General features: G+C 44.7%; 2 protein-coding genes across 2 annotated transcripts; one reads left to right on the forward strand and one right to left on the reverse strand.

Annotated features, from left to right (window-relative positions):
• The first annotated feature begins 24699 nt into the window (after window positions 1–24699).
• On the forward strand, window positions 24700–26421 carry LOC119320486. Its single transcript, XM_037594560.1, has 3 exons — window positions 24700–24858; window positions 25445–25683; window positions 25781–26421. The coding sequence occupies exons 1-3, from the start codon at window positions 24744–24746 to the stop codon at window positions 26396–26398; spliced, it is 972 nt and encodes a 323-aa protein (XP_037450457.1). The 5' UTR covers window positions 24700–24743; the 3' UTR covers window positions 26399–26421.
• Window positions 26422–27776: 1355 nt separating this feature from the next.
• On the reverse strand, window positions 27777–33566 carry LOC119323878 (serine carboxypeptidase 24-like). The gene is made up of 9 exons (XM_037597594.1): window positions 32759–33566; window positions 29882–29989; window positions 29693–29788; window positions 29506–29598; window positions 29245–29330; window positions 28703–29142; window positions 28514–28609; window positions 28316–28421; window positions 27777–28225 (listed from the first exon to the last, which is right to left on the reverse strand). The coding sequence occupies exons 1-9, from the start codon at window positions 33054–33056 to the stop codon at window positions 28082–28084; spliced, it is 1467 nt and encodes a 488-aa protein (XP_037453491.1). The 5' UTR covers window positions 33057–33566; the 3' UTR covers window positions 27777–28081.
• Between the last annotated feature and the right edge of the window lie 38523 nt (window positions 33567–72089).

The raw sequence follows: 72089 nt of genomic DNA on the forward strand, positions 1-72089 counted from the left end.
CTTCTGTTACCTTCTCCAAGTGGTGCTCGGCTGGATCCTGGCTTCCCGCCGGATTCTGGGTTGCAATGATGGTGGCCTCCATATCTATCCAATATGTTTTAACACGGGCAAGAGCCATCCGCGCACCCTCTATGCATGCCGACCTCTTCATGGCATCGATTCGTGATACGGCACCAAGGAATTGTTGCACTAAACCAAAATAATTGTCCGGCTTCGGCCCCTTTGGCCATAGATGGTCTATGACATACCTCATCGCAAGACCGGACAACCTATGGAGCTCGGCCACAACGGCCATCCTTTCACTCAATGGCAACGGGCACGTTGGAGCACTGAATTGCGACCAGAACAGCCTTTCCACTTCATTATCTTTTTTATCCTCAAAAAACTTGGCCGCATCAGCCGTACTATTTGCCAAATCCGCATACGCGTCTGCAGGGCTCCAGCATCGATCCAGAGGAGCGTACTTTGGATCTAAGAACTTCATCCGCAACAAGTAGGGGCTTCTAGCCGTGATTTCTCCGGCTTGTCGAAGCTCCTCCCGCGCATCCCTAATTTCGGAACGCGTCTCCTTGGCCGCATCAAGGTCCTTCTTCAGGTCAGCCGACTTTGCCTGATTCTCTTTCTCAAGGAGCTCATACCGGCTGGCGGTGTTTTTCAGCTCCACAACCATCTTCGCTATTTTATCTTCGCTTCAGCGATGAGCAGCTGTTCGGCTCTCAACTCTTTGGCCGCCTTTAGGGCAGCCGCATTGCCGGCCCGGGCTTGCTCCTTGGCTAGGGCAAGCTCCGCCCTCAAGGCCTCCACGGTAGCAGCTCCGCCTACAGTCAAAGCATATCATTAACATTATGCTCCTCTTAAATATTTCCTATAAAAATAAGGAAAGCAGGGCACATACTTTGTGATTCGTTAAGCCGCTCGTTCACAAGTGTGATGTCGGCATCCACAACTTCAATCTGTCGCCTCAGTTCGGCGACTTCAACGGACCGGTCGGCCACCGGACCCTTAGCCACATGCGCATGAATACAGTGTGATCATTACTTAACAATGTGATCCTCCGTTTGCCTCCTAGGACTGGCAACCAGAGTCTCGGGGCTACTATCTATACGGAGCACACCTAGCACGTGCGCCACAATCAAAAAATTACGTATTTCATTACATACCTCAAAGACTTTAAGTAGGCTCGTAAAAGATTCATTCAACCCACTTGTGGCAGATGAAATCTTCTCAAGCACCGTGCTGATTAATAAACGGTGACCCTCTGAGAAAGCAATTTGTTGGGGAACGTAGTAATTTCAAAAAAATTCCTATGCACACGCAAGATCATGGTGATGACATAGCAACGAGAGGGGAGAGTGTTGTCCACGTACCCTCGTAGACCGTAAGCGGAAGCGTTATGACAACGTGGTTGATGTAGTCGTACGTCTTCACGATCTGACCGATCCAAGTACCGAACGTACGGCACCTCCGAGTTCAGCACACATTCAGCTCGATGACGATCCTCGGACTTCGATCCAGCAGGGTGTCGGGGATGAGTTCCGTCAGCACGACGGCGTGGTGACGATGATGATGTTCTACCGGTGCAGGGCTTTGCCTAAACTCCGCGACGATATGACCAAGGTGGAATATGGTGGAGGGGGGCACCGCACACGGCTAAGGAACGATCCGTAGATCAACTTATGTGTTCTGGGGTGCCCCCCTGCCCCCATATATAAAGGAGGGAGGGGGAGGTGCGGCCGGCCCACTTGGGGTGCGCCTGGAGGAGTCCTACTCCCACCGGGAGTAGGACTCCCCCTTCTTGCCTTGGTGGAGAAGGAAAGGGGGGAGGGGAAAGAGGAAAGGGGGGCGCCGCCCCCCCCCCCTTCCTTGTCCTATTCGGACTAGGGGGGAGGGGGCGCGGCCTGCCCTGGCCGGCCCTCCTCTTCTCCCTCATGGCCCACTAAGGCCCATTAACCCCCGGGAGGGTTCCGGTAACCCCCCAGTGTTCTGGTAAAATCCCGATTTCACCCGGAACCTTTCCGATGTCCAAACATAGGCTTCCAATATATCAATCTTTATGTCTCGACCATTTCGACTCCTCGTCATATCCGTGATCACATCCGGGACTCCGAACAAACTTCGGTACATCAAAACTTATAAACTCATAATAAAACTATCATCGTAACGTTAAGCGTGCGGACCCTACGGGTTCGAGAACTATGTAGACATGACTTAGAACTATTCTTGGTCAATAACCAATAGCAGAACCTGGATGCCCATATTGGTTCCTACATATTCTATGAAGATCTTTATCGGTCAAACCGCATAACAACATACGTTGTTCCTTTTGTCATCGGTATGTTACTTGCCCGAGATTCGATCGTCGGTATCCAATACCTAGTTCAATCTCGTTACCGGCAAGTCTCTTTACTCGTTCCGTAATACATCATCCCACAACTAACTCATTAGTTGCAATGCTTGCAAGGCTTAAGTGATGTGTATTACCGAGAGGGCCCAGAGATACCTCTCCGACAATCGGAGTGACAAAACCTAATCTCGAAATACGCCAACCCAACATGTACCTTCGGAGACACCGGTAGAGCACCTTTATAATCACCCAGTTACATTGTGACGTTTGGTAGCACACAAAGTGTTCCTCTGGTAAACGGGAGTTGCATAATCTCATAGTCACAGGAACATGTGTAAGTCATGAAGAAAGCAGTAGCAACATACTAAACGATCGTGTGCTAAGCTAACGGAATGGGTCAAATCAATCACATCATTCTCCTAATGATGTGATCACGTTAATCAAATGACAACTCTTTTGTCCATGGCTAGGAAACTTAACCATCTTTGATTCACGAGCTAGTCAAGTAGAGGCATACTAGTGACACTATGTTTGTCTATGTATTCACACATGTATCATGTTTCCGGTTAATACAATTCTAGCATGAATAATAAACATTTATCATGAAATAAGGAAATAAATAATAACTTTATTATTGCCTCTAGGGCATATTTCCTTCAGTCTCCCACTTGCACTAGAGTCGATAATCTAGTTCACATCAGCATATGATTCAACACCAATATTCACATCTGTATGTGATTAATACCCATAGTTCACATCGTCATGTGATCAACACCCAAAGGGTTTACTAGAGTCAATAATCTAGTTCACATTGCTATGTGATTAACACCCAAAAGAGTACTAAGGTATGATCATGTTTTGCTCGTGAGAGAAATTTAGTCAACGGGTCTGTTACATACAGAGCCGTATGTATTTTGCGAATATTCTTATATCTTCAATACTCTGCACGGAGCTACTCTAGCTAATTGCTCCCACTTTCAATATGTATCCAGACTGAGACTTAGAGTCATCTGGATCAGTGTAAAAGTTTGCACCGATGTAACTTTTACAACAAACTCTTTTATCACCTCCATAATCAAGAAACATCTCCTTAGTCCTCACTAAGGATATTCTTGACCGTTGTCTAGTGATCTACTCTTAGATCAAAATTGTATTCCTTTGCCAAACTCAGAGCAAGGTATACAATAGGTCTAGTACACAACATAGCATACTTTATAGAACCTATGACTGAGGCATAGGGAATGACTGTTCATTCTTTTCTATTTTCTGCCATGGTCAGGTTTTGAGTCTTACTCAACTTCACACCTTGCAACACAGGCAAGAACTCTTTCTTTGACTGTTCCATTTTGAACTACTTCAAAATCTTGTCAAGGTATGTACTCATTGAAAAATCTTATCAAGCGTCTTGATCTATCTCTATAGATCTTGATGCTCAATGTGTAAGCAGCTTCACCAAGGTCTTTCTTTGAAAAACTCCTTTCAAACACTCCTTTATGCTTTGCAGAATAATTATACATTATTTCCGATCAACAATATGTCATTCACATATACTTATCAGAAATGATGTAGTGCTCCCACTCACTTTATTGTAAATACAGGCTTCTTCAAAAGTCTGTATAAAACCATATGCTTTGATCAACTCATCAAAGCGTATATTCCAACTCCGAGATGCTTGCACCAGTCCATAGATGGATCGCTGGAGCTTGCACACTTTGTTAGCATCTTTAGGATTGACAAAAACTTTCTGGTTGCATCATATACAACTCTTCTTTAATAAATCCATTAAGGAATGCAGCTTTGACATCCATTTGCCAGATTTCATAAAATGTGGCAATTGCTAACATGATTTGTTGGAAATATGCCCTAGAGGCAATAATAAAAGCATTATTATTATATTTCCTTGTTCATGATAATTGTCTTTATTCATGCTATAATTGTGTTATCCGGAAATCGTAATACATGTGTGAATAATAGACACCAACATGTCCCTAGTAAGCCTCTAGTTGACTAGCTCGTTGATCAACAGATAGTCATGGTTTCCTGACTATGGACATTGGATGTCATTGATAACGAGATCACATCATTAGGAGAATGATGTGATGGACAAGACCCAATCCTAAACATAGCACAAGATCGTATAGTTCGTTTGCTAGAGTTTTCCAATGTCAAGTATCTTTTCCTTAGACCATGAGATCGTGTAACTCCCGGATACCGTAGGAGTGCTTTGGGTGTGCCAAACGTCACAACATAACTGGGTGACTATAAAGGTATACTACGGGTATCTCCGAAAGTGTCTGTTGGGTTGACATGGATCAAGACTGGGATTTGTCACTCCGTATGACGGAGAGGTATCACTAGGCCCACTCGGTAATGCATCATCATAATGAGCTCAAAGTGACCAAGTGTCTGGTCACGGGATCATGCATTACGGTACGAGTAAAGTGACTTGCCGGTAACGAGATTGAACGAGGTATTGGGATACCGACGATCGAATCTCGGGCAAGTAACGTATCGATTGACAAAGGGAATTGTATACGGGGTTGTTTGAATCCTCGACATCGTGGTTCATCCGATGAGATCATCGAGGAGCATGTGGGAGCCAACATGGGTATCCAGATCCCGCTGTTGGTTATTGACCGGAGAGCGATCTCGGTCATGTCTGCATGTCTCCCGAACCCGTAGGGTCTACACACTTAAGGTTCAGTTACGCTAGGGTTGTAGGGATATGTATATGCAGTAACCCGAATGTTGTTCGGAATCTCGGATGAGATCCCGGACGTCACGAGGAGTTCCAGAATGGTCCGGAGGTAAAGATTTATATATGGGAAGTCCTATTTCGGCCATCGGGACAAGTTTCGGGGTCATCGGTATTGTACCGGGACCACCGGAAGGGTCCCGGGGGTCCACCGGGTGGGGCCACCTGTCCCGGGGGGCCACATGGGCTGTAGGGCGTGCGCCTTGGCCTACATGGGCCAAGGGAACCAGCCCCAAGAGGCCCATGCGCCTAGGGTTTCAAGGAGGAAGAGTCGTAGGAGGGGAAGGCAGCTCCTAGGTGCCTTGGGGAGGAGGGATTCCTCCCCCTTGGCCGCACCCCCCTAGGAGATTAGATCTCCTAGGGCCGGTGCCCCCCCTTGGACCTCCTATATATAGTGAGGGAAGGAGGGCTTTTCTCCCACGCCTTTGGTTGCCTCCTCCTCCCTCTCCAACACCTCCTCCTCCTCCATAGCGCTTGGCGAAGCCCTGCCGGAGTACTGCAGCTCCATCATCACCACACCGTCGTGCTGCTGCTGGAGCCATCTCCCTCAACCTCTCCTTCCCCCTTGCTGGATCAAGAAGAAGGAGACGTGGCTGTTCTGTACGTGTGTTGAACGCGGAGGTGCCGTCCGTTCGGTGCTAGGATCTTTGGTGATTCGAATCACGTCGAGTACGACTCCCTCATCCCCGTTCTTTGAACGCTTCCGCTCGCGATCTACAAGGTACGTAGATGCATCTAATCACTCGTTGCTAGATGAACTCCTAGATGGATCTTGGTGAAACCGTAGGAAAATTTTTGTTTTCTGCAACGTTCCCCAACAGTGGCATCATGAGCTAGGTCTATGCGTAGTTCTTCTTGCGCGAGTAGAACACAATTTGTTGTGGGCGTAGATGTTGTCAACTTTCTTGCCGCTACTAGTCTTATCTTGCTTCAACAGTATTGTGTGATGAAGCAGCCCGGACCAACCTTACACGTACGCTTACGTGAGACCGGTTCCACCGACTAACATGCACTAGTTGCATAAGGTGGCTGGCGGGTGTCTGTCTCTCCCACTTTAGTTGGAGCGGATTCGATGAAAAGGGTCCTTATGAAGGGTAAATAGAAGTTGACAAATCACGTTGTGGCTTTCACGTAGGTAAGAAAACGTTCTTGCTAGAACCCTACTTCAGCCACGTAAAACTTGCAACAACAATTAGAGGACGTCTAACTTGTTTTTGCAGCAAGTGCTTTGTGATATGATATGGCCAAAGTTGTGATGAATGATGAATGATCTATATGTGATGTATGAGATGTTCATGCTATTGTAATAGGAATCACGACTTGCATGTCGATGAGTATGACAACCGGCAGGAGCCATAGGAGTTGTCTTTATTTTTTGTATGACCTGCGTGTCATTGAGAAACGCCATGTAAATTACTTTACTTTATTGCTAAACGCGTTAGCCATAGTAGTAGAAGTAATAGTTGGCGAGCAACTTCATGGAGACACAATGATGGAGATCATGATGATGGAGATCATGGTGTCATGCCGGTGACAAGATGATCATGGAGCCCCAAGATGGAGATCAAAGGAGCTATGTGATATTGGCCATATCATGTCACTATTATTATTTGATTGCATGTGATGTTTATCATGTTTTTCATCTTGTTTGCTTAGAACGACGGTAGTAAATAAGATGATCCCTCACAACAATTTCAAGAAGTGTTCTCCCCTAACTGTGCACCGTTGCTAAAGTTCGTCGTTTCGAATCACCACGTGATGATCAGGTCTGATAGATCCTTACGTTCACATACAACGGGTGTAAGACAGTTTTACACATGCAAAACACTTAGGGTTAACTTGACGAGCCTAGCATGTGTATAGACATGGCCTCGGAACACAGAAGACCGAAAGGTCGAGCATGAGTCGTATAGAAGATACGATCAACATGAAGATGTTCACCGACGTTGACTAGTCCGTCTCACATGATGATCGGACACGGCCTAGTTGACTCGGATCATGTTATACTTAGATGACTAGAAGAGGGATGTCTATCTAAGTGGGAGTTCATTGAATAATTTGATTAGATGAACTTAATTATCATGAACTTAGTCTAAAATCTTTACAATATGTCTTGTAGATCAAATGGCCAACGTAGTCCTCAACTTCAACGCGTTCCTAGAGAAAACCAAGCTGAAAGACGATGGCAGCAACTATACGGACTGGGTCCGGAACCTCAGGATCATCCTCATAGCTGCCAAGAAAGATTATGTCCTACAAGCACCGCTGGGTGATGCACCTGTTCTCCCTGCAGAACAAGACGTTATGAACGCTTGGCAGGCACGTACCGATGACTACTCCCTCGTTCAGTGCGGCATGCTTTACAGCCTAGAGCCAGGGCTCCAAAAGTGTTTTGAGAGACATGGAGCATATGAGATGTTCGAAGAGCTGAAAATGGTTTTCCAAGCTCATGCCCGGGTCGAGAGATATGAAGTCTCCGACAAATTCTTCAGCTGTAAGATGGAGGAAAATAGTTCTGTCAGTGAGCACATACTCACTATGTCTAGGTTACATAACCGCTTGACTCAGCTGGGAGTTAATCTCCCGGATGATGCGGTCATTGACAGAATCCTTCAGTCGCTTCCACCGAGCTACAAGAGCTTTGTGATGAACTTCAATATGCAGGGGATGGAAAAGACCATTCCTGAAGTATTTGCTATGCTGAAATCAGCAGAGGTAGAAGTCAAGAAGGAACATCAAGTATTGATGGTCAATAAAACCACTAAGTTCAAGAAGGGCAAGGGTAAAAAGAACTTCAAGAAGGATGGCAAGGGAGTTGCCGCGCCCAGCAAGCAAGCTGCTGGGAAGAAGCCAAAGAATGGACCCAAGCCCGAGACTGAGTGCTTTTATTGCAAGGAAAGTGGTCACTGGAAGCGGAACTGCCCCAAATACTTAGCAGACAAGAAGGCCGGCAAAACGAAATGTATATGTGATATACATGTAATTGATGTGTACCTTACCAGTACTCGTAGTAGCTCCTGGGTATTTGATACCGGTGCGGTTGCTCACATTTGTAACTCAAAACAGGAGCTGCGGAATAAACGGAGACTGGCGAAGAACGAGGTGACGATGCGCGTCAGGAATGGTTCCAAGGTCGATGTGATCGCCGTCGGCACGCTACCTCTACATTTACCTACGGGATTAGTTTTGAACCTCAATAATTGTTATTTAGTGCCAAGTTTGAGCATGAACATTGTATCAGGATCTCGTTTAATTCGAGATGGCTACTCATTTAAATCCGAGAATAATGGTTGTTCTATTTATATGAGAGATATGTTTTATGGTCATGCTCCGATGGTGAATGGTTTATTCTTTATGAATCTCGAGCGTAATGCTACACATATTCATAGTGTAAGTACCAAAAGATGTAAGATTGATAATGATAGTCCCACATACTTGTGGCACTGCCGCCTTGGTCACATAGGTGTCAAACGCATGAAGAAGCTCCATGCTGATGGACATTTAGAGTCTCTTGATTATGAATCATTTGACACGTGCGAACCATGCCTCATGGGTAAAATGACCAAGACTCCGTTCTCAGGAACAATGGAGCGAGCAACCAACTTATTGGAAATCATACATACTGATGTGTGCGGTCCAATGAGTGTTGAGGCTCGCGGTGGCTATCGTTATGTTCTCACCCTCACTGATGACTTGAGTAGATATGGGTATGTCTACTTAATGAAACACAAGTCTGAAACCTTTGAAAAGTTCAAGGAATTTCAGAGTGAGGTTGAGAATCAACGTGACAGGAAAATCAAGTTCCTACGATCAGATCGAGGAGGAGAATACTTGAGTCACGAGTTTGGCACACACTTAAGAAAATGTGGAATAGTTTCACAACTCACGCCGCCTGGAACACCTCAGCGTAATGGTGTGTCCGAACGTCGTAATCGCACTCTATTAGATATGGTGCGATCTATGATGTCTCTTGCCGATTTACCGCTATCCTTTTGGGGGTATGCTTTAGAGACTGCCGCATTCACTTTAAATAGGGCACCGTCGAAATCCGTTGAGACGACACCGTTTGAATTATGGTTTGGGAAGAAACCTAAGCTGTCGTTTTTGAAAGTTTGGGGATGAGATGCTTATGTCAGGAAACTTCAACCTGAAAAGCTCGAACCCAAGTCGGAAAAATGCGTCTTCATAGGATACCCTAAAGAAACTACTGGGTATACCTTCTACCTCAGATCCGAAGGCAAGATCTTTGTTGCCAAGAATGGGTCCTTTCTAGAGAAAGAGTTTCTCTCGAAAGAAGTAAGTGGGAGGAAAGTAGAACTTGATGAAGTATTACCTCTTGAACCGGAAAATGGAGCAACTCAAGAAAATGTTCCTGAGGTGCCTGCACCGACTGGAGAGGAAGTTAATGATGATGATCAAGATACTTCTGATCAAGCTCCTACTGAAATTTGAAGGTCCACAAGGACACGTTCCGCACAAAGTGGTACGGCAACCCTGTCTTGGAAATCATGTTGTTAGACAACGGTGAACCTTCGAACTATGAAGAAGCGATGGCGGGCCCGGATTCCGAAAAATGGCTAGAAGCCATGAAATCCGAGATAGGATCCATGTATGAAAACGAAATATGGACTTTGACTGACTTGCCCGTTGAGCGGCGAGCCATAGAAAATAAATGGATCTTTAAGAAGAAGACAGACGCGGATGGTAATGTGACCATCTATAAAGCTCGGCTTGTCGCTAAGGGTTATCGACAAGTTCAAGGGGTTGACTACGATGAGACTTTCTCACCGGTAGCGAAGCTGAAGTCCGTCCGAATCATGTTAGCGATTGCCGCATTCTATGATTATGAAATATGGCAAATGGACGTCAAAACGGCATTCCTTAATGGTTTCCTTAAGGAAGAATTGTATATGATGCAGCCGGAAGGTTTTGTCGATCCTAAGAATGCTGACAAGGTGTACAAGCTCCAACGCTCGATTTATGGGCTGGTGCAAGCATCTCGGAGTTGGAACATTCGCTTTGATGAGATGATCAAAGCGTTTGGGTTTACGCAAACTTATGGAGAAGCCTGCGTTTACAAGAAAGTGAGTGGGAGCTCTGTAGCATTTCTCATATTATATGTAGATGACATACTTTTGATGGGAAATGATATAGAACTCTTGGACAACATTAAGGCCTACTTGAATAAAAGTTTTTCAATGAAGGACCTTGGAGAAGCTGCTTATATATTAGGCATCAAGATCTATAGAGACAGATCAAGACGCCTCATAGGTCTTTCGCAAAGCACATACCTTGATAAGATATTGAAGAAGTTCAATATGGATCAGTCTAAGAAGGGGTTCTTGCCTGTGTTGCAAGGTGTGAAATTGAGCTCAGCTCAATGTCCGACCACGGCAGAAGATATAGAAGAGATGAGCGTCATCCCCTATGCCTCAGCCATAGGTTCTATTATGTATGCCATGCTGTGTACCAGACCTCATGTAAACCTTGCCGTAAGTTTGGTAGGAAGGTACCAAAGTAATCCCGGCAAGGAACACTGGACAGCGGTCAAGAATATCCTGAAGTACCTGAAAAGGACTAAGGAAATGTTTCTCGTTTATGGAGGTGACGAAGAGCTCGTCGTAAGGGTTACGTCGACGCTAGCTTCGACACAGATCTGGATGACTCAAAGTCACAAACCGGATACGTGTATATTTTGAATGGTGGGGCAGTAAGCTGGTGCAGTTGCAAGCAGAGCGTCGTGGCGGGATCTACATGTGAAGCGGAGTACATGGCAGCCTCGGAGGCAGCACATGAAGCAATTTGGGTGAAGGAGTTCATCACCGACCTAGGAGTCATACCCAATGCGTCGGGGCCGATCAAGCTCTTCTGTGACAACACTGGAGCTATTGCACTTGCCAAGGAGCCCAGGTTTCACAAGAAGACAAGGCACATCAAGCGTCGCTTCAACTCCATTCGTGAAAATGTTCAAGATGGAGACATAGAGATTTGTAAAGTACATACGGACCTGAATGTAGCAGATCCGTTGACTAAACCTCTCCCTAGAGCAAAACATGATCAACACCAGAATTCCATGGGTGTTCGATTCATCACAATGTAACTAGATTATTGACTCTAGTGCAAGTGGGAGATTGTTGGAAATATGCCCTAGAGGCAATAATAAAAGCATTATTATTATATTTCCTTGTTCATGATAATTGTCTTTATTCATGCTATAATTGTGTTATCCGGAAATCGTAATACATGTGTGAATAATAGACACCAACATGTCCCTAGTAAGCCTCTAGTTGACTAGCTCGTTGATCAACAGATAGTCATGGTTTCCTGACTATGGACATTGGATGTCATTGATAACGAGATCACATCATTAGGAGAATGATGTGATGGACAAGACCCAATCCTAAACATAGCACAAGATCGTATAGTTCATTTGCTAGAGTTTTCCAATGTCAAGTATCTTTTCCTTAGACCATGAGATCGTGTAACTCCCGGATACCGTAGGAGTGCTTTGGGTGTGCCAAACGTCACAACGTAACTGGGTGACTATAAAGGTATACTACAGGTATCTCCGAAAGTGTCTGTTGGGTTGACATGGATCAAGACTGGGATTTGTCACTCCGTATGACGGAGAGGTATCACTAGGCCCACTCGGTAATGCATCATCATAATGAGCTCAAAGTGACCAAGTGTCTGGTCACGGGATCATGCATTACGGTATGAGTAAAGTGACTTGCCGGTAACGAGATTGAACGAGGTATTGGGATACCGACGATCGAATCTCGGGCAAGTAACATATCGATTGACAAAGGGAATTGTATACGGGGTTGTTTGAATCCTCGACATCGTGGTTCATCCGATGAGATCATCGAGGAGCATGTGGGAGCCAACATGGGTATCCAGATCCGCTGTTGGTTATTGACCGGAGAGCGATCTCGGTCATGTCTGCATGTCTCCCGAACCCGTAGGGTCTACACACTTAAGGTTCAGTTATGCTAGGGTTGTAGGGATATGTATATGCAGTAACCTGAATGTTGTTCGGAGTCCCGGATGAGATCCCGGACGTCACGAGGAGTTCCAGAATGGTCCGGAGGTAAAGATTTATATATGGGAAGTCCTATTTCGGCCATCGGGACAAGTTTCGGGGTCATCGGAATTGTACCGGGACCACCGGAAGGGTCCCAGGGGTCCACCGGGTGGGGCCACCTGTCCCGGGGGGGTCACATGGGCTGTAGGGGGTGCGCCTTGGCCTACATGGTCCAAGGGCACCAGCCCCAAGAGGCCCATGCGCCTAGGGTTTCAAGGAGGAAGAGTCCTAGGAGGGGAAGGCACCTCCTAGGTGCCTTGGGGAGGAGGGATTCCTCCCCCTTGGCCGCACCCCCCTAGGAGATTAGATCTCCTAGGGCCGCCCCCCCCCTTGGCCCTCCTATATATAGTGAGGGAAGGAGGGCTTTTCTCCCACGCCTTTGGTTGCCTCCTCCTCCCTCTCCAACACCTCCTCCTCCTCCATAGCGCTTGGCGAAGCCCTGCCGGAGTACTGTAGCTCCATCATCACCACGCCGTCGTGTTGCTGCTGGAGCCATCTCCCTCAACCTCTCCTTCCCCCTTGCTGGATCAAGAAGAAGGAGACGTGGCTGTTCCGTACGTGTGTTGAACGCGGAGGTGCCGTCCGTTCGGTGCTAGGATCTTCGGTGATTCGAATCACGTCGAGTACGACTCCCTCATCCCCGTTCTTTGAACGCTACCGCTCGCATCTAATCACTCGTTGCTAGATGAAATCCTAGATGGATCTTGGTGAAACCGTAGGAAAATTTTTGTTTTCTGCAACGTTCCCCAACATGATTCAGACAGACTTAAGCTTCGATACGAGTGAGAAAATCTCATCGTATTCAACACCTTGAACTTGTTGAAAACCTTTCGCAACAAGTCCGTCTTCCTCTTGAAGATCCATTTATTTAACATGGCTTGCTGATCATCGAGCAAGTCAATCAAAGTCCATACTTTGTTCTCATACATGGATCATATCTCAGATTTTATGGCCTCAAGACATTTCGTGGAATCTGGGCTCATCCTCGCTTCCTCATAGTTCGTAGGTTCATCATGGTCTAGTAACATGACTTCTAGAACAGGATTACCGTACCTCTCTGGTGCGGATCTTACTCTGGAAGACCTACGAGGTTCTGTAGTAACTTAATCTAAAGTTTCGTGATCATCATCATTAACTTCCTCACTAATTGGTGTAGTAGTCACAGGAACAGATTTCTGTGATGAACTACTTTCAAATAAGGGAGCAGGTACAGTTACCTCATCAAGTTCTACTTTCCTCCCACTCACTTCTTTCGAGAGAAACTCCTTCTCTAGAAAGGATCCATTCTAAGCAACGAATGTTTTGCCTTTGGATTTGTGATAGAAGGAGTACCCAACAGTTTCCTTTAGGTATTCTATGAAGACGCACTTCTCCGATTTGGGTTCGAGCTTATCAGACTGAAACTTTTTCATATAAGCATCGCAACTCCAAACTTTAAGAAACGACAACTTTGGTTTCTTGCCAAACCACAGTTCGTAAGGCGTCGTCTCAACGGATTTTGATGGTGCCCAATTTAAAGTGAATGCAGCTGTCTCTAATGCATAACCCCAAAACGATAGCGGTAAATCGGTAAGAGACATCATAGATTGCACCATATCCAATAAAGTGTGGTTACGACGTTCGGACACGCCATAACGTTGTGGTGTTCCAAGTGGCGTGAGCTGTGAAACTATTCCACATTGTTTTAATTGAAGACCAAACTCGTAACTCAAATATTTGTCTCCGCGATCAGATCGCAGAAACTTTATTTTCTTGTTACGATGATTTTTCACTTCACTCTGAAATTCTTTGAACCTTTCAACTATTTCAGACTTATGTTTCATCAAGTAGATATACCCATATCTGCTCAAATCATCTTGTGAAGGTCAGAAAATAACGATACTTGCCACGAGCATCAACACTCATTGGATCGCATGCATCGGTATGTATTATTTCCAATAAGTCAGTAGCTTGTTCCATTGTTCCGGAGAATGGAGTTTTTAGTCATCTTGCCCAAAAGGCACGGTTCGCAAGCATCAAATGATTCATAACCAAGTGATTCCAAAAATCCATCTTTATGCAGTTTCTTCATGCGTTTTACACCGATATGACCCAAACGGCAGTGCCACAAATAAGTTGCACTATCATTATTAACTTTGCGTCTTTTGGCATCAATCTTATGAATATGTGTATCACTATGATCGAGATCCAACAAACTATTTTCATTGGGTGTATGACCATTTGAAGGTTTTATTCATGTAAACAGAGCAACAATTATTCTCTGATTTCAAATGAATAACCGTATTGCAATAAACATGATCAAATCATATTCATGCTCAACGCAAACGCCAAATAGCATTTATTCAGGTTTAACACTAATCCCGAAAGTATAGGGAGTGTGCGATGATGATCATATCAATATTGGAACTACTTCCAACACTCATCGTTACTTCCCCTTCAACTAGTCTATGTTTATTCTATAACTCCTGTTTCGAGTCACTAATTTGTAGCAACCGAACAAGTATCAAATACTCAAGGGCTACTATAAACACTAGTAAGGTACACATCAATAACCTGTATATCAAATATACCCGTGTTCACTTTGCCATCCTTCTTATCCACCAAATATTTAGGGTATTTCCGTTTCCAGTGACCATTTCCTTTGCAGTGTAAGCACTCAGTTTCAGGCTTTGGTTCAGCTTTGGGCTTCTTCGTGGGAGTGACAACTTGCTTGTCATTCTACTTGAAGTTCCCTTTCTTTCCCTTTGCCCTTTTCTTGTAACTAGTGATCTTGTCAACCATCAACACTTGATGCTCTTTTTTGATTTCTACCTTCGTCGATTTCAACATCACGAAGAGTTCAGGAATCATTTTCGTCATCCCTTGCATACTATAGTTCATCATGAAGTTCTAGTAACTTAGTGATGGTGACTAGAGAATTCTGTCAATCACTATCTTATCTAGAAGATTAACTCCCACTTGATTCAAGCGATTGAAGTACCCAGACAATCTGAGCACATGCTCACTAGTTGAGCGATTCTCCTCCATCTTTTAGCTATAGAACTTGTTGGAGACTTCATATCTCTCAACTCGGGTATTTGCTTGAAATATTAACTTCAACTCCTGGAACATCTCATATGGTCCATGACGTTCAAAACGTCTTTGAAGTCCCGATTCTAAGCCGTTAAGCATGATGCACTAAACTATCAAGTAGTCATCATATTGAGCTAGCCAAACGTTCATAACGTCTGCATCTGCTCCTGCAATAGGTCTGTCACCTAGTGGTGCATTAAGGACATAATTCTTCTGTGCAGCAATGAGGATAAACCTCAGATCACGGATCCAATCCGCATCATTGCTACTAACATCTTTCAACATAGTTTCCTCTAGGAACATATCAAAATAAACATATGAAAGCAACAACGCGAGCTATTGATCTACAACATAATTTGCAAAATACTACCAGGACTAAGTTCATGATAAATTTAAGTTCAATTAATCATATTACTTAAGAACTACCACTTAGATAGACATCCCTCTAATCCTCTAAGTGATCACGTGATCCAAATCAACTAAACCATAACCGATCATCACGTGAGATGGAGTAGTTTTCAATGGTGAACATCACTATGTTGATCATATCTACTATATGATTCACGCTCGACCTTTCGGTCTCCGTGTTCCGAGGCCATATCTGCATATGCTAGGCTCGTCAAGTTTAACCTGAGTATTCCGCGTGTGCAAAACTAGCTTGCACCTGTTATAGATGGACGTAGAGCTTATCACACCCGATCATCACGTGGTGTCTGGGCACGACGAACTTTGGCAACGGTGCATACTCAGGGAGAACACTTCTTGATAAATAGTGAGAGATCATCTTAAAATGCTACCGTCAATCAAAGCAAGATAAGATGCATAAAGGATAAACATCACATGCAATCAATATAAGTGATATGATATGGCCATCATCATCTTGTGCTTGTGATCTCCATCTCCGAAGCACCGTCATGATCACCATCGTCACTGGCGCGACACCTTGATCTCCATCGTAGCATCGTTGTCGTCTCGTCAACTATTGCTTCTACGACTATCGCTACCGCTTAGTGATAAAGTAAAGCAATTACAGGGCGATTGCATTGCATACAATAAAGCGACAACCATATGGCTCCTGCCAGTTGCCGATAACTCGGTTACAAAACATGATCATCTCATATAATAAAATATAGCATCACGTCTTGACCATATCACATCACAACATGCCCTGCAAAAACAAGTTAGACGTCCTCTACTTTGTTGTTGCAAATTTTACGTGGCTACTACGGGCTGAGCAAGAACCGTTCTTACCTACGCATCAAAACCACAACGATAGTTCATCAAGTTAGTGTTGTTTTAACCTTCGCAAGGACCGGGCGTAGCCACACTCGGTTCAACTAAAGTTGGAGAAACAGACACCCGCTAGTCACCTGTGTGCAAAGCACGGCGGTAAAACCAGTCTCGCGTAAGCGTACGCGTAATGTCGGTCCGAGCCGCTTCATCCAACAATACCGCCGAACCAAAGTATGACCTGCTGGTAAGCAGTATGACTTGTATAGCCCACAACTCACTTGTGTTCTACTCGTGCATATAACATCTACGCATAAAACCTAGGCTCGGATGCCACTGTTGGGGAACGTAGTAATTTCAAAAAAATTCCTACGCACACGCAAGATCATGGTGATGACATAGCAACGAGAGGGGAGAGTGTTGTCCACGTACCCTCGTAGACCGTAAGCGGAAGCGTTATGACAACGCGGTTGATGTAGTTGTACTTCTTCACGATCCAACCGATCCAAGTACCGAACGTACGGCACCTCCGAGTTCAGCACACGTTCAGCTCGATGACGATCCCCGGACTCCGATCCAGCAGGGTATCGGGGATGAGTTCCGTCAGCACGACGGCCTGGTGACGATGATGATGTTCTACCGGCGCAGGGCTTCGCCTAAAATATGACCGAGGTGGAATATGGTGGAGGGGGGCACCGCACACGGCTAAGGAACGAACCGTAGATCAACTTATGTGTTCTGGGGTGCCCCCCTGCCCCCGTATATAAAGGAGGGAGGGGGAGGTGCGGCCGGCCCCCTTGGGGTGCGCCTGGAGGAGTCCTACTCCCACCGGGAGTAGGACTCCCCCTTCTTGCCTTGGTGGAGAAGGAAAGGGGGGAGGGGAAAGAGGAAAGGGGGGCGCCGCCCCCCCCCCTTCCTTGTCCTATTCGGACTAGGGGGGAGGGGGGGCGCGGCCTGCCCTGGTCGGACCTCCTCTTCTCCCTCATGGCCCACTAAGGCCCATTAACCCCCGAGAGGGTTCCAGTAACCCCCCGGTGTTCTGGTAAAATCCCGATTTCACCCGGAACCTTTCCGATGTCCAAACATAGGCTTCCAATATATCAATCTTTATGTCTCGACCATTTCGAGACTCCTCGTCATGTCCGTGATCACATCCGGGACTCCGAACAAACTTCGGTATATCAAAACTTATAAACTCATAATAAAACTGTCATCATAACGTTAAGCGTGCGGACCCTACGGGTTCGAGAACTATGTAGACATGACTTAGAACTATTCTTGGTCAATAACCAATAGCGGAACCTGGATGCCCATATTGGTTCCTACATATTCTACGAAGATCTTTATCGGTCAAACTGCATAACAACATACGTTGTTCCTTTTGTCATCAGTATGTTACTTCCCCGAGATTCGATCGTCGGTATCCAATACCTAGTTCAATCTCGTTACCGGCAAGTCTCTTTACTCGTTCCGCAATACATCATCCCACAACTAACTCATTAGTTGCAATGCTTGCAAGGCTTAAGTGATGTGTATTACCGAGAGGGCCCAGAGATACCTCTCCGACAATCGGAGTGACAAAACCTAATCTCGAAATACGCCAACCCAACATGTACCTTCGGAGACACCTGTAGAGCACCATTATAATCACCCAGTTACGTTGTGACGTTTGGTAGCACACAAAGTGTTCCTCTGGTAAACGGGAGTTGCATAATCTCATAGTCACAGGAACATGTGTAAGTCATGAAGAAAGCAGTAGCAACATACTAAACGATCGTGTGCTAAGCTAACGGAATGGGTCAAATCAATCACATCATTCTCCTAATGATGTGATCCCGTTAATCAAATGACAACTCTTTTGTCCATGGCTAGGAAACTTAACCATCTTTGATTCACGAGCTAGTCAAGTAGAGGCATACTAGTGACACTATGTTTGTCTATGTATTCACACATGTATCATGTTTCCGGTTAATACAATTCTAGCATGAATAATAAACATTTATCATGAAATAAGGAAATAAATAATAACTTTTTTATTGCCTCTAGGGCATATTTCCTTCATAGCTTGCTCCAGAAGGCCCGTCAGCGTGTCTGGCCGGTCGCTGAACTATGCCGGACCCTTCTTATCATCCCCCGTGGGAGCCGAACGCTCCGGGTTCAGGGCGGCTGAAGTATTAGCTTCTGGCCTCGGCAAATCGGGACTCCTCCGTGACGACACCTCGGGGTCGCCCGCCCCATGAGGCGGAGAGGCTGGTGGGGTTTCACTATCCATCATCTCCGGAAGAAGATCCCCCGAAGACGAACTTTATCGAGAAGAGCTGCTAGCCGGACTGGAAAGAATGGATCCTGGTTATTGTTCTCGGAGGAGGAAGCAGTAGCTTTGCATGTATGATTAACTTACAGCTCGACTGAGGGCTGGCCCATTTGCGGGCATGGCGCGGTGAGGACGCCCTTCGAGGCAGGGGCCCCTGGTGAAGTTTTCTTCCCTTGTCTAGGCACCTCCGCCTCCAAGTCTTCGGAGGCGGCCCTCTTCTTCCCGCGGGGGGAGGATACCCTAGATTCCCCTCCTCGACTATCCTCCTTTGCAGAGGTAGTAATTCCCCCGGTTTGGATGTGCAACGTGTGAAGCTCTGCTTCTCTATTCTTCCCTTCATCTTTTCCCGAGGGCACTTGACTTAGCACACGACTAAGCATCCTGGCTATGGCAGGACTAGGCGAGCCTTCGGGAAGCGGTGCCGGACACCTGATTCTCTCTGCCTTGCTGAGCCATTCCTAGCCGCGGATGGTTTTCAGAACAATGTTATGATAAATATAAATGAAGTGTTCGGTTTCTGGGTTACTTACTTGGGTATCTGGGCGGTTGCAGCTCAGGCCCGCATCCTCGATGGTGTCCGGACACTTTACTTGTGGTCCAAAGAATAACTAACACATCCCTTCGAGCGTCATGCCGAAGAAGTGCAGAATAGTCCGGGGACCTTATGGGTTGAACTCCCACATTCGGAGAGGCCGACGTTTGCACGGCAAGATCCGTCGGACTAGCATTACCTGAATTACACTGACAAGACTAATGTCCCTCTCAAGAAGCTCCCGAATGCGGCTCTGCAATGTTGGTACACCATTAGCAGGCCACCAATCCAGTCCCACATTGGCCCATGACGCCAGTTGAGGCGGAGGGCCCGAACGAAAGTCGGGGGCGGCTACCCACTTTGTGCCTCTAGGAGCCATGACGTAAAACCACCTCCGCTGCCATAGGTCAGACACCTCCGGGAAGAGGCCCTCCGGCCATGGGGCGTCGGCGTTTTTGCTTATTGCAGCGCCTCCGCACTCCGCGTGTCGCCCCTCAATCATCGTCGGCTTCACATTGAAGGTCTTGAGCCATAAGCCGAAGTGCGGGGTGATATGGAGGAAGGCTTCGCACACGATGATGAACGACGAGATATGAAGGATGGAGTCCGGAGCTAGATCATGAAAATCTAGCCCGTAATAGAACATGAGCCCTCTCACAAAGGGATCAAGGGTGAAGCCTAAGCTGCGGAGGAAGTGAGAAACAAATACGACGCTCTCGTTGGGCTCGGGAGTAGGGATGACCTGCCCTGGAGCAGGAAGCCTGTGCTTGATGTCGGCGGTTAGATATCTGACCTCCTAAGCTTCGCAATGTCCTCCTCTGTGACAGAGGAGGCCATCCATCGACCTTGAAGGTTGGATCCGGACATGATTGAAGATCCGAAGTGCTTAAGCTTGGGCTTAGGATGTTGGAACTCGAGATGCGGAAAGGCGCAAGTGTGGTAGGAAAGAGGGATAGGCCTCGGCCCCTCTATAAAGGCGGTGAATATCAAGCGTCCTCAGCGTAACCGCTTGGGACTTACCTAAAAACACGGAGTCATACCAACAGGCATCTTAGGGTTGCATGCGCCCGTATTGATGGAGGATCCCATGATAAGGGGAACACGATCTCTGCTCTAGCAAGGCGTGCCAATAAAACCGCCTCGCAACGCATGTCGAGGCAGGCCGAGAAAAACCGGTTCGTATTGAGCCAGGCCACGACGTAAGGGCACACCGTAAAAAAAATTGTCAGCAGATCAGATTTGTGAAGTGTTATGATCTCTACGGTGGTGTGTGGAAATTATCTCACAGAGCCGGACACAATCCTTAATCTGCTTTGGAGTATTACGAGATGGAACCCGACTTGCAATGCCGAAGACAATCTACGCGCCGGACTCATCGTCATTGAAGCCTGGTTCAGGGGCTACTGAGGGAGTTCTGGATTAGGGGGTATCCGGATAGCCGGACTATATACTTTGGCCGGACTATTGGACCGTGAAGATACAAGACTCAAGACTTCATCCCGTGTCCGGATGGGACTCTCCTTTGCGTGGAAGACAAGCTTGGCGATCCGGATGTTAGATCTCCTTCTTTGTAACCGACTCTGTGTGAACCCTAGCCCCCTCCGGTGTCTATATAAATCGGAGGGTTTAGTCCGTAAAAGAACAATCATAATCATCATAGGCTAGCTTCTAGGGTTTAGCCTCTACGATCTCGTGGTAGATCAACTCTTGTAATACTCATATCATCAAGATCAATCAAGTAGGAAGTAGGGTTTTACCTCCATCGAGAGGGCCCGAACCTGGGTAAAACATCGTGTCCCCTGCCTCCTGTTACCATTAGCCTTAGACGCACAGATCGGGACCCCCTACCCGAGATCCGCCGGTTTTGACACCGACAAGTTTATCCCTCTACATCATGTCATCTTTCTTAATGCGTTACTCTGTTCTTTATGAACTTAATACTCTAGATGCATGTTGGATAGCGGTCAATGTGTGGAGTAATAGTAGTAGATGCAGGCAGGGGTCGGTCTACTTGTCACGGACGTGATGCCTATATACATGATCATGCCTAGATAATCTCATAATTATTCGCTTTTCTATCAATTTCTCGACAGTAATTTGTTCACCTGCTGTAATACTTATGCTATCTTGAGAGAAGCCACTAGTGAAACCTATGGCCCCCAGGTCTATCTTTTATCATATAAGCTTTCAATCTACTTTTATTTGCATCTTTACTTTCCCAATCTATATCATAAAATACCAAAAATATATTTATCTTATCATACTATCTCTATCAGATCTCACTTTCGCAAGTGGCCGTGAAGGGATTGACAACCCCTTTATTGCGCTGGTTGCGAGTTCTTTGTTTGTTTGTGTAGGTGCGTGGGACTTTTGAGGAGCCTCCTACTGGATTGATACCTTGGTTCTCAAAAACTGAGGGAAATACTTACGCTACTATTGTTGCATCACCCTTTCCTCTTCAAGGAAAACCAACGCAAGCTCAAGACGTAGCAGGGCGTAGCGATAGTGTGTTGGAGCACCTCCTCGTGTCAGCTTCAACGCCTACTTAGCCAAGGCGGCAACTCCCGACGACGCCATGGCGGACAGCTCTGGTGGCATGCGATGGCGGGGCGTCGGCGATCTGGGCGGGCGGAAGGTCGAGGCGCGGGGTGGCTTGCAGCGTCGAGCATGTGGCGCACTTGAACAACGGGGACGGCGGGACTCCGGCACCTGAATGGGCGTGAGTCTGCGAGCTCATGGTCGAGAGCAATGACATTGGCCCAAGATGATGGCGACGTCGACGATCTGCAACCGCGGCCTGAGTTTAGCCTCCCGCGCGGATGTACGCCGCCTTCCCTTCCTCTCCTCCGTCATGGCCTCTTATCATGGTGGGGGCGACGGGAGAGAATTGAGTGTGGTTTTGTGTAGCTTGAGCTACACGGTACCCCTTATCTTAGCCATCTATTTTGGCATCAAGATCCGTGCAGGCACATTTATCATTTTTGTTTCTCTCAAACGAAACAACGTATAAACTTGAAACTTTGCAGGACAACAAAACATTCTAATTACTACGTGGGAAAAAACTTTCAGATTTTTTCATGCATTAAAAATGGTAAAAAATATTTTTAATCAAAAAAAATCCTCATTTTGTATATTTGTGTTGGTCCAAAAAATATGAAAGTTTTTTCACACATTGAAGTTGTAAAGTTTGTTTGATCTGCAAAGTTTGAAGTCCATATGTTCTTTCATTTGAGAGAAACAAAAAAAGAGAAATCTGCTTGTTGCAAGTTAGTCGGAGAGTACGCATCTCAAAGCAGTGTTGAAGGGCTGGAGATAAGAGGTTCCATGTAGGACAAGCTACAAAGAAACTTTGTGGAGAGAATTTTCGAGCTTGGTGGTGGGACGTGGAGGCGGTTGTATTGTCTCGGGATGAAGGAGAGACAATTTATAGATCTACAACAGCGGTGGAGGGGACATGAGATTGAACTGAAGTTTTCTAGAGAGAAGATACGCGTCCCGACTGGATCCATCTTCCATAGAAAAAAACTGAAACCGATGTAAAAATTGTAACGTGGCAAACGAAGAAACCAGAGTCAAAGCAGCGATGGACACGTACGATCAGAACATGAAAGGAAACTGACGTGACCCTTCATGTGCATTCAATAGAAAGAAAGACGTGGTAAGAAAAAAGTGCAAGAGGCTAGGTAGCTAAGAGATAGGAACGACAAGGAAACCCTCCGTCACACGCGTCATTTTCTCAGGAGCGGTAAAAAATTCCGGAAAAACCAGAAAAATCAAACCCTTACTGGCTTAGTATTCTTAGTATATAGTGTTGATATTGCCATATCCTCTTCTTTAATATATAGTACGCACACTTGTGCATATTCGAGAAAAAAAAGTGTTGATATTGCCATGTCCATTCCTTGTGTCCATTCTGCACGTACAGAATTACAGTGTTGATATACAGAATTACAATGCTGATATACAGAATTGTCAATTCTGTATATCAACATTGGTCTGATATAGTGCATGTACTGGTCTGCACCAATGTCCATTCCATGTGGATCGACTGGTCTATGGGGTAATTTTTTTACGAATTTTGACACTGGTCTGCACCAAACTCTGGTAGATGCTCTGGAGTCGCCGAACATTTTTGTTACTGAATTTTGACATTGGTCTGGTAGATACTGTAATGTGTTAATCTATTAATCTGAATTTTGTTACTGATGATGACAGAAAATTTGTGCACTGTAATTTGTTAATCTGGACAGCTCCGTAGTTATTGGATTCAGTTAACCAAAGTTTAGTTCTTGTTGGTGCAAGTGCAAAAGTTACGGACAAGATGCAAGCATTTTTCTTATTGGTGCAAAAATTACTGTCAAGATGCATATCCTGTTGCTCCTCGGAATGAGCTGCTCTGTTCTCAACTCAACTCATTTTGACAAGCATGCAGAGAAGATATAAATAAGCAGGAAAACACTAGCTTGTACTTTGGCTTTCTAGTTTGTATAAATAGAAGTCCTGACTTCATATAACTCAGTATCTTCTTTGCCAAATAATCACATGCAGAGAAGATAGTACTCTACTTTGCCAGAAAATCACGATCACAACTTCTACTCTACCCCAGAATAATTCTGTATCTTCATACATTAGCAGTAGCGGATTTACAACCATGGATGGATCAAGTGTTGAGTATGAAGGCTGTGAACTTCATCAGCCATTGATCAAGTGTTCAGTATGGACTACAAATGCTTTGGATTTAAACACACTATTGTTGATCCACCGCTCAATTTCGCAAGAGGAGTAAAGAACTGAATGATTTTACCGATCCACACTATTGCTTTCTTCTGTTTTGCCCGATCCACACAATTGTTTCTGCCTTTCTCTGCTTCTTGCTCAATCGGAAGTAGTTTCACATCAATTTCACAGGAGGAGTACCAACAGCCTGCGAGCTGCGCCCGGAAGCGCGGGGAAGGTTGAGGCCCGGCGGCGGCTGCGCTTGGGAAAGTTGCCGATGGTGACGACGGCAAGGAGGAAGGTAGAGACGGGGTGATTAGCACGATAATTAATTCTACGAGGGGGCTTTTGAAAAAACAATTATAGATTGAACTACGGCCCGACATGAATTTCGGGACGATTGGTTTCAGTCAGACGGTTGGTTTTGGCTTCGTACGTATATGTATGCGTGTGGGGGTTGGGTCCGTAATCGATTCGGCGAGACAGACAATGTTTCCTTTCAGGAAAGAACCCAAAACCAATCGAAAAGGCCTCCAGATCCGATTCGGGAGGCACCTATAAGTAGGGATCAAATTGATCCCAAGCAAACCCTCTCACCCGCCGCCGGCTTTTTTTTTTGTCGACTCGATCGACTGATCGACGGGAGGAGAAGCCCAGCCCTTTGGCATCACGGAGTAAGAGAAGACCGCGGCGCCGATGAGTCCGGATGAAATCGACAAGGCGATGGCTTACGAGGCGAGGAAATTCGCGTCGCACGCTCGCGTTTGGGAATCTGCGTGGGGCGAAACATGCGGCTTCTTCACGGACACCAGTGAGTACAACCCAATGTCAATTTTATTTAATTATTAATCGGTTCAGCTATCGGGCGCTTCAAATTCTCTTTAGCGTCGCTTGCTTGAATCCAAATCAGTTTACAGAGCACCAACGTAGTCGGAGGTGTAGGTGGGGGTGCGGAGTAGGTGCTGCGTTCCACGACCCAGGGTCGCCGACCCAAATCGAGGGTCGGGGTCGATGGCTGGCTGGGGTTGAAGATGAACAATAGTAGACAGATGGATATTGAGGATGACTCTCAACCGTCGGACCCCAAAAAAAAATTACTAATTGCTTTTTTTTGCGATAACTAGTACGAAACCGGGGAGTAATTAGTACTCCCTGTGTAAACTAATATAAGAGCGTTTAGATCACTACTTTAGTATTCTAAACGCTCTTATATTAGTTTGCGGAGGGAGTACAGTTCATATACATCAAATCTTCGCTTGTATTCAAAAGTCTAGGATTTACACTTTGTCCAAACTTCGGGCGGCTGTGAATGGATTCTTGCTTATTTTGCTGGTCATCGAGTGGTACCTCATGCTTGTTTATTAGAACATTCTAACGCTTGCTTAACCTTTTTACAGCGGCGCTGAGTTCCATGCAGTTTACACACTATATATCTGGACACATCTCAAACAATCATGCAGCTGGGTCCAGTCCGGAAACCTTGCAGGTCTTCTCCATCAAACTCATGGAAATAGCTGCTGGTCTCGCCTGGCCATTGGCTGTTTACGGTGTGATTGCTGTTCGAGACATCGCGGATCATAACCGTAACCTTCTCTTCTGTTGTGATAGGAGCCATGCCAAAGAACTCAATCAAGATGTACGTACTTTCTTAATTTTCTCTTCATTTTATTTGAAAATCTTGGTTGCATGCACTCTCTGTTGTTGGTTAATGGGGTGACCGATGATGTTTGCAGGATTCTTTTTTGCGCTTAATTGGGCCATCACGTGCAATTGTGTTAACAGACATAGTTGACATTGAAATCCAACTGAAAGTGAAAGGTCCAACAAAGTCTCAAGATAAAGCGTTGATCAACCATGTCTGCAATTATGGTGGAGAAGGTCTTGGTGTATCTACCCTTTGCATTGATAATTGCTTATGTACACTGGAGTTATGCTTGCAGCGAGTCAAACGAACGGTCCAGGCTACCATCTTGAGTGCCCAAGTTGTCAAGTGTGGTTCATGGCCTTTTGCACATGGTGGCCGAGTTGCTCATGCTATCAATCCCTCATCTAGCCAAATTGTACTGCTTGAATCAAAAGGTGAAGCAATGCTGAAAGGTAGGGATGGTAACATATATCTGCCGAGGCAAGTTATTTCTGTAGAAACTGAAGGACTGCTGGACGTTGCCATAGAAGCCTACTCAAAATCTGGTGATGTCACTGCACGAGGTCATGTCTGTTTCGTGCCCCGATTTTGCAACATAAGCCAGGATAAATGTGCCATTGCTGATGTTGAGGTGGTGATTACTGTTGCTTGGTCCCTTGTCGCTACAAGCAAAAGGGAAATTGTGGCAGAACGACCGTCTTTTTAAAGCTGATAGCTAGGAGGGTGTGGCGTGGAACACTAAAAAGACAAGGCAACAGCCAACACCAACCAAACCTTTGCGTATGTTAGAGTATACTGCGTATATAACCTACAACAAATGTATATGGTCAACCGCTGGAAGTGTGAATGCGGGTGATCGTGGCACACGATCTGTGTGTAGTAGCGCATGATCCCCTCGACCGAGGCCCTCTATAACCTGTATATTAACCCCATACTTCGTTCCTCCTCAAACATTGTATTAGATATCCCCGACCAGATCAATCCCTTTGCCTCGGTCGCCAATCCTGCTTCTGCTGCTATGGGCGACGCCCCTGACTCCTCTCGCTACCCTGCGAATGATGGCTTTGCCCCCCTGGCTGCCACTCCGCCACCGCTGCCTGCTCTCCTGCCCGCTGGCCCGACCACCGTCACGCCACCAACTTTCAGCCTTTTAACAGCCCTTGCTACATTTGGGCCCATTTCTAGTCCGAGGTGACAGTTGACCTCTTTAACGGTCCATGGTCTTCATGGACAAATTTCAGCCCAACCTGATTATCAGCATGTTAAAAGCCCGTGGAATAATTGGGCCCATTTATGGCCTGAATTTGCATCTGGCCTACTAACAGCCTATTATGTAATTGGGCCAACCAAGACCCGAGATATATTTTGGCATATCAATGGCCTGTCATGTAATTGGGCCAATAATGGACCGAGATATATTTCGGCCTACAGTAGGCCCGTGAATTATTCGGCACAATTCAGGCCCAATATACCTTTTTCAGCATGTTAAAAGCAATGGTATTTTCTGTCCCAATTAAGGCCCGTGGTTTACTCAGCCTGTTAAAGGTTTGAAACAACTTGGGGCCCACTTTACGTTTAGGGCTGCTAATGACCCGCAATGATTCTGGGCCCATGTGAGGACCAGGGGCCCATGCAGTCCATGACGGGCCCGATACTCGTTTCGGCCCATATATAGCGAGTTGCGAGCCGCCTGTGCTGCTACCATTGACTTAAAGCCGAAGAAAAAGATATGCTGCGCTTGCTCCAACACCAAGAGGCTCAGAGATGAGTACATCGTCGAGTACAGGGAGTCTGCGAGCACCAAGTGGGCCGAGGCTCACAAGCGATACCTCCATGCGGAGGGGTTCAAGGTCTGATTCTTCTCTAGTCCCCTGAGGATGTTGCATTTGGTTTCATGGATGTTGCAAAACATGCTATTTGAGATTCTATTAGAAGCGTCGTCTTGTTTTTCAATGTTGTTCCTGTATGGTTTAATGGTTAGCGAGCTTGATACCTGTTTCCATGGGAAATAAATTTCTGATGACTGTGACTTTATGGCTTATATGAGAAATTTTTTTAGTGTTCATATTTTTGCCCATCTCTGCTTTATCTGGCATGGAAGATACAATATTCTTGATATGGAAATTTCACAGAGACCGATAAGACAACATCAGGAATAGAGCCTTCAAGTTTATTTGCTCGTTGCTGCAAATGCCCATGGTTTCCATGGCATAATCACCCTTATTCTCCTCTCATCCTTTTCCCCAGACCAAATCAATCACTCGTCACCAATGAACTACTACTAGTTATTTTCTACTACTTGCAGGCACTCTACATCACTCTCTCCATCCATCTTACACAGTTTTCAGACCTTTAGCTAGGCATCACGCTGCACATCATCAGTTCACCTTCAGGATTTGGGCAATGGCTTCCCCGCCAGGAATGACACGAACATCCTGAAGGCCCTCCTTGGCTGGAACAGTGGCACCTCATGCCCTGCGCCTCTCACCGACGCAAATGTCAGCCCTTCATACACCTCAGACCACCCTCCTACCTGCAAATGCAAAGTGGTTTACAGTGCCTCTTTGTTGTATATATATATATATATACTGCAATTGAAGAGCAGCAATGGCATGATGAGTACCTGACCGGCTGAGTACCATGGGTACCAGCGGATCTTAGTCTTCAGACCAAGGTGGCTGAGCGAAAACCTCGTCGCTGTCACCGGGACAACCGAATCCGTGTCGCCGCTGCATTCACCATTCAAAATAGGTTACGTCCACTGAAACAATTTGTACTGCGGTGAAGGAAAACTTTGCCTGTTTCAGACTCTTGAGCTTACCTGAACACCCATATCCTGATCCCAGCCTTGATCAGCATCCTGTACGTCGGCAGCATCGACAACTCGGAGTCGTTCCATGTCTTGATGAGCACATCACTGTCAGTGTCAAAACATCCCCTGCTTGTTAATCTTCTATTCCATGACCCAGCCATAACAAGAACAAAAAAGAAAGTATGTCTGAAACTGAACCTGCAGGCGGTCCATCTGTAGGGGATCCTGGTGGTGTTGGCGTGCATGGCCCTCTGCACGTCGAGCCGGTTGTAGTACTTCTCGGCGTAGGTCTCCGTGCAGGGGTCGTAGCTGTTGGACCTCCGGCGGATGAGGGTGTCCTTGAACCTGAGCACCGCACGGCGGTGCCTGCGGGGTGCAGTGGAGTTGCCGGATGCCGCCGACGAGTCGGAGGTGGCGTGGCAGGACGGCGTGTAGATGCTGTACTGGTCGATGTCCCCGAACTCGTGGTTCATGGCGTAGCTCATGGCGCGGTTGCAGGCATTCGAGACGTTGGCGCTGCTGAAGTTGCAGAGCTTGAGGATGGCCCGGTAGGTGCCGTCGGAGATCATGGCGTGCGTCCACCAGTAGGTCACCGTGCCGATGTTGTCGTAGTAGTTGTCGGTCACCGCGTTCCCCACCTGGGTACACCATCACGACCAACAAAAAGATGGAAGATTCAGTGCGATCGATCCACCACTGGTGAAATGCTGTAGCTGCTTTTGAGTGAATGTGGTGCTCACAAGGATTCCCTTTAGGTTGATGAGGGGGTTGGGCGAAGCCTTGTTGTACTCGACGATCTTCCTCGCCAACTGGGGCACGTAGTGGCCTGGAGATAAAAAGGAATTGATCCCAAGAGTGAGTGTAAGTACTTTTCAGGTGGGTCATTATTCCTATCATAGTGCTAGTGTGACAGTTATCATAAGAGTTTTTCTCCTGGTGCTCTGAAAGCCAGAGAACTATGGAAAGAAGGATACCCCACTGAGTTCCCAATGGTAACTCACCGGCGTAGCTTTCTCCGGCGATGTAGAAATCCCGGTGCCGGTACTGCGGGAACCGCGACATCCAGCTGATCAAGAACTGCAGCGAGTCTCGCGCTGCATTACATTCCACAGGCACATCAAAATCACTAGTAGGTTTGAACAGTCGAAATTTTGCATGACTCAAACATGCTTTACAGTGGAGGATTACCGGTCCTCTGATCGCCGGAGGTCTTGAGATCGGAGGAGGTGTTGGAGTAGGAGAAGCCGACGCCGGCCGGCGACTCAAGGAAGAGAAGGTTCGCCTCTGCATACAGCAGCAAAATTCAGTTAGTTTCAGTGAGTCACCTGTGCTGAATGCATCTCTAGGCATAAACAAGCAATATTACTAGCGACTCGCCTCTGTTCCACGAGTACTTGTTGAGGTAGAGCCCCGTCCCGTTGGGCTTGATCCGGAACGGGCCGATCTCCTCGGACGCGCCGTAAGCCACGGAGGAGCACCCAGGCCCTGAGAAGCAAAATTATTCAGACAACCCCACTGGCGGAAGTGCAAAAGGTAAATAAAAAATACAGTACTAGGTTTGCACTCCCGTTTGAAGATTCATCTTGTGTTGCCATGGAAGTTGTCATGATGCGGCAAGTGAAATGTGCGCGTCAAGTAGGGCCGTGCACGCTGTAGCTGACAGAGCATGAAGGCAAAAGCTAGGGCCGGACAGACAGACGGCATGGCAGAGATGCAGAGCAGACCACAATGATGATCGATCGGTGCCGACGGGCGACGGATGAACGAGAGCCAAAGCGACACTGGCAGTTAAGCACCAGTGATGGTCTAGTGCTTACGGTGAACACTTGACATTTTAAAACAACATCTAGTATTGCGGATAAGATATGCTTCTTCTTCAGACAAGCAAAGGGTATCCTAATCGCAAGGGAGAAGAAAAGGGGCGCAGCCAGCGGCAGAGGCGTGCGCCGGCCGTTTGTGCCTGCCTGCCTGCCTGTCCCCAATTCCCGAGGCAGGCAGCCGCACCGCAGGTCAAAGTAAAACAAACCACGGCCGGCGGCAACGCGTTGATCGATCACTCTCTCACTCCGTGCCAACGCCATGCCATGCGCCTGCGTGCAAGGAGGAAAAGGCCACCGCACACACAGAGTCGCCATTCTGCAGGCACGCTACGAGCAGATGCATACCCGCAATGCCGCCGATGCAGATCGATCGCAGTAGGCAGTAGCCTACTACTGTGCCGGAAAGGACACGGTACCGAGCACAATGATACATCGCACATCCTTGTTGGTAGTATGCGGCGGTGTGGGGCGAGGTTTTAGGTTTGGTGTCTAGCCCCTGGACGCGCCCGATCCGTCGGCGCGTGAGTGATAATGACCAGAGATGGAGCAGAAGGAATAAGCGGCCACTGTAGCGGCATTAGCTAGCAACAAAAGATTACTACGAAAAACAACGACGAAAGATGGTGGCCTGCCTGCGGCTCGCCGGCGCAGCCTTTTTCTCCTTTCCGGTGGTCACGCACGCACGAGCCCAAACACATATCTGCCGGCTGGCTGCACGACGCCTACCACAACGTAGCTCATCATTTCGTCCATCGCTGTGGCCCTGGCTGGCCCCCTCCATCCCTGCACCGCATGCAGCGGTCACATAGGCAGCGCTCACTCACATGAGGAAGCAGCGAGCCCTGTGGCTAAGATTTCCCGGATCTCCAAGGACGGGTTCATTCATCAGGCAGGCCTCAGGCTCCGGCCGGATCGAGCTCTGGACGGCTCTGCATCGGCGACGGCTGGCCGGCTGGGGTCACTGCGTCATCGAGGACGACGCCGCGCTGTCGCGCAGGTGCGGCGTGGTGTGGTGTAGTGTGGTGCTCCATTCAGCGGCGCAGGACAGCCGGATCAGGTGCATGGGAATTTGGGTGGCGCTGCATTTGCAAGGCAGAGGCATGCATGCAGGCACGCAGCCGTCTTCAGAGCGATTGGGATTTTGTACTCAGGGGTGGCAGTGCGATTAGGAGGGGCTAAACACCATGTCCTTGCGTGCAGGTGCATGAGACAATTCTCTGCGCTAACATGTGCAGGCGATGGGTACTTGTACTTATGAAAGACGAGTTGTTTATGACTAATAACTGAACGTGCATGTCATGTGACCAAGATACTGAAGATCACATTCAGAGATGACAGTAACCTATCTATCGACCGAGGTGGACTTATTTATTGCTTCATTCCTACGGCAAAAGCATCCGAGAATGGAGTTTAATTACAACCACTGTCTAGCCTCGCCCCACCTGAAGTTTCATATCACATCAAAAGAGCTAAGCAAAACGTAGTACGATAGAACATGTCATGCATGTTGCACGGGCAAAGGCCAAGCTGACACTCTGCAACTGCGATCCATGCTCGTGTTTCAGGCATCGGTCATGTCCTCGCCCGCACATTTACTCCCGCCTGCGCGCGCATTCACTACCACGTACTACGTGCCATCCCCATCATACGGATACAGCCGCCCCAAACTCCCAAAACGAAAAAAAATCACCAGTACGTTGTCCTTCACCAAGGAAGGAATGCGCCAAGCTAGCCTGGAATTATGTCAAGTTTCAGTTCGTACACTCGTGGCCGTTGGATCTTGCTTACATTTATCTGTGTGTGTGCAACTGTGCATTAAGGTTGGACTTGGAGTAGTATATTGTTTGTTTGAGGGGCAGAGGAGAATCATGGGGCTTTCCTTTGGTTACTGTGTATACCCAGGCGTGTTGGCAACGAGTTTGAAGAACTTTGAAGTTCGTGTCAAAAGCCCCGGAAAGTTTCATCCTTTTTAAAACTCCGAAAGGTGGCGAAAGTAAGGGCTTCTTTGGATCACAGGATTTGCAAAACAAAGGAATAGGAAAAATGGAGGATTTGATTGCCATGACATAGCCAATCCTGTGGATTTTTTTCAGAGGTCAGACCTCATGTGTAAATTCCTTTGAAATCAGCACCTTGGAGACCCAATCCTGAGAAATTTTAATGGCCCAATCCTTTGATCCAAATGCTTTTCATAGGAAACAATCCTGAGGATTGATATCCCATGAAAATCTCCAATCCAAAGAAGGCCTAAGCGTAGGAGGCTCATCATGATCGGGAGACCGCAGGAACGGTTTCGGTCAAACACGATCAGTGAGACTCTGTCTGAACCGACCGTGAGAGTGAGTGAAGAAAGAACTAAACTAAACAAGCACACAGTGATTTCCAGACAAGCACACGAAGAAATTAAGGAATGTACGGTGCTTGCTTCGCTTACCGCCGTTGAGCCAGAGGACGAGGGGCTTGCTGGCCGCGTCGCCGCCGGCGGCCTCGGTGAGCCAGTAGAAGAGCGCGCGCCCGTGCCGCTCGCTCACCGTCACGTACCCGGAGTACTGCGCGAAGACCACCGCCGGCTGCCCCGGCAGCGCCTCGACCCGGTCCCGCGCGCGCTGCTCCGCGCCAGGGTCGGCGGCGACCAGGCCGGCAGTGCCTCCGGCCGCCAGCCACAGCACCAGGACGCTCGCCACGGCGCCCACGACGCCGCCGCCGGCCGCCACTCCACGCAGGGCCGCCATTGAGAAGACAGCTCTTGCCGGAATGTCCTGGTAGTGGTACTAGCTACGGGATGGAGCGCGCGCAGACGAGCTTGCCGCGGCTGCGGGGTGCAGCGGTATTTATCGTCGATCAGAGTCGAGTCGCGCGAGCTCAGCTCAGCTCTGAGAGAGGTGGCTGGTGGGGGTGGTGGCGCGCATGCAGATGCAATAATGCGGCATCGGATCGGGCGAGAGCGACGGGCGGACGGGCATGGGCGGCTCTGCGGGGCATTTAAGCCTGGGAGCTCAGCAGCTCGGTGTGAGCGTTCATGGCGTGGGCAGGGCAGGTGAGGTGAGGGTGAGCTACGCTGCTGCGCTGCGGGCGGTAGCTGAGCGGAGCCTACGCCGCCATTAATACCCCTCCGTCCCGTCGACGACCTCGGCACACCGGCTGGCCTACGTACGTCGCTTGGGTTGAGACGGGGCGCGGGGGGCTAGGCTAGAGATTGACCACAGGAGGGCATTAATGCGGTGGCTTGTATACTCCAGCTACCACTGCACGCTGCGGGCTCTCGGTCGCTTTCTACGGCGCCGGCCGGGCGATTCCTCGCTGTTGATGAGTGCTTCTTGCATGCTCCATGCGCTGTGAAACAGAGCAAAAGGTGGCCCGGCTGCAGATGGGATTTACCAGCGGAAGGTTTTTACGAGCTTTCTGCGTGGGACAAGCGAAATAAAAGTCACTGTGTCTGTGCGCTAGTACTACAGTAACACTTACTTACCCTTGTTACTAGTAGTACGAGTGCACAACATCCCTTGATGAGCGGTAGCTAGGTACGTGGCGTTGGGCGGTTGGCCGGGTGGCCGGTACGTACAACGCACGCCAAATGAAGACAGCAGCGGTACGTACGTAGAAAGCAAGCTCACATAACATTGACAGCACGACACGAGGACAGCAGGGAAGCGTGTACCAGATAGGTTCGATCAATCGCCTTGGTAAAGATGAAAAGATCATATGCCAGCGAGAGAGCCGTCGAGGTTCTGACTGGGCTGGGTGCATTATTGCACCTGCAAACCAGCCGGTCATTTTGCTTCCGCCGTGCATTGTGCTGACACGGACGGAGACGGACGGACCGATCGGTCCGACGGAAATGCTGTACGTGCTGGACGGAACCGACGAGCCCATACCACGCCCCGTACTCCCCGTCGTCGCGCTCACATGCATGCTTGTACACTGGTCCGCTGGAAGATATCGAGCGGCTCACATGCACGCGCGATGGTGATGGCGATGGCGTGCGTCGCCGGATTTGCAGTGACGACGACGCACGGACACGATCGAGCTCCGAGCTCGAATCTTCCTATTCCTGTGACTCCTCCAACCACTGATTTGTCCACATTGCTCGTAGCTAGACAAACACTACGACTCTAACGTCGACCCTGCTCATTATTCAATTCAATCACAACCCGTCAAATTTCGTCGTCAATGGCGCTTTACAGGTAGCGGCTGGAGCGCGCAAAGGTTTGACACGGCGCGCTGCATGCCTGCGCGGGAGGATTTTAATATTTTTCACGTCACGTACGGACAGCTCAGGGGAATCAGGGGCAGCAGCTAGCTAGCCATGATCTGACGTTTTGACAATTTTGACCACCGGATCCATTAAACAAAGCAATTTTATGTGTGTGTACCGCGGGCATGAGGGCCCAATAATTTCGTCTGGCCGGATCATTTCGCATGTCCCCTCGCGAGAGGCAGCCGAGAATGATGCCCGTCACGTCTCGCTCTCTGTAAACGTACACTATCATTTGTTAAGCTCTCATGGTGTAGTGGTGTACTAACCCATAAATAGCAAGAAAAGCTCACGTGGTGTACCGGTGTAATTATTTACCATTGCCCCGCATGCATGATTCCTCCTGAAAAGAAAGCATGATACTCCAGCATTTTTAGTAGTACTATTTATCTCGCATGATTTGTCCTGAAAAGAGAGCACAATTATTGGAGTTGATCACGAATGAACCGCACTAGCTTGAAAAGGATGATGGCCTCCTAACACTTGGGCTTCAGGTCAGATCCATCTCCTATTGGTGAAGTGTTTTCATCCTCCTTTCCTCCGGCGAAACCCTAGGAGGCAGGACAGCAGCGCCGATATACCTCCTCCCTATAACGTCACCGGGTCTCTCTTTCTTCAAGGATGCTGCCATTACTAATTTATTGCCTATATACTAGACTAAACTTACACAGTCGGTTGCGTGGAAGTACGCACCTAGTAGGCGCGCGGCATCTCTGTTCTGTTGCGGAGTCTTGTCGGGATGCATGCCCGGCCCCTTTACGCATGCATGCATGCTTGATTAACCGCGCCTGCCTGCCTACAAACAGAGCAGTCCCCGCCCCAAGATGACCCCGCTACACTTTTGTTGCACCTAGTATATCTCCTCGCTCCTCGCTAGGGTAGAGGATTATCTCCGCATTGATCACACCTTTTCCTTGAAGCAAGCAAGCAAGCATCACGCATTTCCGTCTGTGTAACTGTACGTACTCCCCTCTATGCATGCAGATCCGGGCCTCTCTCACACACTGCCGCACGGCTCCAAGAAGCCTCTGGCCCTGGCCCCGTTGCCATGTTTGCGTTGCGTTGCTCTCTGCAAACAGTGCTATACAGTGGTGCTGCGGGGGCGTGTCTGTATTTGCAAGCAACAGAGATCGGGAAAGCATATAGTTATAGCCAGCAGTGTCGTTGTCACCTTCCTCCCTTCCTTGATATACACGCCTGGCCTCACTCGCCGCACTTGGAAATTCTGTCCCTGCCATTTCCATGATCCACAGAAACAGAAGATACCCCTGCGCGCTGCTGCACCGGCCACGGGGTATGGTGTATTGTTTCTATAACAGCGCAGAGCCAAAACTAGCAATCCCGAGTTAAGTATAGCAAGCTAGGTAATCAAATGTGCTCTCGTCTTGTGGGTGCGACAAGTTAGCACAACAGGGCCGGCAATGGTGTCAGGCTGATAAGACGGGTCGCTGTGATAGCGACGGCCGTAGTAATAGTTTATCAGCCGTGAGCTACTGTGATAGCTAGAGTGATACTCGGAGCACGTAGGTGCCCGGCGGAATTGAAGCCGTTGCATGGCAATGGGAATTGACGGTTTGTGTGATCCCGACCTGTGAAGGAGGAGGACCGAGCAGCCGCTGCTGGCTTGCCCTAGCTAGGAAGATAGGATAGGATAGGACCCTGCGGTACAGAACAGATATCGCGCTGAAACTTTTCCGATTAGCTCAGGCCTTTTGTGGTAGGCTTTCCGGTTGGGAGGGCCGAGGGAGCAGTAATGGCGGTTCCATTTCTATAACTCTGCTCCAAGCGGATTCAATGCCGGTTTGTTACTGCTCTGCCCTGCCATCGTTTTCCTTGTGATGGCAAGCAGATGCAGCTTTGGCGAGGAATTGGTATAGCTGTCTGACACGAGGACCATTCTATAACTCTGCACCTCTGAATTGAACGGCTGAAACGTGGGATTAATTCAAAAAATCGCAGTCATGTTACAGGAAACTCTTATCGGTGGGCATGCGTTGCATTTTATAATGTGGACTTACGGATTTTGGTTTGCTGTTGTCAATATTTTAACCTGTCTCTTTATTTATCTTATAAATGCATGATTAAAATGGTACTCCCTCCGTCAACAGCAAAGCTGTTTCGAGACGGACAACCAGGGTGTGATGCAAGATTTGTCGAGGTCAGAGCTGGTGAGATCCCGCCATGGCCCTCTCATCGAAGAGATGAAAGAGCTACTCGCCTCTCAGGATGATTTCCGTGCGGTTTGGGCTAGATGCTCCGTCAACCGTGCGGCGCATAATTTAGCTAGATACGTCTGCCTTAATAAATTACTAGATTGTCGATGGCGCGCGTTGCCGCGTCCGTCTTTTTTGGCTCTTATAATTGTTCGATATATGAAATATTTCTTATATATTTTTTAGTGTTTTGAGCTCTTGTAATTTTTAGGCATATGAAGTGTGTTGGCTCTTATAATATACATTTGTTTCAAGTTCTTTGAACTATTGCGCTTTCTTGCAGCTTTTGCTTGTCCACTCCATTTTCCAAAATAATGGCATGCAACTGAAGAGAGGAATCTGATTGTTTTCCAATGTACCGTGTTCAACTCTTTCTTCATAGGTCTATTCTGTCGCAAAAGATCACATCATGACATCCCAAAAAATAGCAATATTCAGAAAAAAAACATCAGGGATGTTTGACGAATGGGTAGAACTGATATATGTACTCATATAATTTTTTTTTTAATTTTCTCGATATTATAGTTCAACAGAAGAGAATACACCAAAACTGTAAACAACAAAACATACAATTAGATGTCTGATTAAACCATAAATATTTACGAAGCCAAAAATCTGAGAATATACAAATTCAGCAAATATCATTTCTTCCAAGATTCATATGAGGTTGCACTTGGGTATGCAAAGTTCCCTAAACTGTTGTTTCCAAAGCAATGTTCAACAATCAGTTGGCTTTAGCTCGATCTATACAGAGAGAAAAAATACTTAACACCTTTTCATCTCTTGGAACCATCAATATCAATACTTCCAGATCCATGAAGCTGCAAATGCAACAGAGAAAAATTGAAGGATTAAATCTAAAAAGGAAGAGGATATCATGGAAGAAGGAATCAAGGCAAGGCAATACAAGTTCCATGGGAGGTCAGAATATTAAAATACAGAGGATATATCATCAAGGAAGGAATCAAAGGTGAAGGCAATACAAGTATCATGAGTGGTCACAATATTACAATACAACCACACTTACAAGTTACAATGAACTTTGTGCTAGAACTGATATTCACAATGTTGAAAAGGCCGAAATAAAATTACGTCATGACAACATAGTGCTTTTTAGGTCTCTGATTCCTGCAACACATGGGCCGGTTTCTGCATTTTCATTAGCTTTGCTCTTCTCCTTTCACAAAAAGTAACAACTATTCACCAAGTAATACTACTATAAAGAAACCGAATTGTAAAACAGGTCTTATAATCATCATCCGGTGACTTCTGAGCAGATTAAAATGGCACGGATAAAACGACAACTATACCACAAATTCAACATGCAGCAGCTGCGCACACCATCTCTTCATCGGCCGATCCTCGCCCTGAACCTTGTAAACCTGCAACCGACAAGATGAACGGGATAAAGGGCGAATTACAAAAGGCATCAGGGGTCAGAGATAAAGGAAGGTGAAGAGCTAGCATTAAGGTTTACCTGTCGACTTAGACCAACCACTAATACTGCCGCCGCCGCATCCTCTTGCGCCGGTGAGCCACGTACGCCGCCCCTTCCTTATCCTCCTCCGCATCGTCAAGCCGCTAATGCTGCTGCCGCATCCTCCTCATCAGTTGTCGTGCTTTCACCATGGCTGTATTGGCAGCAGTGGCGCCTGAATCACACAGGAACAACAGGAATTAACACATATGCGGTCCATGAAAGCGGGATGTGAAAGAAATTAATACGAGGAAAGATGCAAAGAGCAGAGAATAAATAGCATGAAGTAGATGCACCGAGGAGGTGAACCAGTCAGTTTATGTACGCCATCACCCGCCATGCAACGGCGGAGCTTCGTGGGGGCGAACCTGGGCCGTCGCCCCCCTGCAAAAATGAATTTTTTTTACTACCCCTATATGTATACATACAGCCCACAGGCCCACTTATCAACTAGGACTAGTCTACGATGCCTGGAGCCTGGATGCAGCGACCAACTCCATACTCCAGAATCCTTTTCCCCTTTGACTTGCGACCACGGACGGCTGAGCGTGGGCGTGGGGCACCGGCGACTGGGAACTGGCCGCTGTGGCCTGCCGGCGTGGGGCGACCGCTGGCCGGCTGGCAGGTGGCCGGCTAGGGGTTGGTCGACTCCTTCCTCCTCCGCTCAGGTTCATCCACTTCTGCCTCGGTTGTGGCTGTCCTCCCGCGCAGCAGTGCCTCGGTGAGCAGATTCCCCTCCCTGTATGGTTGTATCTCTCTCAATCTCTCCCCTTGGAAATTCTGGAAAGTTGGAATATTGTGATTCTGTAGTTTTGTTACCTTAGTGGAGGAAGATTCTAATTAGGTCATCTGGTCATTGATTTTGTCAGTTAGATTTTGTCAATTGGATTTTATACTGAAATATATAAATGTCCTTTACAGATTAAGAGGGAACAAGAGAGGCAGTGATGCTTAAGGGGAAAACAATTGATGCGTTTTTCAAAAGAAAGAGAGGTGATTCAACTGAATGTGAAGTTGATGAACCAATAGCAACAGAAGCAATTCCTGTTCCGCCTCCTCTGTTGTTGCTCGAATTTGAGCAACATGGACCACATCCTTCGATGCCTCAACAACAAGGCCATCAAACTCAAATAAATGAAGTACAATTTTGAGGGATTGAATTCTTGCAGCGGGATCCAGCACTACGTCCACAGATTTGGTAATATCCACCTAATCAAAGAGATGATGTGGGGCGAGCATATTTGAAGCTTGGTATTATGCAGCCCCGCTTGAAGAATTACAAAGCTTACGGTTCAGAAGGTCGCAAACGACGCTTTAAATATGACTGGTTCAAGGATTTCCCATCATGGTTGGAGTACTCGGAGGACAGTCATCGTGCATATTGCTTTTATTGTTTCTTGTTCAGCAACAATAAAAACAAGCGAGGTGGTTCAGATGTCTTTACTGTGCGAGGATTTGTAAATTGGAAGAAGGTCCATGATGGAAAGAAATGTGCATTCTCTACTTTGAAGTGGAAGATGATTATCTAGCCAATAGCTTGCTAGTAAACATAGAGAGTGAAATTGTGGAGAAGTACAACTATGAAGATGTTCTTGTGCACTTTAAGGGTGTAAAGAAACGAAGGGCTGATCTGTAGTGAACTGGATGCTCCATAGTTAAATAGTATTTTGGGTATAGTTTCTTTTGTTCTGGAGCTGGTCAGTAGTGAACTGAATGTTCCACGGTTAAATAGCACTTTGTAGTGAACCGAATTCTCTACTGATTAGAAATGTATTTTGTAAGCTAATCTGGAGAAGATCAATATAATTATCTAAGTTACTTGATATTTGCAACATCTAACTTGTTGAATATGTATGATTTCGTATTTGTTTCTTTACAGCTTCGCCCCTCCAAAGATTTCTTTCAAGCTCGCCATGAATGCGCGCTTAGAAACTGAACGGAGCAGTTTCCAGTAGATGAGGCGTCGAGCCGTCGACCATTATCGCCAGCACGCCTATCTTTCTTTGTCGCAGGCGGATCGCCCGGGCCGGCTGGATCGACCGGCGTCCGATTCACCCGCATCCCGCGCTTAGGCGGCCCTCGAGCAGCTCGCGTCGGCTAGATCCCCTGAACCGCCGGTTCCCTAGCGCGCGTCGCCTCGGCTCGCTCGAGCGCTGGCTCCCCTCACGCGGCTCGAGTCCGCTGACCGTCGGTTTTCTCGCTTGCCGTGTGCGTGGCGTCGCTGGGTTGATGCAGATGATATATGGGCCAGTGAAGCACCTATCGCTGTGTAGCTTCGTGAGTTTAGACATGGGCCAACGAAGCCCACTCAACGACAGGCCTGCAAAAACATCCCCAGAGTAGCGGCCCATTAGGACAGGTAGCCTAGTCACGGTAAATTCGTGCTGAAACAAGATCTGACGGCCAGAAACGATTCAAACACGAAATCCGACGGCCAAAATCGCTGAAGGCATGAGAGAGCTCGGATTAGGCTCGGTTATACTGTCCTAAATGTAAGACTTGGTTTTCTGTTCCTCCAGATTGTATTCACGACATTATAGTGGCTGAGGCCACCTAGTTAATAAAAGGCAACAAGGTTGACCCAAAAAAAAGCTCTTATATTCTGAAACGGGGGAGTAGTTACAAATACAGATAATGTATCACAATCTACATGCGTGGTGTTTTTTTTTCATACCAGGCAAAACCTGCTTTTTTAGAAATGTGATATACGTGACGAGTAGCCGCGAGGCCCCACATATAAACCAAAAGAAAAGAAAAACTAGCTCATGCCGGAGCCCTGAGATAATGAACAACACTGTTTGCAGATCTATGCATCTTGCACAAGACGCCCATATTTCCCATGATCATTGATCATTGGATGACATAAACGAAAGAGAGGGGCCGAGGTTGGGTGGTTCACATAAGTAGATCGGGGCATGCATGCGCTTGGAAAATATTAGGTTTGATTAGCACTGCCACGCCGAAGCGTCAGTCTTCAGCCGTACGTACCACCAACCATGCGTGAAGTTTCACAGACGAGTATTTCTTCAGAGGAAAGGGCATGCATGGCCACGGAACGGAAGTACGCATGGCGTACGTACCACTGCCGTTCCAAATCAAGCGGGCCAGCAGCTGTGCGGCACGCGCGCTCGGATGAACGGATGGATGCACGCACCGCGCGCACAGGAGCGCGCGCCCCAGCTAATAAGCAGTGCGGCTGTGCCCACAAACACATGGCTCAGATCGACAGGACCATCCACATGACATGCGACTGTGGAAGCAGAGCACGCACCCGGGCTAGCCAGATCCTGAAAAAGAGGCTTTCCCCGAGTATGACAACGTAACTCGCCGGTGAATAATGGCCGTGTGGTGAGTGGACCATGTCGGAGGTGCTAGCTAGGGACTGTTGTACTTGGTTTGTTCGGTTGGGACATCATTTCGGACGTCGAAACGGGACGGAACGCAGCTCCAAGTTGCATTGATCGGCCGGTCGTGAGGTTCACACGCGGGCACGCGGGCACGCATGCATGCACAGGAGACAGCAACTAGCGCTGTTGGGGGTGTGGTGGTTGACGGGGACGGGACGGCCGCCCGATGATCGATCGTCCGTCTGGACCTCGTGGTGCTGGTCTCTGTCGACGATCCAGCATGTACACATGCCCGACGACCGGCTGCTAGAACTTATCCTCGCACGTTGCCAACTTGCCAAGCACCGGATCGAGCGGTGGACGTACGTACGGTGTGCGTGAACGAACGGTACTGCCTGACATGTCGTCGCGTATGGACGGCCGCAAAGGATTCACGGATCGGAGAAGAAGCAATGATGGCGAGGCCGCCGTGTGCGTCCCTCGCTGGCTCGCACCGCCACTAGTGTCTTTCTGCTCGGCCCTGCACGCCGCAACCATGCAAAAGCACGTACGTCTTCAAAATCAAAAGTCTCGGACCGCTCGTTGTCCGTCCGGTCCCAACGTAGCAAAGGCCGGCCAGCCGGCACCGCTCGTGGTGCCTGCATGCCTGGATCTGGATGCCGTTGAAGATAAAGATATCGTCTTCTTTTTGAGATAGTGAACCGCTCGTGCCAAGCGGATGGAGATGTCTGCTAGAATTGGTATAAGCGTTCCTACTCCTCCGTAGAGGAGCCGCGTGTCTATATTGATTTGAGGGCATAACTTGCCGTAGGGTACAAGTCCAGAGAGAATCCCAATCTGGTTCGGTTTAGGAAGTAGAGATAGCTACGGGAGGTGAAAGAGATAGAGATAGGTTGAGATTACATGAGATAAACAGTTCAAACTCTAACAGCCTCCCTTAATCTAAACTATCCTATGTTAAGATTTCTCTTGAACTCTTCAAAGGACTTGGTTGGCAAAGCTTTGGTGAATCCATCGGCTACTTGATCTTTGGATGGAATGAATCGTATATCAACTTCTTCTCTGCAACTCTTTCACGTACAAAGTGAAAATCAATTTCAATGTGTTTGGTCCTACCATGAAACACTGGATTAGCAGAAAGATAGGTTGCTCCCAAGTTATCACACCATAGACAAGATATACGAAGTTGCTTGATTCCTAGCTCATGAAGCAACGACTCCACCCAAATAATTTCAGCTGTTGCATTTGCTAGTGATTTGTATTCAGCCTCTGTACTTGACCTTGACACAGTGGCTTGTTTTCTGGCACTCCAAGAAATAAGGTTTGAACCAAAAAACACTGCAAATCCTCCAGTTGACTTTCTGTCATCAACACATCCTGCCCAATCAGCATCAGAGAATGCACTGACAAGTGTGGAACTGGAACGTCTGAACTGAAGTCCCAAACTCATAGTGTGCTTAATGTATCGTACGATCCGTTTGACAGACGTCCAATGTGTGGAGGTAGGAGCATGTAAATATTGACAAACCTTGTTCACAGCAAACGATATATCTGGCCGTGTCAAAGTCAAGTATTGTAGGGCTCCAACAACACTTCTATATTTTGTGCTCTCCTCTTCATTAAGAGGTTCTCCTTGATATGCTGAAAGTTGTTCTGAAGAAGACAATGATGCAGGAGAGGGTTTGCAATCCTTCATTCCCATACGAGTTAGAAGTTCAGTAGCATATTTCTCTTGATTCAACACTATGCCATCTTGAGTCTTGTTAACTTCAATGCCTAAGAAGAAATGTAAATCACCAAGATCCTTCAAAGCAAATTCTGAACTCAAATCGCGCAAGAGAGCATTAGTGGCATCTTGAGAAGAGCTTGCAACTATAATATCATGAGCACAAAAATCATTGTGTTTGCCTTGTTATAAATGAAGAGAGATGTATCTGCCTTGGATGGAATAAATCCAAGATGCTTTAATTGTGAACTTAACCTTGAGAACCATGCTCTAGGTGACTGCTTCAGACCATAAAGAGCTTTGTCAAGCCTGCAAACATAATGAGGTGTTTGTTTGTTTTCATATCCTGGTGGTTGCCTCATATAGACCTCCTTTTCCAGAACACCATGCAGAAACGCGTTCTGAACATCTAGCTGTCGAAGACTCCATCCCCTAGAAACAGCAATGGCTAGCACAAGTCTTATAGTAGCAGCTTTTATAACTGGACTGAAAGTATCCTCATAATCAATCTCATACCGTTGCTTGAATCCTTTGGCAACTAGACGTGCTTTATACCTATCAATGGAGCCATCTGCTTTTCTTTTGATTCTATAGACCCACTTGCAGTCAATAATATTTTTACCTCTCTGATTTGGCACCAAGTGTCATGTCTTATTTTTCATGAGTGCATCATACTCTTCATCCATAGCCCTTTTCCATTTAGGATCTCCAAGTACATCTCTCAACTTTGCTGGTTCACCTGAAACACATAACATGCCATATGGTATAGTACCATCTCTTCTTATTTTGGGATTTCTAATACCTTGTTGTAGCCGGGTCATGACCCTTGAGGTAGTAGCAGACTGTTCTTGCTGTTGCACAGATCGGCTGGTTGCAGACGATCCAGGAGACCCATCCAGGTGTGCAGACTGTGCTGATGTATCTGATCTAGTAGACCCTGGTGTGGCCTGACCTGAACTAGCAACGGCTGGGTCCACGGAGTAATCTGGAGCAGAAGATCCCGAGCCTGCTGCTCCTGTCCCCTGCATGCGCGCACCGGACGTCCCTTGCATGCGCGCGTCGGACGAGGGGAATCCCGCGTTGTCTCCTGTCAACGTGGCGGATGCGGAGCGGGCCGGAGATGCCTGACTCTCCTGTCGGCTGGCAGGCACGTGATCCCGCGCGGATCTCCGCCCGTGATCCGAGATGGATCGGCGCACAGGCGTGGCAGGCGCCGCCGCATCCTCCTCGTGTTTTGCGTCTGCTGCTTCTTCTTCAAACACATCAAATATAGCATCATTTTGTACCGGATTTTGATCATCTTGGCCGTTTTGAACGCCGTTTTTTTCATGCACCTGCACAGACATAGTACCCGGAGTAGAACTAGAAGGAATATTAGCACATTGGTTATCAAATTCCGGAAGTAGAAGAATTTCTTTTCGAAGAAGGGCACCGGCATTTGGATGGAGTGACTTGAAGGGAAAAATAGACTCATCAAAGACAACATCCCTAGATATGTAGATTCTGCCAGTAGAGACATCAAGACATTTGACCCCTTTGTGTATAGGACTATAACCCAGGAAAACACATTGTTTGGAACGAAACGCAAGTTTACGTGTGTTATATGGTCGAAGATTCGGCCAATATGCACAACCAAAGATGCGGAGAGATGTATAGTCAGGAGTAATACCAAAAAGACGAGTGATGGGGTTCTCAAATTTGATGACTTTACTGGGTCTAATATTGATAAGGTATGTTGCGGCGAGAAAGGCCTCATCCCAAAATTTGAGAGGCATAGATGCATGAGCCAGCAATGCTAGTCCTACTTCAACAATGTGTCGATGCTTTCGTTCAGCAGAACCGTTCTGTTGGTGAGCATGGGGACAAGATACATGGTGAGAAATTCCAATTTTTTGAAAAAAGGAATTCAGTTTCTCATACTCACCTTCCCAGTCCATTTGCATGGCAAGAATTTGAGAGTTCAGTTGACGTTCAACAAGGCTTTGAAAGTTGCTAAAAACTTGAAAGACATCGCATCGCTTCTTTAGCAAATAGATCCAAGTAAATTTACTATAGTCATCAATAAAGCTTACATAATAAGAAAATCTACCAACTGAGGTGGAGGCTGGCCCTCACACATCTGAAAAGATAAGTTGTAATGGACCAGTAGATACACTAGTAGAGATGGGATATGGTAATTGATGACTTTTTGCTTGTTGACACGCATCACAAACTGACTCAATACTAGACACAAAAGGAAGTTTATTTTTACTAATGACATGCTGAACTATGACTGAAGATGGATGACCCAATCGTCGATGTCACTTCTCTGAAGATGGTTTGGTGACACTCCAAGCTTGTTTATTTGACTCTGACGAAGGAGAGGATGATATGATTGGATAAAGACCTCCCTCGCATCTTCCTCTAAGGATGACTCTCCTCGTTGCCAAATCCTTAATCACAAAAGAGTAAGGATAGAAAGTGATGAGAACATTATTGTCAAGAGTAAAACGATGAACAGAGACAAGATTTTTTAATGCATGAGGGATATGTAAGACATTGTTTAGACAAAAATCTTTCTGAGGGGTTTTAACAATTGAGTTACCAATGTGAGTAATATCCATACCAGCTCCACTTGCCGTGTGCACTTGATCACCTCCATGATACTTCTCCCGCATCATCAATTTATCAAGCTCTCCTGTGATATGCTCGGTAGCTCCTGAATCTGCATACCAATTGGTGTCGATGCCATATGAGTTGGTGACGAGGTTAACCCTCTTCTTTTCCCGACGATCTTCCTTGTACCGATCCCAGCAGTCCCTGGCGCCGCCAGCATGGTATTTGTAACATATCTGGCACTCGGGGTAATCATCCTCATGTTGCTGCTGATGCTGCTGCGGTGGCGGCTGGCGCTGACGCTGCTGGTAGTCGTTGTTTCCACCATTGCGAGTAGGAGGAGAACGAGCACGGTCAGAACGACCACGCCCTCTTCGTCCGCGACCTCCTCTGCCCCGATACTGGCCGCGCCCCCTGTACACGGCATTAGCTGACGAACGGAAGCTTGGTCCGTCGCCTAGCATCTCCATCCTCTGATCGAAGGCGGAGATCTGCAAGAAAAGGTCATCAGCCGTAATGGAGTTTTTGATGGCGCCAACTGCTGCGACGATGGGATCATAGTCCCTATCGAGTCCGGCGAGGATGTAATCCACCATCTCTCCATCTGTCACCGGACGTCCTGCTGCTGCAAGCTCGTCTCCGAGGCTCTTCATCTTGGCGATGAAGGCATTGCTGGACATGTTGCCCTTCTTGGTGTTGGAGATGGCGATCCTCAAGTTTGTTATTCGCGATTGTGACTGCGCAGCAAAGATCGTGGTAAGAGCAGTCCATAGATCAAGGGTACTTTCCTTACCAATAACTTGCGCGAGGATTTCTGGTGTGAGCGAATTCAGCAGGTAACTTAGGACCTGCTGATCTTTGGCAATCCATGGACCATACAATGGATTCGGCTCGATGGTCGTGGTCTTGTTCGCCTTGGCGATCTCCACTGTTTTCGGCGGCGCTGCATCGCTGCCGTTGAGAAGACCGGTCACCTGCGCACCTCGCAGGGCCGGCAGAACTTGCGCTTTCCATAGGAGGTATTTCCCCCTCGCGAGCTTCTCTGATGGATGCGTGCCGAGGTTGAGGCCGGCGACGCTGGAGCTCATGATGATGGCGAAGGAAAGGCGCTAGGGTTCTGATTGTTTTGTTGTGTCGCTAGATGATAGGGAAGAGGCTAGCTCTGTATACCATGTTAGAATTGGTATAAGCATTCCTACTCCTCCGTAGAGGAGCCGCGTGTCTTTATATTGATTTGAGGGCATAACTTACCGTAGGGTACAAGTCCAGAGAGAATCCCAATCTGGTTCGATTTAGGAAGTAGAGATAGCTACGGGAGGTGAAAGAGATAGAGATAGGTTGAGATTACATGAGATAAACGGTTCAAACTCTAACAATGTCGTGTTCGTGGCGCGTATCCGTCTGTGGGCACTTTGCTTGGCGCCATTTCAATTTCGACGGCGACCATGCATGCAACTGACAGATCACGCGACCAAGCCTTTTTTCCTTTTTATTTCACGTAATAACACGGTGCCACCGTAGCTGCTGCTCATGCTTGCTTCTCGAGTGCCATCCGCAAGACCGCAACTTGCAGGCGACCTTGTGCAATGGGAGATGCTTAGGAGAGGTGTTTAGAAAAATAAATCAGAATTTTTTTAAGCACCGGTGCTTATTTATACAGGGTAGATGCTTAACTAAGCATCTCTCCTATAGAAATAGGCACCGGTGCTTCAAAAAAACCCGGTTTATTTTTCTAAGCACCTTCCTAAGCATCTCCCATTGTACAAGGCCTAAGGAGATGGTGAATCGACGTAGGTCTAGAACGGGCATCTCTAACGGTAACAACGATCCACAAATTTCCTTCGCGCATTTGTCTGCGGACAAGAGGGGACCAGTCTACGAAGACGGACGCAGGAGGTCGCCATCCAGTATACTTTTTCTTTGAGAATCAATGGGGAGCTCCCCGTCTGAATATATTACTCAAAGGCTGCCAAGGCAGCAAGTCCAGAATTACATAGGCCCGACGCAGCGTGCAGAGAGGTAGGAACACCACGAGAAGACGTCCTCCTTGTATACAACTGTCTGTATACATTTAAACCAAGCTGACAAAATTTATACAAACCGGCTGATATTCATCAAAGTTTTGGTCGAAAATAGTATAAATCATTCACACATAGCATGCAAATTAAGTCTTAATACCACAATATCTCAAATTCGACTAGATTAACTGGATATTCAACACATTTTTCATTAATAGATCATGCCCTTCCACACATACTCCCCTTCAGGTTCATCCAACAGTGCGTGTACGTAAATGTCCGTCCCTCTGTCCTATGGTACACCACGGCAGCGCCTGCGGACTACATAATCTGTAGACCAATATTGAGTGAATGGATCAATCGACAAGTTGAGCAAGAGGAATCAAAACTTACAATCTTGTCCTCTGCCACGTGCAATGGCCACCTTGCCTCTAGCTGACGAACCATGTCACACAACTTAGTGACACTGGTCTGGATTGCATACGAGCGATACAACAACGACCTCATGTTGCGTTGTTGAATGATGTACATATCATAGGGCGCAATGTGCTGTCGTGCGTGAAATGTTTCATGCACTTGCTGCTAGAAGCCCCCCTCCCCCTGTTTCTCCTGCCTATGAAATCCACGGATATAACCAAGCATGCATTGCACAACAACTCATCCTCCATGATCGAGTAGGGCTTGCCATCCTTCATACTCTGAAGAATGACATAGCGTTCGAAAATAAGCTCAATGATATTTGACCAAACACTTGCCGAAAGTGGTGTCCGCCACTGAGGTCGTCGACAGGGGGCCTTGTGTACCTGGGTGCAAACGGCTCTAGGTCATAGAGGCGAGCGGGCACGTCGGTGCTGGTTGCAGACGTCCAACAATGCCTCTGTGGCGGCCGGAGGCGTACTGCAGCGGCGGCGGATGTGGATGGTGCGGATGCAAAGTAAGGCGAAGAATAGGCGGAGTGGAAGGAAATAGGACCGGGATGGTGGATTGGGTGGCCCGGGGGTGTCGAAGTCCTACGTGTCTGATGTCTGGATTCCCGCAGAGCTCCCCGCCCTGTTTCCAATTTACGGGAGAAAGTGCGTCAGAACCGCGTCGCAGACCGACACCAGACCATGTTGGATGGCTTCCGCGATTCGGACAACCCGATCCGAAGGAATGCGGGCGGTTTGAGGGTCGGCGTTGGAGATGCCCTAACAAGACTCGACGCTTCTTGGCAGGCTGGTGCAATGCAGCTGTGCAGGATGGGGTGGCTCCAATAGCCAGTAGGGTCGGGGCTCGCGCTCTGTCATCGTCATTAGCTCGGTCTGCATCGTTCGCGAGCTCCCACTGACACGATGGATGGACCGGTAACGGTCCAGCCACCCAGGCCTTCCATGGACATGTCGCCGAAGGCAGCCGTCGGATTGGCCCAACCCAGCGCGGACACATGAATCCAAAGTTTTCTCCTTTCTTTATTTTTTACTTCTTTTCATTCATTTTTTGTTGTATTTTTCTACTATTACTTGTATTTTGAAATATTCTGAGTAAGTCTATTATAAATTCACTTTATATAAAAAAAGTTGAAAAATGTTAATCAAACATATGAAAAGTTGTACAATGCATATGGAAAAAATATAAATAAAAAACTAGATTTGGATTTTTTAGAAAAATGTTAATCATGCATTTAAAACTGTTAAATGTGTATAGAAAAATGACTCCAATGTATACAAGTGTATAAAAAATAGAAAAATGTGCAAGGATAAAAGTTGACATCAAAATATATAAGTTTTCAAAACTGTTAATCATGTATTATACAATGTTAAATGTGTATATAAAAATGTCCTGATTTATACAAAAATTAATAGAATGTGTACGAACAAAGTATAGATAAAAATATGTTTCAAAATTTTAGTCATGACTTTGGGAAATGATAAACGTGTGATAAAATGTTTCTGATGTATATAAAAAATGTACAATGTTTGCATAAAATTTAGACATAATAATATATGTTTAAAAAATTGTTAATGTTGTATGAAAAATTTAAACATCTATAGAAAAATATAAACTGGGTGCATTCAACAAAATGTACAAAGAAAACCTATAAAATCAAAAAAGGAAACACAAAAAAATAAATACAAATAAAACTAAAATAATATCAAAAAAGTCCAGTAAACCTAATAAGAAAGAAAAAAGAGATAAAAAAATAGCAACTGTGAATAATAAGATGAAAAATGAAGAAACAACAGAAACCAAGGTAAACAACTGAAGAAAAAAAGAAAATAGGAAGCAACCGGAAAACAAAACGAAAAGAGAAAAAAAAAAGAAAAAAACGGAAGAGGCCATTCATTAAAGAAGGGTGAGTGCTATATCTCGCATTAACCGAGACCGAAGCACCTCTCGCAGTGAGGCAGTATTGGGCCGTGCCGCTAGTGTATATTTTCAGGAAAATGAAGTTTAAAAAGGAGCGCGCGAGGGATCGATCCTAGGATCACCACGTTGCATGACGGCACTGTTAGTGCTGACTTTGAGTTCCTGTACAATTAATAGGGCACGGTCTACTAGAATGAAAAGAGCGCTTTTACACATTTATTACAATTATTTTCTTTGGTTTTTATTTCCTTCTTGGTTTTCAATGCTTTTGTGTTTTCTTTCTCCATTTCCTCTCTTTTATTCGGTTTACCCTTTCCTTTCCTTTTTCTCCTTCGGTTTTTGCTTCTTATTGCATTTGTTTCTTTGTTTTTTTTGTTTTTTCTTTGGTTTATTTAGTTTCTTTTTTATGATTGTTTTTTGGTTTCGTCGTTTCTTTTATTTTTATTCTACATTTTTGTATATGTCAACAAAAATTTTGGAATACATTTATTCTACACACATTTTTCAAATGCTTTATTAAAAAAAATTAAATACAATATTAATATTTTTTAATACATGGTCAACATTTTTTCTATAAACACTTTAAACTTTTTCAAATTCTTGATTAACATCTTTCAAGTACTCCCTCTGTAAATAAATATAAAAGCATTTAGATAACTAAAGTAGTGATCTAGACACTGTTATATTTCTTTACGGAGGGAGTACAAGATTAACATTTTTCTAATACATGATCAACATGTGTTCTATTTACATTTAACTTGTCAAATGATTGATTAACATATTTCAAATGCAATATTAACATATTTGAATACATGATCAACATTTATTCTAAACACATTTAATATTTTCAAATTCTTGATTAACATTTTTCAAATACTTGTTCAAGTTTTTTCTGAAATTCTTGATTTATATTTTCATATACATGATAAAAAATGTTTATCATTCTTTTAGTATATGATCTACAATTTTTTCTATACACAGTTAAATTTTTTCAATTACTTGTTCAATTTAAAAAATGCTTGATTAACATGTTTATATAAGTGATCAAATTTCTTTAATCATTTATTTAATACATGGTCAACAATTTTTCTATACGCATTTAACATTTTCCAAATGCTTGTTTAAAGTTTTTCAAACGCTTGTTCAATATTTTTTCAAATGCTTGATTAACGTATTATTAGAAATACCTGATAAATTATATTGATAAGCACTTTTTGTATACATGATAAACATTTTCTCTATGCACATTTAATATATTTTCTATTGCTTTTTAAAAAATTTCAAATTTTTGAAGTAGGTTGATTTTTGTAATATATTTATTTTGAATATTTGGAAGTATAAACAAAAAAATCAAGAAAAATGGAAAAAATAATAAAAACCAAACGAAAAATGAAGCAGATGTTTTCCGTGCACCTGGGCAACTGGCGAGGGTTCCCTCTGTGTGCTGAAGACTGAATGGAGGATATAGGGGCGCCCAAAAACAAGCGGGCGAAGGACTAAACTAGCGACCGAATGACAATGCTAATGTTCGGCTCGCTATAAGCAAGGACATTTCCTGTTCGATGCCCGTTGCGCCGGTTAAAGGACTCGGCGGCAACGGGAGCACAACCCCACCTCCATCGATGCTGCATCGGGCGGCCCATTTAAAAGGTATACGGGATAGTTCAATCACAGGTTTTTGGAAGCTTCCAGAAGCTTGCCAACCCTTTTTATTCTTTTTTTTTCTGGACTGGTTTTGTTTGATTTTTACGTTCTTGTTCTTTTTCTTCTAATTTTTTCATTTCTTTTTCATTTTTTATTTTACAAATTTAGAATTGTACTTATACTTTTTATTTTGTATTTTGTATTTTTTTTCTCATTTCTTTAATTTCCCCTTTTTCCCTTTTTAGAAATTCATGAACTTTTTTCAATCTCCATGAACTTTTTAAAAAATTGATTAACTTTTTTTAAGTATTGGTGAACCTTTTCCAAATTCGAGTTCTTTTTTCCAAAATTCGATGAACCTTTTCCCAAATTCAATGAACCTTTTGCAAAACAGATGAAGGTTTTCAGATTTTTGATTTTTTCCAATTTGATGAACTTTTTTCAAACAATGACATTTTTATTTTATTTTTGAGTTTTTCCAAATTTTCAAAAAGTTAATGGTTAAGGGTCATTTTCTTAGCGAACAAGTGAACCTGAAGAAGAATCGAGCGAGCAAGCGAACCTGCTTGTCAATGGAGGGATCAAGTGAGTGTTCGTGTTAATAGGCTGGACCAACTCACGAAGCATGTCAGAGCGAGCGGGACAACTGGCGCTTAAGGCGCCATATTGTATAGGAGGTCCGATAGGGGAGATATAGCATTCGCGACCTTCCATCCAGTATGGCCTCGAGAGTTTTATAACTTTCGGCCGATTGGGCTCAGTTTCAGGACTAGTTCTGGTGACATCTTTGCGGATGGGTTATTAGGACCAACGGTCGATCCAAAGTCACAAGAACCCGTGCCACTACTGTTAACGGCCTAGTTCTAGAGACATGAATTCGAATGAGTTGGCATGGATTACTTGGTAAATGCAGCGAGAATGGTAGTGTTTTCCTGTGTCTAGTTTTCTTTTGTCCTTGTTTCCATCTGTCTAGTCCATCTTGCAGAGAAAGTAAGGAAGCAATACATGGACAGTTAGCTTCGGCCACATCTGATTCACCACCTACATTTGCTAGCCACGGGAGATTATATAGTCATCAGCTGCATAGCTGACCGGGGAGGTGCTTTGTCTCGCTTATTGTGACATGAAATAACCCCTAGCCATAGGCGCCCCTAAATCGGTCGGCCCATCACAGGTAGGGCTGCAAACGAGTCGAGCTCGAGCGAGTTGGAGTTGGCTCAGCTCAACTCATATGAAAATTCGAGCGAGCTCAAACTGACTGAAGCTCATGACCGAGCTGTAGAACATGACTCGTGCTCAGTTTGTAACGATCTCGAGTCGATCTCGAGCTAGTTTCGAGCTAAATGAGATGGTAACAATTATAAATCTATGGATGAAAAACAAAAAAGAAAATTAAGGTGAATATGCTGGAAACCTTTGCCAAAAACACATAGTCGACCACGTGCCCTAATTAGGCCTAAATCTTTTCTGCACTTAAATAAGTTTCCATGTTCATTGGTAAATAAAATGGAGAAAAATTATAGAGTACATATATGGCAATAAATTATCTTATTTTCATTTAATATATGGCATGATCATTTAACATAATGATATTCTGTCGAGCTATCGAGCTAAAATCAAGCGAGCCAACATTGGCTCAAGATCGGCTCATTTCTAGGTCCAGCTACATAAAGTGGTCAAACTCAGCTCATTTCTTTTTGAGTCGATCTCGAGTCAAGTCGAAAAACGAGTCGATCTCGAGCGGCTCACGCGTCTCGAGCTTTTCTTGCAGCCCTAATCACAGGAGGGAGGGTTGGCTCCTAGCGCATGTTTTTTTGTTTGTTTATTACTTTTATTTATATTTCTCAAATGGAAACATATCTTATTTCAATCTTAAAATATGTTAATCACTTGAATAAAAAATGTTCATTCAGTGTATAAAAATGTTCGCGCAACCTTTAACAAATGGAGATAGCATTTCCGAAATTATATTCACATACTTCGCAAAAAATGTTCAAAAAATTTAAAAAATGTCTATATAGTGTAAACATATGTTCGCATAATTCAGAAAAATGTATCATAACCCTCAAAAGAGTATACATGACATTAAAAAAAAATCAAGTGTTTGAAAAATATCTATGTGATTTTTAAAAAAGATCATACAATGTAAAAAAATATTTACATAGTTCAAAAAAGTTTCATACGACTCAAAAGAGTGTATGTGACATTAAAAAAATATCATTACATGTCTCAACAACATGTTCGTGCGTTTTTCAAAATTAATAAAATGTTTTAATAGTATCAAAAATGTTTTGTACCATTCAAAACAAAATTGACAAAATATATAACGTAAAAAATGTTCATGCAGATTTGAAAATTGCTTCGTGCACTTAAAAAATATTCAATGTGTACTTGAAAAATGTTTAACATGTACTCTAAAAACTTTAAATATCCTTTATTTGAAAAAATTATACATCTTGTATTTGCAAATGTTCAATGTGCGTCAATTTTCCCTCATGTTTACTAAGAATGCAGAATACATGTGTTGAAAAAAATAGAATAAGAAAAAACAAAAAAAAAACAAATAGAACCGATGAAGAAACACAGAAGAAACAAAAATCAAATATAACGATTAAAGAAAGAAAGAAAACATAAAAAACAAAGAAAACCGGTTGAAAACTATTACAAACAGCACAAAGAAACAAAAGAAAGAAAAAGACAGGTGAAACTGATACGTCTCCAACGTATCTATAATTTTTGATTGTTCCATGCTATTATATTATCTATTTGGATGTTTTATATGCATTTATTTTATATTATTTTTGGGACTAACCTATTAACCTAGAGACCACTGCCAGTTTATGTTTCTTCCTTGTTTTTGAGTTTTACAGAAAAGGGATATCAAATGGAATCCAAACTAGGTGAAAATTTACGGCGTTTTTTATGGACCAGAAGAGACCCACGGAGCATCGGAGCCAGGCCAGGAGGTGGACGAGGAGTCCACAAGCCTAGGGGGCGACCCCCTTAGGGCGCGCCCCCTGGATTATGGCCCCTTGAGCGTCCCCCTGACGCGAGGCCGACGCCAAAAATTCCTATAAATCCCAAAACCCCCAGAAAGAAACCTAGATCGGGAGTTCCGCCGCCGCAAGCCTCTGTAGCCACGAAAAACCAACCGGGAGCCCGTTCCGGCACCTTGCCGGAGGGGGAAGCCATCACCGAAGGCCATCTTCATCATCCTGGCGGTCTCCATGACGAGGAGGGAGCAGTTCACCCTCAGGGCTGAGGATATGTACCAGTAGCTATGTGTTTGATCTCTCTCTCCCCCCCCTCTCTCTCTTGTTCTTGATTTGGCACGATCTTGATGTACCTCGAGCTTTGGTATTATAGTTGGGTCATATGGTGTTTCTCCCCTCTACCTTCTTGTGACGAATTGAGTTTTACCTTGGAGGTTTCACTATTATCGGATTGAATACTATTATAGATGTGAGAACACTTGATGTATGTCTTGTGTGGGATACCGGTGGTGAAAATGGGGTGTTCTATTGATTCACTTGATGTATGTTTTGGCCCTCAACCACGGATTCCCGAGGTGACATTGGGGTAATCTATGCATAGGGGTTGATGCACGTTTTTGTCCTTGTGTCTTCGGTAGGAATCTTGGGGCACTCTTTTAGATTCTTTGTGTTGGATTGAATATTATGAATCCGAAGTTGTTTGATGCATATCGTATAATTGACCCACGGATACTTGTGGTGACATTGGAATATCTAGGTGACATTAGGGTTGATTGATGTGTGTCATATGATGTTATTTTACTACGAACTCTAGGGTTGTTTGTGACACTTATAGGAATAGCTCAATGGATTGATCGGAAAGAATAACTTTGAGGTGGTTTCATACCCTACAAGCAATTTCATCTTATGTTCTCCATGATAGGAACTTTGGAGGGACTTTTGTCGCATGTTGAGGGATTTCCATATGATTTAATTATGTTATGATTGTTGAGAGAACTTGCACTAGTGAAAATATGAACCCTAGGCCTTGTTTTCAAGCATTGCGATACCATTTTCACTCACTTTTGTTACTAGTTACCTTGCTGTTTTTATATTTTCAGACTAAAAAAATTTATATCTACCATCCATATTACACTTGTATCACCATCTCTTCGCCGAACTAGTGCACCTATACAATTTACCATTGTATTGGGTGTGTTGGGGACATAAGAGACTCTTTGTTATTTGGTTGCAGGGTTGTTTGAGAGAGACCATCTTCATCCTATGCCTCCCATGGATTGATAAACCGTAGGTCATCCACTCGAGGGAAATTTGCTACTGTCCTACAAAACTCTGCGCTTGGAGGCCCAACACGAGTCTACAAGAAGAAGGTTGCGTAGTAGACATCAAGCTCTTTTCTGGCGCTGTTGCCGGGGAGGTTAGTGCTTTAAGGTATATCTTTAGATCTTGCAATTGAATCTTTTAGTTTCTTGTTTTATCACTAGTTTAGTCTATAAAAGAAAATTCAAAAAAATGGAATTGAGGTTGCCTCATATGCTTCATCTTTTTAATGTCTTTCATGAAAATGATGGAAAGGAAAATTGTGCTCAAGTGTTAGAAGAAGAAGTTAATAAAATGTTTGGCATAAAATCTTTGAATGATGAGCATGATTGCAATGTTGTTGGTATGAATTCTTTGAATATCCATGATGCTAATGATATGCAAAGCCATAAGATTGGGGATGCTATGTTTGATGAAGATGATATTTTTACCCCCCCCCCCAAGTTTTGATGAGCAAATTTATTATGATGATAGCATGCCTCCTATTTATGATCATTATGTTGAAAGTGGGTTTGGAAGAGTGTCAACTCTAGTTAATGATCCCACTATTTTGGAGGGTGTTGAATCTTTTCACAATATTGATGAAAGTGGATTCTGAGAGGTTGTGACTTTATTTAGTGACGAATCCACTATTTTGGAAGAGGTTCCAATTGATTATGAGAACAAACTTACTATCTATGATGATTATTGTGATGACATGTATGCTATAAAGAATAATGATAACAATGAAACTTGTCATCATGATTTTAATTTTAAATTGGATTATGCCTCACATGATAGTTATTGTGTTGAGTTTGCTCCCACTACTATTCATGATAATAAATTTGCTTATGTGGAGAGTAATAAATTGTTTATGCATGTGGAGCATGAAAAGAGTGCTTTATGTGATGGTTATATTGTTGAATTCATTCGTGGTGCTACTGAAAATTATTATGAGAGAGGAACATATGCATACATATTGCAGCAATATCAAGTTTCCTCTCTCTGTGTTGAAAATCTTGAAGTTATGCTTGTTTTGCCTTCCTATGCTAGTTGATTCTTGCTCCCATAAATTGTTTGCTCACAAAATCCCTATGCATAGGAAGTGGGTTAGACTTAAATGTGCTAGTCATATGATTCATGATGCTCCCTTTATGTTTCAACTCTTACCTCTTATATGAGCATCATTAACATCATCATGCCTAGCTAAAAAGGCATTAAAGAAAACCGCTTGTTGGGAGACAACCCAATATTTATACCTAATGTCTTCATGTGTTCACATGATTAAGATACTATATAAATCATATTTTATAGCTTTTATTTCAATAAAGTGCCAAGTAAGACCTTTGGGATGGTCTATGGTGATAGTTGATTTGATCTTGCTGAAAAATAGAAACTTTTGCGCTCATTGTCAAAATTTTATAAATTCACAGAAGCACGCTTTTGATATGAATTTTTTACACAAGATTTATATACAAATTGCCTAGAATTTCCTAATTTTTCAGAATTTTTGAAGTTACATAGGTACACGAAGTTCCCAGATTACTATAGACTGTTCTATTTTTGACAGATTCTGTTTTCATTGTGTTGTTTGCTTATTTTGATGAATCTATGGATAGTATCAGAGGGTATGAACGATGGAGAAGTTGGAACACAGTAGATATAACACCAATATAAATTTAGAATGAGTTCACAACAGTACCTAAGTGGTGATTTGCTTTATGATACTGACGGAGCTTACGAGTTTTCTGTTAAGTTTTTTGTTGTGAAGTTCTCAAGTTTTGGGTGAAGTTTCGATGGACTGCGGAATAAGGATGAAGGAAATATGACCTAGAGGCAATAATAAAGTTGTTATTTTTATATTTCCTTATTCATGATAAATGTTTATTATTCATGCTAGAATTGTATTAACCGAAAACTTAATACATGTGTGAATACATATATAAAACACCGTATCCCTAGTATGCCTCTACTAGACTAACCCGTTGATCAAAGATGGTTAAGCTTCCTAGCCATGGACATGTGTTGTCATTTGATGAACGTGATCACATCATTAGGAGAATGATGTGATGGACAAGACCCACCTATTAGCTTAGCATAATGATCGTTCAGTTTTATTGCTATTGCTTTCTTCATGTCATATACACATTCCTCCGACTATGAGATTATGCAACTCTCGGACACCAGAGGAATGCCTTGTGTGCTATCAAACATCACAACGTAACTGGGTGATTATAAAGATGCTTTACATGTATCTCCGAAGGTGTTTGTTGGGTTGGCATAGATCGAGATTAGGATTTGTCACTCTAAGTATCGGAGAGGTATCTCTAGGCCCTCTCGGTAATGCACATCATATGAAGCCTTGCAAACAATGTGACTAATGCGTTAGTTACGGGATGATGCATTACGGAACAAGTAAAGAGACTTGCCGGAAATGAGATTGAACTAGGTATGAAGATACCGACGATCGAATCTCGGGTAAGTAACATACCGATGATAAAGGGAATAACGTATGTTGTCATAGCGGTTCGACCGATAAAGATCTTGGTAGAATATGTGGCAGCCAATATGAGCATCCAGGTTCCGCTATTGGTTATTGACCGGAGAGGTGTCTCGGTCATGTCTACATAGTTCTCAAACCGAAGGGTCCGCATGCTTGACGATTTGTATTATATGAGTTATGTGTTTTGGTGACCGAAGGTTGTTCGGAGTCCCAGATGAGATCACGGACATGAAGAGGAGTCTCGAGGTAAATATTGATATATTGGAAGGTAGTATTCGGACACCGAAAGTGTCCCGGAATGTATCGTGTACATATCGGAGTACCAGAGGGGTTACCGGAACCCCCGGGGAAAGATATGGGCTGTATGGGCCATAGGAGGGAGGCACACCAGCCCACATAGGGGTGGTGCACCCCCCACAGGGAAGGAGGCCGAATTGGACTAGGGGAGGGGGTAGTGCCCCCTTTCCTTCTCCTCCCCTCTCTCCTTTCCCCTTTCCCCCTTCGATAAAAGGAAGTGGGGGGGGGGGGTGGAATCCTACTAGGACCCCAAGTAGGACTCCTCCTACTTGGGGCGCGCCTAGGACCGGCCTCCTCTCCCTCCCTCCTTTATATACGGGGGGAGGGCACCCCTACAACACATATCAATTGTTCCAAGCCGTGTGCAGTGCCCCCCTCCACAGTTTACGCCTCCGGTCATATTCTCGTGGTGCTTAGGTGAAGCCCTGCGCGGATCACATCACCGTCACCACGTCGTCGTGCTGACGAAACTCATCTACTTCCTCGACCCTCTGTTGGATCAAGAGCTCAGGGGATGTCATCGCGCTGAACGTGTGCAAAACTCGGGGGTGCCGTACGTTCGGTACTTGATCGGTCAGAATGAGAAGACGTTTGACTACATCAACAGCGTTAAGAAAACGCTTCCGCTTTCAGTCTACGAGGGTACGTGGACTCACTCTCCCCCTCTCGTTGCTATGCATCTCCTAGATAGATCTTGCGTGAGCGTAGGAATTTTTTTGAAATTGCATGCTATGTTTCCTAACAAAGGAGTGGCAAGTGCCTAAGCTTGGGGATGCCCAAGGCACCCCAAGGTACTATTCAAGGACAACCAACCACCTAAGCTTGGGGATGCCTCGGATGACATCCCCTCTTTTGTCTTCAATCCATCAGTAAATTTACTTGAGGCTACATTTTTATTCACCACATGATATGTGTTTTGCTTGGAGTGTCATTTTATTTTATTAGGATTTACTTGTTGTTATTAAGAGTAATTTTTTGCATCTTTTCGTTCAATAAAAGGGTCAAGTGTAGCCTTTACCATGCTTATTTTACAAGTCTATATGTTGCTGTTTTGAAAACAAAAAGTTTTCTATCATTGTTTGAATATTTGTGAATAGTCAGAACATGATAAAATCTTGAAATTTTTACACAATGAGTAACAACAAATTTTCTATAGTGTGGTAATTTTTCAGAATATTTCGAGTTAGGGAAGTATGATTCCTCATGCATTCTTTGCACACTGTTCTGTTTAGACAGATTGATGTTATGTTTGCATTGTTTTCATATGTTTGCTTGTTTAATGATTCTATTTCAGGATATGATTATTAAATATGCAGAGACATTTAGTATGAAATGTCAAATTATAATTCTAGTGATTTTCTACAGTAGAGAATGATAAGGTTTTGCATTGATTTATACTAACTTATCTCACGAGTTCTTGTTGAGTTTTGTGTGGATGAATTTTTTAAGAATTAGGGAAACCGTGATATAAAAGGAATTAAGGAGACACAAGAGCTCAAGCTTGGGGATGCCCAAGGCATCCCAAAATAATATTTCAAGAAGTCTCAAGCATCTAAGCTTGGGGATGCCCTGGTTGGCATTCCACCTTTCTTCTTCAACAATGATCAGTCAGTTTTGGTTGAGCCTAAGTTTTTGCTTCTTCACATGATATGTGCTATCCTTGAAATGCCATTTTATTTTATTTTGCTAGCTGTTTGAATAAAATATTAAGATCTAAAATTTTTAACTGAGAGAGAGTCCTCACATAGCTACATAATTATTTGAAGGAAATATGCCCTAGAGGCAATAATAAAGTTGTTATTTCATATTTCCTTATTTCATGATAAATGTTTATTATTCATGCTAGAATTGTATTAATCGGAAACTTGATATATGTGTGGATACATAGAATTGTATTAATCGGAAACTTGATATATGTATTATTCATGATATATGTGTTGATCAAAGATGGTTAAGTTTTCTAACCATAGACATGTGTTGTCATTTGATAAATGGGATCACATCATTAGGAGAATGATGTGATGGACAAGACCCATTCGTTAGCTTAGTATTATGGTCGTTCAGTTTTTCGAGATTAGGGTTTGTCACTCCGAGTATCGGAGAGGTATCTCTGGCCCCTCTCGGTAATACACATCATAAGAAGCCTTGTGAGCAAAGTGACTAATGAGTTAGTTGCAAGATGATGTATTATGGAACGAGTAAAGGGACTTGCCAGTAATGAGATCGAACTAGGTATGAAGATACCGACGATCAAATCTCGGGCAAGTAACATACCGATGGACAAAGGGAATAACGTATGTTGTCATAACAGTTCGACTGATAAAGATCTTTGTAGAATATGTGGGAGCCAGTATGAGCATTCAGATTCTTCTATTGGTTATTGACAGGAGAGGTGCCTCGGTCATGTCTACATAGTTCTCGAACCCATAGGGTCCGCACGCTTAACGTTCAATGACAATATTGTATTATATGAGTTATGTGATTTGGTGACCGAATGTTGTTCAGAGTCCCGGATGAGATCACGGACGTGACGAGGAGTCTCGAAATGGCCGACAAGTAAAGATTGATATATAGGACAATAGTATTCGGACACCGGAAGTGTTCCGAAGGGTACCGGGTACATATCGGGTCACCGGAAAGGAGTTTCGAGCAACCCTGGCAAAGAAATGAGCTTAATGGGCTGAGGGAGGGACAAACCAGCCCACAAGGGGCTGGTGCACCCCTTTCCCTGGCCACAGGTCCTAGAGGAAGGAAAGGAGGGGGCGCCACCTCCTCCTGCCTTCCACCCTTGGTGGGAGAAAGGAAAGGGGGGGGGGGACATCTCCTCCTTCCTTCCCCTCATCACCAAAAGAAGGAAAGGGGGGCGCCGACCTAGGGCAGGGGCCCAAGTAGGATCCCTCCTACTTGGGACGCCCCTAGGGATGCTTCCTTCTCCCTCCCACCTATATATATGGGGGGAGGCGCCTAGAACACACAACAACATCTGTTAGCAGTGTACGGCGTCTCCCTCCGTAGATTACACCCTCAGTCATATTCTCGTAGTGCCTAGGCGAAGCCCTGCGCGGATCACTTCACCATCCCCATCACCATGTCGTCGTGCTGACCGAACTCATCTACTCTCGACACTTTGCTGGATCAAGAGTTCGAGGACGTCATCGAGCTAAACGTGTGCAGAACTCGGAGGTACCATACGTTCGGTGGTTGATCGGTCGAAACGAGAAGAAGTTCGACTACATCAACCACGTTGTCAAACGCTTCTGCTTCTGGTCTATGAGGGTACGTAGACACACTCCCCCCTCTCGTTGCTATGCATATCCTAGATAGATCTTGCGTGAGCGTAGGAAATTTTTGGAAATTGCATGCTACGTTTCCCAACAGTGGCATCTGAGCCAGGTCTATGCGTAGATGATATGCATGAGTAGAACACAAAGAGTTGTGGGCGGTGATTGTCATACTGCTTACCACCAATGTCTTATTTTGATTCGGCGGTATTGTTGGATGAAGCGGCCTGGACCAACCTTACATGACTACATTCATGAGACCGGTTCCACCGATAGGCATGAAACTAGTTTTGCATAAAGGTGGCTGGCGGCTGTGTGTTTCTCCTACTTTAGTTGAATCGAATTTGACTGCGGACGGTCCTTGTTGAAGGTTAAAATAGCAAACTTGATAAATCACTGTTGTTGTTTTTGTGCCGTAGGTAAGAACTGTTCTTGCTAGAAGCCCGTAGCAGCCACATAAACCTTGAAACAACAAAGTAGAGGACGTCTAACTTGTTTTTGCAGGGCATGTCGTGATGTGATATGGTCAAGACATGATGTGATATATGTTGTTGTATGATATGATCATGGTTTGTAAAAGTTATCGGCAACTGGCAGGAGCCTTATGGTTGTTGCTTTATTGTATGAAATGCAAACACCATGTAATTGCTTTACTTTATCACTAAGCGGTAGCGATAGTTGTAGAAGAAATAGTTGGCGAGATGACCACGACGCTACGATGGAGATCAAGGTGTCGAGCCAGTGACGATGGAGATCATGACGATGTTTTGGAGGTGGAGATCAAAAGCACAAGATGATGATGGCCATATCATGTCACATATTTTGATTGCATGTGGTGTTTATCTTTTATGCATCTTATTTTGCTTAGTACGGTGGTATCATTATAAGATGACCCCTTAACTAAAATTTCAAGGTATAAGTGTTCTCCCTGAGTATGCACCGTTGCGAGAGTTTTTCGTGCTGAGACACCACATGATGATCAGGTGTGATAGGCTCTACGTTCACATACAACGGATGCAAGACAATTTTGCACATGCAGGATACTTGGGTTAAACTTGACGAGCCTAGCATGTACAGACATGGCCTCAGAACACTTGAGACCGAAAGGTCGAACATGAATTATATAGTAGATATGATCAACATAGAGATGTTCACCATTAATGACTACTCCATTTCACGTGATGACCGGACATGGTTATGTTGATTTGGATCACATCATTTAGATGACTTGAGGGATGTCTATCTAAGTGGGAGTTCTTAAGTAATTTGATTAATTGAACTTAAATTTACCATGAACTTAGTCCAGATAGTATTTGCAAATTATGTTGTAGATCAATAGCTCATGTTGTAGCTCCCCTATTTTTGATATGTTCCTAGAGAAAACTAAGTTGAAAGATGATAGTAGCAATGATGTGATATGAGGTTTATCCTCATTGTTGCACAGAAAAATTATGTCCTTGATGCACCATTAGGTGACATACCTATTGTAGGAGCAGACGCAGATGTTATGAATGTTTAGCAAGCTCAGTATGATGACTACTTGATAGTTTAGTGCGCCATGCTTTATGGCTTAGAACCGGGACTTCAAAATGTTTTGGACGCCATGGAGCATATGAGATATTCCAAGAGCTGAAATTGGTATTTCAGACTCATGCTCATGTCAGGAGGTGTGAGACCTCTGACAAGTATTTTGCCTACAAGATGGAGGAGAATAGCACAACCAGTGGGCATGTGCTCAGAATTTCTGAGTACTACAATCGATTGAATCAAGTGGGAGTTAATCTTCCAGATAAGATAGTGATTGACAGATTTCTCTAGTCACTATCACCAAGTTACTGGAACTTTGTGATGAACTATAATATGCAAGGGATGACGAAAACAATTCCAAGCTCTTTGTAATGCTCAAAGTAGCGGAGGTAGAAATCTAGAAGGAGCATCAAGTGTTGATGGTTAACAAGACCACTAGTTTCAAGAAAAAGGTCAAGGGAAAGAAAGGGAACATCAAGAAGATTGGCAAGCAAGTTGCCACTCCCGTGAAGAAGCCCAAAGCTGGACCTAAGCCTAAAACTGAGTGCTTCTACTGGAAAGGAAATGGTCACTGGAAGCGGAACTACCCCAATTATTTGGCGGATAAGAAGGATGACAAAGTGAACAAAGGTATATTTGATATACATGTTATTGATGTGTACCTTACTAGTGCTCATAGTAGACCCTGGGTATTTGATACCTGTTCGGTTGCTAAGATTAGTAACTCGAAACAGGAGTCGGAGAATAAATGGAGACTACTTGAGGGTGAAGTGATGATGTGTGTTGGAAGTGGTTCCAAGATTGATATGATCATCATCGCACACTCCCTATACTTTCGAGATTAGTGTTGTACCTAAATAAATGTTATTTGGTGTTTGTATTGAGCATGAACAAGATAGGATCGTGTTTATTGCAGTACAATCATTCATTTAAGATGGAGAACAAATTGTTATTATGTTTACATGAATAAAACCTTTCTATGGTCATACACCCAATGTTAATGGTTTACCGAATCTCGATCGTAGTGATACACATATTTATAATATTGATGCCAAAAGATGTAAAGTTGATAATGATAGTGCAACATACTTGTGGCACTGTGGTTTAGGTCATATTGGTGTAAAGCGCATGAAGAAACTCCATGCCGATGGGCTTTTGGAATCACTTGGTTATGAATCATTTGATACTTGCGAACCATGCCTCATGCATGGGCAAGATGACTAAAACTCCGTTCTCTGAAACAATGGAGCGAACCAATGACTTATTGGAAATAATACATACCGATGTATGCGGTCCAATGAGTATTGAGGCTCGCGGCGGGAATCGTTATTTTCTGACCTTCACAGTTGATTTGAGCAGATATGGGTATATCTACTTAATGAAACACAAGTCTAAAACATTTGAAAAGTTCAAAGAATTTCAGAGTGAAGTGGAGAATCATCGTAACAAGAAAATAAAGTTTCTACAATCTGACCGCGGAGGCGAATATTTGAGTTACGAGTTTGGCCTTCATTTAAAACAATGTGGAATAGGTTCACAACTCACGCCATCTGGAACACCACAGTGTAATGGTGTGTCCGAATGTCGTAACCGTACTTTATTAGATAATGGTTTGATCTATGATGTCTCTTACCGATTTACCACTATCGTTTTGGGGTTATGCATTAGAGACAGCTGCATTCACGTTAAATAGGGCACCATCTAAATCCATTGAGATGACATCGTATGAACTATGGTTTGGCAATAAACCTAAGCTGTCATTTCTTAAAAGTTTTGGGGTTGCGATACTTATGTCAAAAGGCTTCAGCCTGATAAGCTCGAACCCAAATTGGAGAAGTACGTCTTCATAGGATACCCAAAAGAAACTATTGGGTATACCTTCTACCATAAGTTCGAAGGAAAAAATATTTGTTGCTAAGAATGAGTTCTTTTTAGAGAAGGAGTTTCTCTCGAAAGAATTGAGTGGGAGGAAAGTAGAACTTGATGAGGTAATTGTACCTTCTCTCGAATTGGAAAGTAGCTCATCACAGAAAACCGTTCCCGTGATGCCTACACCAACTAGAGAGGAAGCTAATGATAATGATCATGAAACTTCAAATCAAGTTACTACTGAACCTCGTAGATCAAATAGAGCATGATCCGCACAAGAGTGGTATAGTAATCATGTCCTGGAGGTCATGTTACTAGACCATGGCGAACCTACAAACTATGAAGAAGCTATGATGAGCCCAGATTCTGACAGATGGCTTGAGGCCATGAAATTTGAGATAGGATCCATATATGAGAACAAAGTGTGGACTTTGGTGGACTTGCCCGATGATCGGCAATCCATAGAGAATAAAGGGATCTTCAAGAAGAAGACTGACGCTGATGGTAATGTTACTAACTACAAAGCTTGACTTGTCGCAAAAGGTTTTTTCGACAAGTTCAAGGGGTTGACTACAATGATACTTTCTCAACTATAGCGATGCTTAAGTCCGTCCGAATCATGTTAGCAATTGCCACATTTTATAAAATCTGGCAAATGGATGTCAAAACTGCATTCCTTAAATGGATATCTCTAAGAAGAGTTGTATATGATACAACTAGAAGGTTTTGTCGATCCTAAAGGTACTAACAAAGTGTGCAAGCTCCAGCAATCCATCTATGGACTGGTGCAAGCATCTCGGAGTTGGAATATATGCTTTGATGAAGTGATCAAAGCATATGGTTTTATACAAACTTATGGTGAAGCCTGTATTTACAAGAAAGTGATTGGGAGCTCTGTAGCATTTCTGATATTATATGTGGTTGACATATTATTTGTAAATGATATAGAATTTCTGGATAGCATAAAAGGATACTCGAATAAGAATTTTTCAATAAAAGACCTTGGTAAAGCTACTTATGTATTGGGCATCAAGATCTATAGAGATAGATCGAGACACTTAATATGACTTTCACAAAGCACACACCTTGACAAGATTTTGAAGGAGTTCAAAATGGTTCAGTTAAAGAAGGACTTCTAACCTGTATTGTAAAGTGTGAAGTTGAGTAAGACTCAAAAGCCCGACCACGGCAGAAGATAGAGAGAATGAAAGTCATTCCCTATGCCTCCGCCATAGGTTCTATAAAGTATGCCATGCTGTGTACCAGACCTATTATGTGCCTTGCCATGAGTTTGGCAAGGGGGTACAATAGTGATCTAGGAGTAGATAACTAGACAACAGTCAAAATTATCCTTAGAGGAATAAGGAAATATTTCTCGGTTATGGAGGTGATAAAGAGTTCATCGTAAGGAGTTATGTCGATGCAAGCTTTTTCACCGATCCAGATGACTCTGAGCCTCAATTTGGATACGTATTGAAAGTGGGAGCAATTAGCTAGAGTAGCTCCATGCAGAGCATTGTAGACATAGAAATTTGCGAAATACATACGGATCTGAATGTGATAGACCCGTTGACTAAACTTCTCTCACAAGCAAAATATGATCACACCTTAGTACTCTTTGGGTGTTAATCACATGGAGATGTGAACTAGATTATTGACTCTAGTAAACCCTTTGGGTATTTGTCACATGGCGATGTGAACTATGGGTGTTAATCACATGACGATGTGAACTATTGGTGTTAAATCACATGGCGATGTGAACTAGATTATTGACTCTAGTGCAAGTGGGAGGCTGAAGAAAATATGCCTTAGAGGCAACAATAAAGTTGTTATTTTATATTTCCTTATTTCATGATAAATGTTTACTATTCATGCTAGAATTTTATTAACTGGATACTTGATACATGTGTGGATGCATAGACAAAATACCGTGTCCCTAGTAAGCCTCTACTAGACTAGCTCGTTGATCAAAGATGGTTAAGTTTCCTAACCATAGACATGTGTTGTCATTTGATAAACGAGATCACATCATTAGGAGAATGATGTGATGGACAAGACCGATGTGTTAGCTTAGCATTTTGATCGTATAGTTTTATTGCTATTGCTTTCTTCATGTCAAATACATATTCCTCCGACTATGAGATTATGAACCTCCCGGATACCGGAGGAATGCCTTGTGTGCTATCAAACATCACAACATAACTGGGTGATTATAAAGATGCTCTACAGGTATCTCCGAAGGTGTTTGTTGGGTTGACATAGATCGAGATTACGATTTGTCACTCCGAGTATCGGAGAGGTATCTCTGGGCCCTCTCGGTAATACACATCATAAGAAGCCTTGCAAGCAAAGTGACTAATGAGTTAGTTGCAAGATGATGTATTACGGAACGAGTAAAGAGACTTGCCAGTAACGAGATTGAACTTGGTATGAAGATACGGACGATCAAATCTTGGGCAAGTAACATACTGATGGACAAAGGGAATAACGTATGTTGTCATAACAGTTCGACCGATAAAGATCTTCGTAGAATAGTGGGAGCCAATATGACATCCAGGTTTCGCTATTGAATATTGACCGGAGAGGTGTCTCGGTCATGTCTACATAGTTCTCGAACCCGTAAGGTCCGCACGCTTAACGTTTGATGACGATATTGTATTATATGAGTTATGTGATTTGGTGACCGAATGTTGTTTGGAGTCTCGGATGAGATCACGGACATGACGAGGAGTCTCGAAATGGTCGAGAAGTAAGACTGACATATAGGACATTAGTATTCGAACACCGGAAGTGTTCCGGAGGGTACCGGGTAATATCGGGTCACCTGAAAGGAGTTTTGGGAAACCCCGGCAAAGATATGGGCTTAATGGGCCGAGGGAGGGATAGACCAGCCCACAAGGGGCTGGTGCGCCCCTTTCCCTGGCCGCAGGCCCTATAGGAAGGAAAGGAGGGGGCGCCACCTCCTCCTCTCTTTCCCACTTGGTGGGAGAAAGGAAAAGGGGGGCGCCATCTCCTCCTTCCTTTCCCTCATCGCCAAAAGAAGGAAAGGGAGCGCCGGCCTAGGGTAGGAGCCCAAGTAGGGTCCCTCCTACTTAGGGTGCCCCTAGGGCTGCTTCCCTCCCCCTCCCACATATATATATGAGGGGGGAGGTGATGTCTACTACACAACCTTCTTCTTGTAGACGTTGTTGGGCCTCCAAGTGCAGAGGTTTGTAGGACAGTAGCAAATTTCCCTCAAGTGGATGACCTAAGGTTTATCAATCTGTGGGAGGCGTAGGATGAAGATGGTCTCTCTCAAACAACCCTGCAACCAAATAACAAAGAGTCTCTTGTGTCCCCAACACACCCGATACAATGGTAAATTGTATAGGTGCACTAGTTCGGCGAAGAGATGGTGATACACGTGCAATATGGGTGGTAGATAAAGGTATTTGTAATCTGAAATTATAAAAACAGCAAGGTAGCAAGCGATAAAAGTGAGCGTAAACGGTATTGCAATGCTAGGAAACAAGGCCTAAGGTTCACACTTTAACTAGTGCAAGTTCTCTCAACAATAATAACATAACTGGATCATATAACTATCCCTCAACATGCAACAAAGAGTCACTCCAAAGCCATTAATAGCGGAGAACAAATGAAGAGATTATGGTAGGGTACGAAACCACCTCAAAGTTATCCTTTTTGATCTATCTATTCAAGAGTCCGTAGTAAAATAACATGAAGCTATTCTTTCCGTTCGATCTATCATAGAGTTCATAGTAGAATAACACCTTAAGACACAAATCAACCAAAACCCTAATGTCACCTAGATACTCCATTGTCACCACAAGTATCTGTGGGCATGATTATATGATATGCATCACACAATCTCAGATTCATCTATTCAACCAACACAAAGTACTTCAAAGAGTGCCCCAAAGTTTCTACCGGAGAGTCAAGACGAAAACGTGTGCCAACCCCTATGCATAGGTTCATGGGCGGAACCTGCAAGTTGATCACCAAAACATACATCAAGTGGATCGCGTGAATATCCCATTGTCACCACAGATAAGCACGACAAGACATACATCAAGTGTTCTCAAATCCTTAAAGACTCAATCCGATAAGATAACTTCAAAGGGAAAACTCAATCCATTACAAGAGAGTAGAGGGGGGAGAAACATCATAAGATCCAACTATAATAGCAAAGCTCGTGATACATCAAGATCGTGCCATAGAGAGAACACGAGAGAGAGAGAGAGATCAAACACATAGCTATTGGTACATACCCTCAGCCCCGAGGGTGAACTACTCCCTCCTCATCATGGAGAGCGCCGGGATGATGAAGATGGCCACCGGTGAGGGACCCCCCCTCCGGCAGGGTGCCGGAACAGGGTCCCGATTGGTTTTTGGTGGCTACAGAGGCTTGCGGCCGCGGAACTCCCGATCTATCTTTCGTTTCGATGTTTTCGGGGTATATGGAGATATATAGGTGAAAGAAGTCGGTTGGGGGACTCTAGGGGCCCACGAGACAGGGGGGCGCGCCCCCACCCTCGTGGCCTCCTCGAAGCTTCCATCGCTTGCACTCCAAGTTCCCTAGATTGCTTCTGTTCCAAAAATAAGTTTCTCGAAGGTTTCATTCCGTTTGGACTCCGTTTTATATCCTTTTCTTTGAAACACTAAAATAGGCAAGAAAACAACAATATGGGCTGGGCCTCCGGTTAATAGGTTAGTCCCAGAAATGATATATAAGTGTAAAGTAAAGCCCATAAACATCCAAAACAGGTAATATAATAGCATGAAACAATAAAAAATTATAGATACGTTGGAGACGTATCAAGCATCCCCAAGCTTAATTCCTGGTCGTCCTCGAGTAGGTAAATGATAAAAACAAAATTTTTGATGTGGAATGCTACCTAGCATAATTCTCAATGTATTTCTCTTTATTGTGGCATGAATGTTCAGATCCAAATAATTCAAAATAAAAGTTCATATTGACATAAGAAATAGTAATACTTCAAGCATACTAATAAAGCAATCATGTCTTCTCAAAATAACATGGCTAAAGAAAGTTATCCCTACAAAATCATATAGTCTGGCTGTTGCTCTATCTTCATCACACAAAGTATTTAATCATGCACAACCCCAATGACAAGCCAAGAAATTGTTTGATACTTTAGTAATCTCAAACTTTTTCAATTTTCACGCAATACATGAGCGTGAGCCATGGACATAGCACTATATGTGGAATAGAAGGGTGGTTGTGGAGAAGACAAAAAAGGAGAAGATAGTCTCACATCAACTAGGCATATCAAAGGGCTATGGAGATGCCCATTAATAGATATCAATGTGAGTGAGTAGGGATTGCCATGCAACGGATGCACTAGAGCTATAAATGTATGAAAGCTCAACAAAAGGAACTAAGTGGGTGTGCATCCAACTTGCTTGGTCACGAAGACCTAGGGCATTTTGAGGAAGCCCATCATTGGAATATACAAGCCAAGTTCTATAATGAAAAATTCCCACTAGTATATGAAAGTGACAACACAGGAGACTCTCTATCATGAAGATCATGGTGCTACTTTGAAGCACAAGTGTGGAAAAAGAGATAGTAGCATTGTCCCTTCTCTCTTTTTCTCTCATTTTTTCTCTTTTTTTTCTTTTTTCTTTCTTTCTTTTCTTCTTCTTTTTGGTGGGCTTCTTTGGCCTCTTTTTTCATGGGCATCTTTGGCCTCTTTTATTTTTGTAAAGTCCGAAGTCTCATCCCGACTTGTGGGGGAATCATAGTCTTCATCATCCTTTCCTCACAGGGACAATGCTCTAATAATGAAGATCATCACACTTTTATTTATTTACAACTCAAGATTACAACTCGATACTTAGAACAAGATATGACTCTACATAGATGCCTCCGGCGGTGTACCGGGATATGCAATGAATCAAGAGTGACATGTATGAAAAATTATGAGGTGGCTTTGCCACAAATACGATGTCAACTACGTGATCATGCAAAGAGCAATGATGCATGTCATAATAAACGGAACGGTGGAAAGTTGCATGGCAATATATCTCGGAATGGCTATGGAAATGCCATAATAGGTAGGTATGGTGGCTGTTTTGAGGGAGGAATATGGTGGGTGTATGGTACCGGCGAAAGTTGCGCGACACAAGAGAGGCTAGCAATGGTGGAAGGGTGAGAGTGCGTATAATCCATGGACTCAACATTAGTCATAAAGAACTCATATACTTATTGCAAAAATCTACAAGCCATTGAAAACAAAGTACTACGCGCATGCTCCTAGGGGAATAGATTGGTAGGAAAAGACCATCGCTCGTCCCCGACCGCCACTCATAAGGAAGACAATCAATAAATAAAATTGTGCTCCAACTTGATCA

This window comes from Triticum dicoccoides, chromosome 6B, assembly GCF_002162155.2.
Source record: "Triticum dicoccoides isolate Atlit2015 ecotype Zavitan chromosome 6B, WEW_v2.0, whole genome shotgun sequence".
NCBI classification, from domain to species: Eukaryota; Viridiplantae; Streptophyta; class Magnoliopsida; order Poales; family Poaceae; genus Triticum; species Triticum dicoccoides.

Excerpts from the sequence above, each read along its gene's own strand:
- LOC119320486 (XM_037594560.1), top strand. The coding sequence starts at position 24,744 with ATGAGTCCGGATGAAATCGACAAGGCGATGGCTTACGAGGCGAGGAAA. Across the intron at positions 24,859-25,444 it reads CGGCTTCTTCACGGACACCA|CGGCGCTGAGTTCCATGCAG; the intron begins GTGAGTACAACC and ends ACCTTTTTACAG. Across the intron at positions 25,684-25,780 it reads CCAAAGAACTCAATCAAGAT|GATTCTTTTTTGCGCTTAAT; the intron begins GTACGTACTTTC and ends TGATGTTTGCAG.
- LOC119323878 (XM_037597594.1), bottom strand. The coding sequence starts at position 33,056 with ATGGCGGCCCTGCGTGGAGTGGCGGCCGGCGGCGGCGTCGTGGGCGCC. Across the intron at positions 29,599-29,692 it reads CTCCGGCGATCAGAGGACCG|CGCGAGACTCGCTGCAGTTC; the intron begins GTAATCCTCCAC and ends AATGTAATGCAG. Across the intron at positions 29,331-29,505 it reads CGCCGGAGAAAGCTACGCCG|GCCACTACGTGCCCCAGTTG; the intron begins GTGAGTTACCAT and ends TTTTATCTCCAG.